This window comes from Somniosus microcephalus, chromosome 4 (assembly GCF_052327205.1).
Source record: "Somniosus microcephalus isolate GS21.2 chromosome 4, FLI_Smic_1.0, whole genome shotgun sequence".
In the NCBI taxonomy this organism is placed as follows: domain Eukaryota; kingdom Metazoa; phylum Chordata; class Chondrichthyes; order Squaliformes; family Somniosidae; genus Somniosus; species Somniosus microcephalus.
Window position 1 is genome coordinate 69,359,486 of NC_140990.1, and position 71,530 is coordinate 69,431,015.

At 50.4% G+C, this 71,530-nt stretch overlaps 1 protein-coding gene and 2 pseudogenes across 2 annotated transcripts; 2 read left to right on the forward strand and 1 right to left on the reverse strand.

The window, feature by feature from the left end:
* Positions 1 to 13,960: 13,960 nt before the first annotated feature.
* Positions 13,961 to 20,610, reverse strand: LOC147119153 (uncharacterized). Its single transcript, XM_085984864.1, has 2 exons — positions 18,352 to 20,610; positions 13,961 to 15,667 (listed from the first exon to the last, which is right to left on the reverse strand). The coding sequence occupies exon 2, from the start codon at positions 15,301 to 15,303 to the stop codon at positions 14,182 to 14,184; it is 1,122 nt and encodes a 373-aa protein (XP_085840990.1). The 5' UTR covers positions 15,304 to 15,667; positions 18,352 to 20,610; the 3' UTR covers positions 13,961 to 14,181.
* Positions 20,611 to 27,873: 7,263 nt separating this feature from the next.
* Positions 27,874 to 44,552, forward strand: LOC147119154 (uncharacterized; annotated as a pseudogene). Its single transcript, XR_015077996.1, has 2 exons — positions 27,874 to 30,216; positions 42,789 to 44,552. The product of XR_015077996.1 is annotated as an uncharacterized LOC147119154 (transcript).
* A 5,765-nt stretch (positions 44,553 to 50,317) lies between these two features.
* LOC147119155 (uncharacterized) lies at positions 50,318 to 54,338 on the forward strand (annotated as a pseudogene).
* The last annotated feature ends 17,192 nt before the right edge of the window (positions 54,339 to 71,530 follow it).

Sequence of the window (71,530 nt, forward strand, 5' to 3'; positions counted from 1 at the left end):
GTCTTCTTGCATTTTGTCTTCCTCAGTATTAACTCTACCTCCCAATTTGGTGTAATCGACAAACTTTGAAATTGTACTTCTGATTCCCGAGTCCAAATCGTTTCTGTAAATGTGAACAACAGTGGTCCTAGCACCGATCCCTGTGGAACACCACTTCCCACCTTTTGTCAGTCTGAGTAGCTACTCCCAACCCCTACTCTCTATTTCCTGTTTTGTAACCAGCTTGTTATCCATAAACAGTCTGTAAGATCGACAAGATGAACAAGGTCAGGCCGTGTGGAGTGAAGGGCCAGGCAGCAGAATGGATGGAAAGATGGCTACAAAACAGAAATCAAAGGGTTGGAGTTAAGGGAAGTTTTTTGAGATCTTTCCATCCATTCTGCTGCCTGGCCCTTGACTCCACATGGCCTGACCGTGGTCATCTTGTAGACCGTACATACTGCAGACACAGTGCACCAGTGGTGGAGGGGGTGGATATTGAGTCCTGTGGCAGGGGTGCCCCTGACAGGGTTACAGACCCTTCAGCCACTGGAGAGACATGGAGAGCTGAGCTCGGCAACATTAGTCCTGTTTTGTCTCCTTTGGAGACCAGGTGTACGAGCAGAGTGAGCGCAGCCTTCACAGCAACCGTAATAAAATTGTGAAAGAACTTTGTGTCAGTGCACTGGACCACAAACAAAGTAAGTGTGTCAATTATTGTCTGACTGCGCTACTGTGATATTTAAAAGGTTGTAGGAATGTTTAGTTCCTATCAAAAGACTGAGGTCCACTCAGGCGATCAAACAAACGAGGTTTAATGAAAAGTAACAGAGTTTAACGGATAATTACAGGAGAACATTGAATATAGGTCTAGTCAGTTCGGAGGCTCCACGAGGACTGCTTGGGCGGTCCCGTGGCTGACGTCATGATGTCATCACGTTTTTCCCGCCGGTGGGAGATCACGTGATGAACGGCGTGACGTCATCGCGTTTACACGCGCTATTAAATTGATCGCGCTCTGTACATGTAAACAGTAAAAACAAAGATACAGACTCAGGCTGTAGCTAACATATTGTTAAAGGGAATTATATACAATTGATCAGAGTCCCTTAGTGGCTCCGCCACATGCGCCCCCCCAGAATTGTCTTTAACAGCAAAAGTGAAACGGCGAGGAGGCCTGACAAGCCTGTCAGAGCGACTTCTGTAGCCTTGAAGTGGAAGCTGATGGACGGCGGGCGAGCTGGTGGGGGGGTTGCGTTTGATCTGGCACGGCGACTGTGGGTGGTCGGCCACGTTTCGGCGGCTGTGCAATCTTGACTGGGCGGTCAAGGTCCAAGTGTGCCGGCTTCAACCGGTCAACCGAAATGTGGTCCGGTTTACTTCCGATATCTACTGAGAAAGTTTTGTCTCCCGACTCTAGCACGCGGAAAGGACCAGTGTAAGGGGGCTTGAGCGGATCCCGATGAGCGTCGTGGCGGATAAACACATAGTCGGCATTCTTCAGCTCAGGTGGGACGTGGGAGCTGTGCAAGCCGTGATGCGACGTAGGCACTGGAGCAAAACATCTGGCTGCCTCCTGGTGGTTGAGGAGTTGCTGGGATGCGGACCATGGCTCTGTTGGAGTCGGGAGGAAATCCCCCGGTACGCGTAGCGGCTGGCCATATACGAGCTCCACCGATGACGATTGAAGATCTTCTTTAGGTGCCGTACGAAGACCCAAAAGGCCCCATGGAAGCCTGTCCACCCATCCCGCGCTTTGAAGGCTGGCCCGCAGTGTGGCTTTGAGCGGCCTGTGGAATCGTTCGCACAGGCCGTTCGCCTGTGGATGGTAGGCTGTGGTGCGATGTAGTTTGATGCCGAGCCCCTGCGTTCCAGCGCTCAGAAGAAAACTGCGGTCCACGATCGGAAGAGATGCCCGCCGGTACCCCGAAACGAGCAACCCAAGAGGAGATGAAAGCTCTGGCTACGTCTGCCGAAGTGGTGGCTGCCAAGGGAACTGCCTCTGGCCATCTAGTGGTGCGGTCTTCCATCGTAAGGATATGTGTAAATCCTTGAGAAGGTGGAAGTGGCTCCACCAGGTCCACATTCACGTGGCTGAACCGACGCTCCAGAACAGCGAAAGTGGCCAAAGGAGCTTTTATGTGACGCTGCACCTTGGCCTTTTGGCAGACCACGCAGGTGTTGGCCCAGTTGCGGACATCCATATGCATACCCCGCCAAACAAATTTGGAGGACATCAGCCTTTGCGAGGCCTTCATGCCAGGGTGCGACAACCCGTGTATGGCGAAGACTTTTCGGCGCCAGGCGACTGGCACGATAGGGCGGGGAGTTCCTACGGAGACGTCACAAATTAGCGTGGTGCCTGTGGCATGGAATTTGACGTCGGCCGCTTGGAGGCTAGAGGGGGTGGTTCTGTAAGATTGGACCTCCGGGTCCGAGGCTTGATCCGCAGCCATGAGGGCATAGTCGATGCCGAGCTGGACTGCATGAACGGTCGCGCGGGAGAGGCAATCCGCCACCAGGTTGCCTTTACCGGACACATGCTGAATGTCAGTGGTGAATTCTGAGATAAACGTCAACTGACGTTGTTGCCGAGCTGACCACGGTTCGGCGGTCTTGGCCATAGCGAACGTTAGTGGCTTATGGTCCACAAAAGCCGTGAACGGACGTCCCTCTAGCAAGAACCGGAAATAGCGGATGGCCAGAAAAAGGGCCAGCAACTCCCGGTCGAAAGTACTGTACTTCCGTTCATTTTGCCGTAGTTGACGGCTGAAAAACGCCAGCGGTTGCCATGTCCCATACACCCACTGTTCCTGCACTGCGCTGATGGCGTAGTCTGACGCGTCAGTGGTAAGGGCGATGATGGCACCTGGCAGCGGGTGCGCTAGCATGGTTGCGTTGGCTAAGGCGCCTTTTGTGTCGATGAACGCCCGGTCCATGTTGACCGTCCAACTAATCGGATCCTTGCCGGACTTGCCCTTGAGGGCCTCGTACAGGGGCTGCATGAGCAGAGCTGCCTTAGCGACGAACCAGTGATAAAAATTTACCATCCTGAGGAACTCCTGCAGGGCCTTGACGGTCTGCGGGCGTGGGAAAGATGTAACTGCCTCCACCTTCATTTGCAAGGGAATTGCGCCGTCCGATGTGATGCGATGGCCTAAAAAATCAATCTGCTGCAGGCCGAACTGGCACTTGGCCAGGTTGATGATCAAGCCGTGTTGACTGAGGCGTCTAAAGAGGGTGCGTAAATGGCAGATGTGCTCCTCTTTGTTAGGGCTGGCGATGCGGATGTCGTCGAGGTAGACGAATAGAAATTTGAGGTCCCGAAGCACGGAGTCCATCAAGCATTGGAAAGCCTGTGCAGCGTTCTTCAATCCAAACGGCATCCGCAGAAATTCAAACAGGCCGAGTGGGGTGATGACTGCAGTTTTCGGGACGTCTTGCGGGTGCACGGGGACCTGGTGGTAGGCACGGACAAGGTCGACTTTGGAAAAAATGGTATTTCCCGCCAAATGGGCAGAGAAATCCTGAATATGAGGGATCGGGTACCGATCAGGAGTAGTGGCGTCGTTCAGGCGACGGTATTCGCCGCAAGGCTGCCATCCGCCACCAGGTTTCAGAACAATGTGGAGAGGCAAAGACCAGGGGCTATTCGACCGGTGACTAATCCCTAGCCATTCCATCATGTCGATCTCCGCTTTCGCAGCCGCGAGCTTGCCAGGTTCGAGGCGCCGGGCCCGTGCGTAGACCGGGGAGCCAGTAGTGGTGATGTGATGTTCGACACCATGTTTCGTGGCCGTGGAGGAGAAAGTGGGTCTGGTCAGGTCTGGGAAATCTCCGAGGAAGCGAGTGAAGTCATCCGGAGGTGGGAACGCACAGCAGACAGTGCGCGACACGGCGTTACCGCGGTGGCACGGGATGGAGTGAAAAGTGGCCGCATTGATTAACCGGCGGAGCCTTACATCCACCAGGAGGCCATTGGCGCACAAAAAGTCCGCCCCGAGGATGGCTTGAGAGTTTGGCCATGATGAATTCCCAGTAAAACCGCTGGCCGCCGAAGCACACCTGGACCCGTCTTCTGAAGGTCCGAATGGCCCCGCCATTAGCCGCCTCGAGGGAGAGGCCATGCCCCCCAGCTTGTATATCAAGATTTGACGCGGGTAGGATACTACACTGCGCCCCGGTGTCGCAGAGAAAACGCCGACCAGATAGGGAGTCGGTGATGAAGAGGAGCTTTCCCAAATTTCCGATTGCCATCGCAGCTGCGGGGCGCTCATTATAGCCAGTTCTCTTTTCCAGGGTTGCTGTTGTTTTCTTTTTTTGAGCGAAAAGCTGCAGGGAGGGTGGCAGCATCTTACTTTCACGCCAAAACGGGCGTGGTAGAAGCACAACCCCGCAGGTTGAGGGGCTGGAGCAGCGTCTGTGGGGGATGGGCGCCTCATGGCAGCGCAGTACTGCTGCGTCACCGTGAAAATCTTGTCCGCTTTGGCAGCAAGCTCTGCACAGTCTGTGACTTCGGACCTGGCTAGGGCAGCCTGAACTTGCTCTGGTAGTTGGCTGAGGAATAGCTCCCTGAAGAGGAAGCATTCCGGTTCGGAGCCCAGGAGCGTGAGCATTTGGCTCATGAGCTCGAACGGCTTGGAGTCCCCGAGGCCGGGCATAGCGAGCAGCCGGCTGGCGCGCTCCGACTTCGTGAGCCCGAAGACCTGTAACAACCGCACCTTTATCGTTTCATATTTGCGATCTTCTGGTGGATTCCCAAGCAGGCTGACGATCCGCGAGGCTGTGGCGCTGTCGAGGGCGGAGACCACGTAATAGTAACGGGTCCGATCCGCAACGATGTTCCTTATTGCGAACTGGGCTTCAGCCTGGATGAACCACGCGGCTGGCTGTTGCTCCCAGAACTGCGGTAGCTTCAATGCAACAGCGTTCGTTTCCATGTTTCGTACCTTCTGCGAAATCCATTCACAAAAGTCGGGGTCACCAATGTAGGAATGTCTTGTTCTTATCAAAAGGCTGAGGTCCACTCAGGCAATCAAACAAATGAGGTAGAGTTTAATGGATAATTACAGGAGAACATCGAATATAGGTCTAGTCAGTTCGGAGGCTCCACAAGGACTGCTTGGGCGGTCCCGTGGCTGACGTCATGACATCACATTTTTCCCGCCGGTGGGGGATCACGTGATGAACGGCGTGACGTCATCGCGTTTACCCGCGCTATTAAATTGATCACGCTCTGTACATGTAAACAGTGAAAACAAAGATACAGACTCAGGCTGTAGCTAACATATTGTTAAAGGGAATTATATACAATTGATTGAACGGAGTCCCTTAGTGGCTCCGCCACAAGGTGCTATATAAAGGTAAGTTTGCGGTCTGAGTTTGCGGTGTGTAAATGCTGCCCTTCTCACAGTTTACAAAAGCCATCACTGTGAGTCCAGGATAGAAATTGACAAGATTCTCTCCTCCTGGTTCCTGGCCAAGGGGGCCGCGCATGTGCCCTGCTGCCCCCTGAGCCTCTCAAGATGGCAGCTGTTAACCTGGGCCTGTCACTGGGAGAAAGCCCCGCAGCTGCCGCCCCGCTCGGGGCAAACGCCTGGCCCGGAGGCTCTTGTTCGGTGCCTGAGGCCCACGCCGGGTGTGTGTGAAGCAGATAATGTTGAGTGTTTTAATAATGGGGCCTGGGGCCACACTTGAGGTGTGAGCAGCCCACGTCCCCCCGGGGTTTATTTTTTTTTGCAGTAATAAATTTTACAGACAAATCAACAATATTAACAGTACAGGTACCCATAGTGAAAAACAATGCCACACCAGTCCAACTGGCAATCTAGTAACTCTTCATTTTTGCTTGGTATAACCTGTTGTCCTTTTTTTCAAAATTTTAACATTCAAGTACAACAGTACTTACACAACTCAACAGTTACATAGTAAATCCATTACATTCATTGACCAATTATGTTCAACAATATAAATACAACAATAAATTTTACAGATAAATCAATAATGTTCACAGTACAAACTGTCACTATTTAATAAACCAAGAACCCGTACACGCCAGTCCTACTGGCATCGCTCAGTCATTCATTCCTCCGTTCGTTCGTTCGCTCAAGCGTAAATTCCATTGTGCATGACTGCGTACATGTGTGCCGTTTCTATCTGCGTGCATACGTGCGTTCGTTCATCCGTCCGGCAGGCCTCACGCTCACCAAGCAACCCTCATCCTGGAGAGCGAGGGCCCTTCATTCGGTCGAACGTAAGTTCCATTGTGTAAGCGTGCGTATCATTTGTCTACCTGTGTGCATGCGTGCGTTCGTTCATCCATCCAGCAGGCCTCACGCTCACCGAGTGACCACCATCCTGGAGAGCGGGCCCTTCATTCGGTCGAACGTAAGTTCCATTGTGTATGCGTGTGTGCGTGCATATATTTGTATCCGCATGCGTGCGTTCGTTCGTCTGATTAAGGAAGGCTTTAACACGAAATAACACCACAATATACAAAGTCCCATAACCATATCAGAAATCACTTAAAACTTCAAGTAAACTACTTTTAACCAGAACCCGAAAAATCTTCAACAAAACAAGTAATACCAGTTCAACGCCAGTCCTATTGGCACTCTAATAACTCCTCGTCTTCACTTGATGTTATCCAACCATATAATGTCATAATCCTTATCCACAGTCTTCAACCTTTCCACAGAAAAGAAGCCGACCACTTTCTCAAATCCTGTAAAAGAGGAAAACGACTACTCAAATTTCCTTCTTCTTGCTGTTATCACTCACAGGACCCAGCCATCAAGACATTCATTATTCCTTGCCGATATTACTTTGTTTTGCCTTTTATCTTCCTTTTATTTTCCTTTTTCACTTTTATTCCGTTCTCTTTTCCCATCTTATGGCTGTTCAAGCACCATACTATAGATAGGAACAGTCTGTCTTTCCTCCACCAAATGGTGGCGCACAATCCCGATCCCATCACCGAAACAAAGCCTCACAGCTGCCACCAGACGGCGCACATACGGGGCCGCTGGAACTCATCCGGGCCGGAGACCGTTCTTCAACTTTAGAAACCGTGCAGCATGCTCACCCACAGCATCTCCCGACTCCGCTTCTGTCGACCAGCCGCTCCGCCCTAGGCCCCCCGCCTGGGGTTCTCCGTGCTGGGCCTCCCGCCTAGGACACTCGCCTCTGGGTCTTCCACCCTGGGCCTTCTACACTGGGCCCTCCGCACTGGCATTCCCCGTGAGCAGCCGGGGTGTGGAGCAGCCCGTTCACACAGCACCGAGCAGAAATGAGCTGCTGAGAATCTCGCAGCCTCCCCCGGGGTTTGTGAACCCGCTCCGAGCTCGGGGTGTGAGCAGCCCGCGTCCCCCCGGGGTTCATGAACCCGCTCCCTGAGCTCGGGGTGTGAGCAGCCCGCATCCCCCCGGGGTTCATGAACCCGCTCCCTGAGCTCGGGGTGTGAGCGGCCCGCGTCCCCCCGGGGTTCATGTACCCGCTCCCTGAGCTCGGGGTGTGAGCGTCCCGCGTCCCCCCGGGGTTCATGAACCCGCTCCCTGAGCTCGGGGTGTGAGCGGCCCGCGTCCCCCCGGGGTTCATGAACCCGCTCCCTGAGCTCGGGGTGTGAGCGGCCCGCGTCCCCCCGGGGTTCATGAACCCACTCCCTGAGCTCGGGGTGTGAGCAGCCCGCGTCCCCCCGGGGTTCATGAACCCGCTCCCTGAGCTCGGGGTGTGAGCAGCCCGCGTCCCCCCGGGATTCATGTACCCGCTCGCTGAGCTCGGGGTGTGAGCGTCCCGCGTCCCCCCGGGGTTCATGAATCCGCTCCCTGAGCTCGGGGTGTGAGCGTCCCGCGTCCCCCCCGGGGTTCATGTACCCGCTCGCTGAGCTCGGGGTGTGAGCAGCCCGCGTCCCCCCGGGGTTCATGAACCCGCTCCCTGAGCTCGGGGTGTGAGCGGCCCGCGTCCCCCCGGGGTTCATGAACCCGCTCCCTGAGCTCGGGGTGTGAGCGGCCCGCGTCCCCCCGGGGTTCATGAACCCGCTCCCTGAGCTCGGGGTGTGAGCAGCCCGTGTCCCCCCGGGGTTCATGAATCCGCTCCCTGAGCTCGGGGTGTGAGCGGCCCGCGTCCCCCTGGGGTTCATGAACCCGCTCCCTGAGCTCGGGGTGTGAGCGGCCCGCGTCCCCCTGGGGTTCATGAACCCGCTCCCTGAGCTCGGGGTGTGAGCGGCCCGCGTCCCCCCGGGGTTCATGAATCCGCTCCCTGAGCTCGGGGTGTGAGCGGCCCGCGTCCCCCTGGGGTTCATGAACCCGCTCCCTGAGCTCGGGGTGTGAGCGGCCCGCGTCCCCCCGGGGTTCATGAACCCGCTCCCTGAGCTCGGGGTGTGAGCGGCCCGCGTCCCCCCCGGGGTTCATGAACCCGCTCCCTGAGCTCGGGGTGTGAGCGGCCCGCGTCCCCCCGGGGTTCATGAACCTGCTCCCTGAGCTCGGGGTGTGAGCGGCCCGCGTCCCCCCGGGGTTCATGAACCTGCTCCCTGAGCTCGGGGTGTGAGCGGCCCGCGTCCCCCCGGGGTTCATGTACCCGCTCCCTGAGCTCGGGGTGTGAGCAGCCCGCGTCCCCCCGGGGTTCATGAACCCGCTCCCTGAGCTCGGGGTGTGAGCAGCCCGCGTCCCCCCGGGGTTCATGAACCCGCTCCCTGAGCTCGGGGTGTGAGCAGCCCGCGTCCCCCCGGGGTTCATGAACCCGCTCCCTGAGCTCGGGGTGTGAGCAGCCCGCGTCCCCCCGGGGTTCATGAACCCGCTCCCTGAGCTCGGGGTGTGAGCAGCCCGCGTCCCCCCGGGGTTCATGAACCCGCTCCCTGAGCTCGGGGTGTGAGCGGCCCGCGTCCCCCCGGGGTTCGTGAACCCGCTCCCTGAGCTCGGGGTGTGAGCGGCCCGCGTCCCCCCGGGGTTCGTGAACCCGCTCCCTGAGCTCGGGGTGTGAGCAGCCCGCGTCCCCCCGGGTTCATTAACCTGCTCCCTGAGCTCGGGGTGTGAGCGTCCCGCGTCCCCCCCGGGGTTCATGTACGCGCTCGCTGAGCTCGGGGTGTGAGCAGCCCGCGTCCCCCCGGGGTTCATGAACCCGCTCCCTGAGCTCGGGGTGTGAGCAGCCCGCGTCCCCCCGGGGTTCGTGAACCCGCTCCCTGAGCTCGGGGTGTGAGCGGCCCGCGTCCCCCCCGGGGTTCATGAACCCGCTCCCTGAGCTCGGGGTGTGAGCGGCCCGCGTCCCCCCGGGGTTCATGAACCCGCTCCCTGAGCTCGGGGTGTGACCGGCCCGCGTCCCCCCCGGGGTTCATGAACCCGCTCCCTGAGCTCGGGGTGTGAGCGTCCCGCGTCCCCCCAGGGTTCATGAATCCACTCCCTGAGCTCGGGGTGTGACCGGCCCGCGTCCCCCCCGGGGTTCATGAATCCGCTCCCTGAGCTCGGGGGTGTGAGCAGCCCGCGTCCCCCCCGGGGTTCATGAACCCGCTCCCTGAGCCCTGGGTGTGAGCGGCCCGCGTCCCCCCGGGGTTCATGAACCCGCTCCCTGAGCTCGGGGTGTGAGCGGCCCGCGTCCCCCCGGGGTTCATGTACCCGCTCCCTGAGCTCGGGGTGTGAGCGGCCCGCGTCCCCCCGGGGTTCATGTACCCGCTCCCTGAGCTCGGGGTGTGAGCGGCCCGCGTCCCCCCCGGGGTTCATGAACCCGCTCCCTGAGCTCGGGGTGTGAGCGGCCCGCGTCCCCCCGGGGTTCATGAACCCGCTACCTGAGCTCGGGGTGTGAGCGGCCCGCGTCCCCCCGGGGTTCATGAACCCGCTCCCTGAGCTCGGGGTGTGAGCAGCCCACGTCCCCCCGGGGTTCATGAACCCGCTCCCTGAGCTCGGGGTGTGAGCAGCCCGCGTCCCCCCCGGGGTTCATGAACCCGCTCCCTGAGCCCTGGGTGTGAGCGGCCCGCGTCCCCCCGGGGTTCATGTACCCGCTCCCTGAGCTCGGGGTGTGAGCGGCCCGCGTCCCCCCCGGGGTTCATGAACCCGCTCCCTGAGCTCGGGGTGTGAGCGGCCCGCGTCCCCCCGGGGTTCATGAACCCGCTCCCTGAGCTCGGGGTGTGAGCAGCCCGCGTCCCCCCGGGGTTCATGAACCCGCTCCCTGAGCTCGGGGTGTGAGTGGCCCGCGTCCCCCCGGGGTTCATGAACCCGCTCCCTGAGCTCGGGGTGTGAGCGGCCCGCGTCCCCCCGGGGTTCATGAACCCGCTCCCTGAGCTCGGGGGGTGAGCGGCCCGCGTCCCCCCGGGTTTCATGAACCCGCTCCCTGAGCTCGGGGTGTGAGCAGCCCACGTCCCCCTGGGGTTGATGAACCCGCTCCCTGAGCTCGGGGTGTGAGCAGCCCACGTCCCCCTGGGGTTCATGAACCCGCTCCCTGAGCTCGGGGTGTGAGCGGCCCGCGTCCCCCCGGGGTTCATGAACCCGCTCCCTGAGCTCGGGGTGTGAGCGGCCCGCGTCCCCCCGGGGTTCATGAACCCGCTCCCTGAGCTCGGGGTGTGAGCGGCCCGCGTCCCCCCGGGGTTCATGAACCCGCTCCCTGAGCTCGGGGTGTGAGCGGCCCGTGTCCCCCCGGGGTTCATGAACCCACTCCCTGAGCTCGGGGTGTGAGCGGCCCGCGTCCCCCCGGGGTTCATGAACCCGCTCCCTGAGCTCGGGGTGTGAGCAGCCCGCGTCCCCCCGGGGTTCATGAACCCGCTCCCTGAGCTCGGGGTGTGAGCGGCCCGCGTCCCCCCGGGGTTCATGAACCCGCTCCCTGAGCTCTGGGTGTGAGCGGCCCGCGTCCCCCCGGGGTTCATGAACCCGCTCTTTGAGCTCGGGGTGTGAGCGGCCCGCGTCCCCCCGGGGTTCATGTACCCGCTCCCTGAGCTCGGGGTGTGAGCGGCCCGCGTCCCCCCGGGGTTCATGAATCCGCTCCCTGAGCTCGGGGTGTGAGCGGCCCGCGTCCCCCCGGGGTTCATGAACCCGCTCCCTGAGCTCGGGGTGTGAGCGGCCCGCGTCCCCCCGGGGTTCATGAACCCGCTCCCTGAGCTCGGGGTGTGAGCAGCCCGCGTCCCCCCGGGGTTCATGAACCCGCTCCCTGAGCTCGGGGTGTGAGCGGCCCGCGTCCCCCCGGGGTTCATGAACCTGCTCCCTGAGCTCGGGGTGTGAGCGGCCCGCGTCCCCCCGGGGTTCATGAACCCGCTCCCTGAGCTCGGGGTGTGAGCGGCCCGCGTCCCCCCGGGGTTCATGTACCCGCTCCCTGAGCTCGGGGTGTGAGCAGCCCGCGTCCCCCCGGGGTTCATGAACCCGCTCCCTGAGCTCGGGGTGTGAGCGGCCCGCGTCCCCCCGGGGTTCATGAACCCGCTCCCTGAGCTCGGGGTGTGAGCAGCCCGCGTCCCCCCGGGGTTCATGAACCCGCTCCCTGAGCTCGGGGTGTGAGCGGCCCGCGTCCCCCCGGGGTTCATGAACCCGCTCCCTGAGCTCGGGGTGTGAGCAGCCCGCGTCCCCCCGGGGTTCATGAACCCGCTCCCTGAGCTCGGGGTGTGAGCAGCCCGCGTCCCCCCGGGGTTCATGTACCCGCTCCCTGAGCTCGGGGTGTGAGCGGCCCGCGTCCCCCGGGGTTCATGAACCCGCTCCCTGAGCTCGGGGTGTGAGCGGCCCGCGTCCCCCCGGGGTTCATGAACCCGCTCCCTGAGCTCGGGGTGTGAGCGGCCCGCGTCCCCCCAGGGTTCATGAACCCGCTCCCTGAGCTCGGGGTGTGAGCGGCCCGCGTCCCCCGGGGTTCATGAACCTGCTCCCTGAGCTCGGGGTGTGAGCGGCCCGCGTCCCCCCGGGGTTCATGAACCCGCTCCCTGAGCTCGGGGTGTGAGCGGCCCGCGTCCCCCCGGGGTTCATGAACCCGCTCCCTGAGCTCGGGGTGTGAGCGGCCCGTGTCCCCCCGGGGTTCATGAACCTGCTCCCTGAGCTCGGGGTGTGAGCGGCCCGCGTCCCCCCGGGGTTCATGAACCTGCTCCCTGAGCTCGGGGTGTGAGCGGCCCGCGTCCCCCCGGGGTTCATGAACCCGCTCCCTGAGCTCGGGGTGTGAGCGTCCCGCGTCCCCCCGGGGTTCATGAACCCGCTCCCTGAGCTCGGGGTGTGAGCGGCCCACGTCCCCCCGGGGTTCATGAACCCGCTCCCTGAGCTCGGGGTGTGAGCGGCCCGCGTCCCCCTGGGGTTCATGAACCCGCTCCCTGAGCTCGGGGTGTGAGCGTCCCGCGTCCCCCCGGGGTTCATGAACCCGCTCCCTGAGCTCGGGGTGTGAGCGGCCCACGTCCCCCCGGGGTTCATGAACCCGCTCCCTGAGCTCGGGGTGTGAGCGGCCCGCGTCCCCCTGGGGTTCATGAACCCGCTCCCTGAGCTCGGGGTGTGAGCGGCCCGCGTCCCCCCGGGGTTCATGAATCCGCTCCCTGAGCTCGGGGTGTGAGCGGCCCGCGGCCCACGTCCCCCCGGGGTTCATGAACCCGCTCCCTGAGCTCGGGGTGTGAGCGGCCCGCGTCCCCCCGGGGTTCATTCACCCGCTCCCTGAGCTCGGGGTGTGAGCGGCCCGCGTCCCCCCGGGGTTCATGAACCCGCTCCCTGAGCTCGGGGTGTGAGCAGCCCGCGTCCCCCCGGGGTTCATTCACCCGCTCCCTGAGCTCGGGGTGTGAGCGGCCCGCGTCCCCCCGGGGTTCATTCACCCGCTCCCTGAGCTCTCTCACCTGATGTGTCAGCGGCTGTTGCCAAGGTCCGCACATGCTCAGCTCACACTGCCCGCTGATTGACGGGAGCTCCGGCCCAATAGGAAGAGTGGGGCGGGGCTGGAGGACCGAGCGGGCGGCGGGTCCTCCAACCAATCGGAGTGGGTGAGGGGCGGGGCTTGTGGCACTCAGTGGGCGGGGCTCATTGGCTGAAACTCTGCATCATTTTCAAACCTGATTTCTCTCAAACTCCAGGAGAAAACTGGACCTTTCTGTTGCGGCTTTAATGTAAAACAGTTCGTGGAGTCAGGCATCATTCACCCCGAGACCTACGCTGGCCGGTAAAACCCCAGACGGTTCCTTAGTAAGGATTCCTCTGCTTCCTCAGCATATATTTGTCAGGATACTGAAGCCCAGCTTCCTTACCGTCCACTCCTGGAGGCCCCACTCCCTGAGCCTACAACCTTCAGCAGGGTCAGTGGTGGAGTTCCACAGCGGGAGTGATCCCAGAGTAACTGTCGGGATCGTACCCCCGTGGATGTTCCGGGTCGTGTATTTTTATAGTTATCCTGGAATAAACCAGGGAATTCCTGGAAACACGCTGCAGGTCCTTCTTTATCTGGAGATCAAATGTCTGTTGTATAATTGTACCAGCAGTTAACAGGCTCCTGTGAACTCCTCCGTCTGCTATTTTAATGCAGACTTTAACCAATTTATTTTCAAAGGGTTTATTTTAAATGAGTTAATGCCTGCCTTAAAATGATAGACTCAGGACTGTCACACATGTTAAATCTTCATAGAATAATTACCACAGTCATTTTTTGACTGGAAACTTAAACCTGCTATGTCACTTTCAGTCAGGAACAGATCGCAGTTTGACACCAATCTCTGATTTGACAGCACGTTTCCAGCATTCACCGTTGTTCTTCCTGACTCTAAACACAGTTGTAAAGGAGCCTTCTGCTCCGTGCCTAGGAGCTCTGAACCATGGAAGGGAGCGGCTGGGACACATTTCTTACACGCCTCAAGATTAACCCGCACGGGGACTTTGCTGTCAGTGAAGAGAGACGAGAAAGACCAAAGTGCCGTTTGCCCGCTCAGTGTGGCCCTGAAGGACTGTGTCCAGGCTGAAGTTCTGTTCCCGCCGTACGATCCTCCCCCAGATTGTCCTTTCTGAGCTCCAGCCAGATGATGCTGAACACTCAGGTAGGAAAGACGAAAATCTACAGCAACGTGTTTAAAACAAAACTGATTTATTTGACATATATCCAGAATATTAAACTCCAGCCCAGTTACAGGAGTTATTATCAGCAGAAACAAACCCCAACTGTCAGAATGAACATGGTTCAGTCCTGGATGTGATTAACAGCAGCAATAACAGCAGAATCCAACCCCGGCAGTCACTTGTGAACTCGCTGGTGTCTCAGCAGGTTGGATGACCGAATGAATCCCTTCCCTCACTCAGAGCAGGTGAACAGCCTCTCCCCAGTGTGAACTCGCTGGTGTCTCAGCAGGTTGGATGACTGAGTGAATCCCTTCCCACACATGGAACAGGTGAATGGCCTCTCCCCAGTGTGAACTCGCTGGTGTCTCACCAAGTGGGATGACAGAGGGAATCCCTTCCCACACATGGAGCAGGTGAACAGCCAATCCCTAATGTGAGTGCGTTGATGTTGTATCAGTTTCCTTTTGCTTTTAAATCTTTTCTCACAGTCAGAACATTTAAAAGGTCTCTCATCAGTGTGAACAAGTTGATGATCAGTGAGGTGGGATGACTGAGTGAATCCCTTCCCACACATGAAGCAGGTGAACGGTCTCTCTCCAGTGTGAGTGCGCTGGTGTACAGTGAGGTTAAATGACTGCCTGAACCCAGAACCACAGTGAGAGCACCTGAACGGCCTCTCATCAGTGTGAACACGTTGATGACACGTCAGTTCCCCGGAACTTATAAAGCACTTCCCGCAGTCCGGGCATTGATAAGGTCTCTCGTCAGTGTGAACTCGCTGGTGTATCAGCAGGTGGGATGAATTAGTGAATCCCTTCCCACACTCTGAGCAGGTGAACGGCCTCTCCCCGGTGTGAGTCCATTGGTGACACAGCAGACCACTTGCGCTTTTAAAGCTCAGCTCACACTTAGTACATTTAAAAGGTCTCTTAGCAGAGTGAACAAGCTGGTGTTTCAGCAGGTGGGATGACTGAGTGAATCCCCTGCCACACACGGAGCAGGTGAACGGTCTCTCTCCAGTGTGAACTCGCTGGTGTCTCACCAGGAGGGATGAAAGAGGGAATCCCTTCCCACACATGGAGCAGGTGAACAGCCAATCCCTAGTGTGAGTGCGTTGATGTTGTATCAGTTTCCTTTTGCTTTTAAATCTTTTCTCACAGTCAGAACATTTAAAAGGTCTCTCATCAGTGTGAACAAGTTGATGATCAGTGAGGTGGGATGACTGAGTGAATCCCTTCTCACAGACGGAGCAGATGAACGGTCTCTCCCCAGTGTGAGTGCGCCGATGGGATTCCAGCTTGGACGGGGAACTGAATCCCTTCCCACAGTCACAACATTTCCATGGTTTCTCCATGGTGCAGGTGTCCTTGTGTCTCTCCAGGTTGAACGATCAGTTGAAGCCTCGTCCACACACAGAACACGTGTACGGTTTCTCCCCGCTGTGAACGGTGCGATGTTTTTTCAGGCTGTGTAACTGGTTAAAGCTCTTTCCACAGTCAGTGCACTGGAACACTCTCACTCGGGTGTGTGTGTCTCGGTGCTTTTCAAGTCACATTGATGTTTGAAATCTTTTCCCACAGACAGAACAGACAAACATTTCTCCTTCCACATTCAAACGCCAATGATATTCAGGTCCTGATGAATGGAGTGACTCTGTCAGATCTTGATGTGATGTATGGTTTGTGTTTCCTGTCTGCATATCCTCCCCTTCTAACACCCTGTAAAAGGAGTATACAAATGTCATCACTGTAGGTAGCAACATAGTAACAGGAGTCGGCCATTCAGCCCCTCAAGCCTGTTCTGCCATTCTATTAGATCACGGCTGGTCTGTATCGTAACTCCATTTACCCGCCGCGGTTCTGTAACCTTTAGTACCCTTGCCTAACAAAAATCTACTGCACTCAGTTTTGAAATATTCCATTGACCCTCAGCCTCAACAGTTTTTTGGGGAGAGAGTTCCAGATTTCCAATACCCTTTGTGTGAAGATGTGCTTCCTGAAAATCACCCCTGAATGGCCGAGCTCTAGTTGGAAGGTTGTGTCCCCTTGTTGTGGACTCTCCCATCAGAGGAAACCGTTTCTCTCTATTTAACCTGTCAACTCCTTTAATCATCTTAAACACCTCAATTAGATCACCCCATAATCTTCTATATTCAAGGGAATACAAGCCCAGTCTGTGCAACCTGTCCTCATAACTTTACATCGAGTTACGTACAGGGTAGAAATTCTGAACAGACAGTACTCGTTTCCCTGGAACATTCTTTCCTCTCTTGCCCCTCCTAAGCTATAAAACCCTCGACACACACCCTCTCTCATCGCCTCATCCTCGCTGTTTGAAATCCTGATTTATCGCAGGCTTGGATTTTTCTCCATTTAGGAACATAAGAAATAGGAGCAGGAGTTGGCCATTCAGCCCTTCGAGCCTGCTCCGCCATTCAATGAGATCATGGCTGATCTTCTGCCTCAATTCCATTCACCGGCCCTATCGCCATATCCCTTGATGCCCTTACTAGTCAGAAATCTATCCACTTCTGTTTTGAATATACCCAATGACTGAGCCTCCACAGCCCTCTGGGGTAGAGAATTCCAAAGATTCACCACCCTCTGTGTGAATAAATTTCTTCTCATCTCAGTCCTGAATGGCCGACCTTTTATCCTGAGGCTATGGCCCCTGGTTCTAGACTCCCCAGCAAAGGGAAACATTCTCCCAGCATCCACCCTATCAAGCCCTGTAATAATTTTGTATGCTTCAATGAGATCCCTTCTCATTCTTCTGAATTCAAGAGAATACAGGCCTCGTTTACTCAATCTCTTCTCATACGACAGTCCCGCCATCCCAGGAATCAATCTTGTGAACCTTCGTTGCACTCCCTCTATGGCAAGTATATCCTTCCTTAGGTAAGGAGACCAAAATTGTACACAGTACTCCAGGTGTGGTCTCACCAAGGCCCTATATAATTGGAGTAAGACTTCTTTACTCCTGTACACAAATCCTCTTGTAATGAAGGCCAGCATACCATTTGCCTTCCTAATGGCTTGCTGCACATGCACATTCACTTTCAGTGACTCATGTACAAGGACACCCAGGTCCCTTTGAGCATCTGCATTCCCCAATCTTTCACCATTTAGGAAATACTCTGCCTTTCTGTTTTTTCTACCAAAGTGGATAACTTCACATTTATCCACATTACAATCCATCTGCCATGTTCTCGCCCACTCACTGAGCCTGTCGAGATCCCCTTGAAACCTCTTCACATCCTCTTCGCAACTGACACTGCCACCTAGCTTTGTATCATCAGCAAATTTGGAAAGGTTACATTTAGTCCCCTCATCCGAATCATTGATATAGATTGTGAATAGCTGGGGCCCAAATACCGATCCTTGCGGTACCCCACTAGTTACAGCCTGCCATCCTGAAAAAGACCCGTTTATCCCTACTCTTTGTTATCTGTCTGTTAACCAATTCTCAATCCATGCTAGTATATTACCCCCAATTCCATGTGCCCTAAGTTTGTTCACCAACCTCTTGTGTGGGACCTTATCGAAGCCCTTCTGAAAATCCAAATACACCACATCTACCGGTTCCCCTTTGTCTACTCCACTAGTTACATCCTCAAAGAACTCCAATAGGTTTGTCAAACAGGACTTCCCTTTCATAAATCCATGTTGACTCTGCCCAATCTTATTAGTTTCTAAGTGCCCAGTTACTGCATCCTTTATAATAGATTCCAGCATTTTCCCAACTACTGATGTGAGGCTAACAGGTCTGTAGTTCACTCCTGAAGGTGCTGTGTGATGGTGGGGTTCGGCCCCAGTCACTGTCTGCCCTCCAGTACCTCACCGAGTGGTAATTCTGAGCTGTGAGCCTATACTGAAGGTGCTGTGTGATGGTGGCGTTTGGCCCCAGTCACTGTCTGCCCTCCAGTACCTCACCGAGTGGTAATTCTGAGCTGTGAGCCTATACTGAAGGTGCTGTGTGATGGTGGGGTTCAGCCCCAGTCACTGTCTGCCCTCCAGTACATTGCTAATTCTGAGCTTGTGGGCCGATACAGCGAGCTGCCAACATTTCGACCATGGGGAGCAGCACAGCCACTGGCCCTGGCTGATTCTGTCTGGCAAAGCTCAAGCCAATGGTAGCACATCAACAACAACTTTCATTTACATAGCGCCTACAACGAAATAAAACCTTCCAAGGAGCTTCACTCGAGCGGAATCAGTCAAAAACTGACACCGAGACAAAGGAGGAGGCTTTAGACAATGTGGAAAATTTCCCAGGTATGTCCTCTCCACAAAAAGCAGGACAAATCCAATCCGGCCAATTACCGCCCCATCAGTCTACTCTCAATCATCAGCAAAGCCATGGAAGGTGTCGTCGACAGTGCTATCAAGCGGCACTTACTCACCAATAACCTGCTCACCGATGTTCAGTTTGGGTTCCACCACGACCACTCGGCTCCAGACCTCATTACAGACTTGATCCAAACATGGACAGAAGAGCTGAATTCCAGAGGTGAGGTGAGAGTGATTGCTCTTGACACAAGGCAGCATTTGACAGAGTGCAGCATCAAGGAGCCCTAGTAAAATTGAAGTCAATGGGAATCAGGTGGAAAACTCTCCACTGGCTGGAGTCACACCGAGCACAAAGGAAGATAGTTGTGGTTGTTGAAGGTCAATCATCTCAGTCGCAGTACATCGCTGCAGGAGTTCCTCAGGGCAGTGTCCGAGGCTTAACCATCTTCAGCTGGTTCATCAATATCCTTCCCTTACCACAAGGTCAGAAGTGGGGATGTTCGCACAGTGATCAATTCCATTCACAACTCCTCAGGTAATGAAGTAGTCCGTGCCTGCATGCAGCAAGACTTGGAAGACATTCAGGCTTGAGCTGATAAGTGGCAAGTAACATTCGCACCACACAAGTGCCAGGCATTGACTATCTCTAACAAGATAGAGTCTAACCACTGACCCTTGACATTCAACAGCATTACCATCACCGAATCTCCCACCATCAACATATTGGGGGTTACCATTGACCAGAAACTTAACTGGACCAGCCACATAAATACTGTGGCTACAAGAGCACTTCAGAGACTGGGTATTCTGCAATGAGTGACTCATCTCCTGACTCCTCAAAGCCTTTCCACATCTACAAGGCACAAGTCAGGAGTCTGATGGAAATACTCTCCACTTGCCTGGATGAGTGCAGCTCCAACAACATTCAGGACAAAGCAGCCCGCTTGATCGGCTCCTCATCCACCACCTTAAACATTCACTCCCTCCACCACTGGCGTACCGTGGCTGCAGTGTGTACCATCTACAGGATGCACTGCACCAAAGCTTCTTTGATAGCACCTCCCAAACCCGCGACCTCTACCACCTAGGACAAGGACAGCAGGCACATGGGAACACCACCACCTGCAAGTTCCCCTCCAAGTTACACACACTATCCTGACTTGTAAATATATCGCCATTCCTTCATCGTCGCTGGTTCCAAATCCTGGAACTCCCTCTATAACAGCACTGTGGGAGAACCTTCACCACACGGACTGTAGCTATTCAAGAAGGCAGCTCAAGACCAGCTTCTCAATGGCAACTGGGGATGGGCAATAAATGCTGGCCTTGCCAGCGATGTCATCCCAATTCAATTAAAAAATCTAAATAGTAAAACTTTAAGAGGAGTAGAGGAGCAGAGAGAAGTGGGGTGTTAGATTCCAGCTAACGCCTTGCCTTATTATTTAATTAATAGGTCCAAGAGTTGAGTGTCAACAACTTTAAGATGAGCAGATTCTCTGTCCTCTACCGTATCTTATATTGATCCATCAAGCAGAGTAAACAGGCAAGTCCCACGTCCGACTAAGGCAAGTTTGTGGGATGCAACCACCTTTTCCAGAAGCTGTGTGAGTATTTCTAATGGATCCTTCCCTGCCCCAGTGACCATAAACAGCATCTCTCAGGATCCCATCAAGCATCTTCCCTTTGATTGAGATCACACTGATGGGCCTGTAGTTCCAGGCTCTGACTTCTCTGTTTTGAAAATGGGAATGACGTGAGCTAGCTTCCAATCTCAGGGAACAATCCCTGACTCTATGGAGCTGTTGATGATACAGGCAAGGGGCTCACAGAGCACCGTCCCATCTCTTTAAACACCCGTGAGTGGATATCATCAGGACCTGGAGCGCCATCTAATTTCAGATCTCCTATTTTATCCAAGATGACAAACCCTTTCTATTTTAATACTTAGGATGTCATTGCTCCCTGACCAGTTTCTCCTCCATTTACAGATGTTCCTTGACCAGTCACCATTTATCTTCCATTTACAGACACTCCCTGACCAGTCACCATTTCTCCTCCATTTACAGACGCTCCCTGACCAGTCTCCATTTCTCCTCCATTTACAGACGGTCCCTGACCAGTCACCATTTCTCCTCCATTTACAGACACTCCCTGGGGATTTCCCAGCACTTCCTCGTTGTCCCGGAGTTTGTGTCTTAAACTGGCGGGTAGTTGTGGGGAGGCGGATAATGTTGAGTGTTTTAATAATGGGGCCTGGGGCCTGGGGCCACACTCGGGGTGTGAGCAGCCCGCGTCCCCCCGGGGTTCATGAACCCGCTCCCTGAGCTCGGGGTGTGAGCGGCCCGCGTCCCCCCGGGGTTCATGAACCCGCTCCCTGAGCTCGGGGTGTGAGCGGCCCGCGTCCCCCCGGGGTTCATGAACCCGCTCCCTGAGCTCTCTCACCTGATGTGTCAGCGGCTGCTGCCAAGGTCCACGCATGCTCCGCTCTCCTTCTGTTGTTCAGGTTTAAGGTCAAGCCCCGCCCCTCACACACGCCGAATGGTTGGAGGAACCGCCGCCCGCTCGGTCCTCCAGTCACGCCCCGCTCTTCCTATTGGCCCGAAGCTCCCGTCAATCACGCGGGCAGTGTGAGCTGAGCATGCGCGGACCTTGGCAGCAGCCGCTGACACATCAGGTGAGAGAGCTCAGGGAGCGGGTTCATGAACCCCAGGGGGACGCGGACCGCGGGCCGCTCACACCCCGAGCTCAGGGAGCGGGTTCATGAACCCCGGGGGGACGCGGGCCGCTCACACCCCGAGTGCGGCCCCAAGCCCAATTGTTAAAACACTCAACATTATCCGCCCGCCGCTTCCTCCCGATTCGCTCAGCAAAGGGGCCCCCGCGGCAAACTCCGGGACAGGCAGGAAGTCAGGGAGCGTCTGTAAATGGAGGAAAAATGGAGACTGGTCAGGGAGCGTTTGTAAATGGAGGAGAAATGGAGACTGGTCAGGGAGCGTCTGTAAATGGAGGAGAAATGGAGACTGGTCAGGGAGCGACTGTAAATGGAGGAGAAATGGAGACCGGTCAGGGAGCGTCTGTAAATGGAGGAGAAATGGAGACTGGTCAGGGAGCGTCTGTAAATGGAGGAGAAATGGTGACTGGTCAGGGAGCGTCTGTAAATGGAGGAGAAATGGAGACTGGTCAGGGAGCATCTGTCAATGGAGGAGAAATGGTGATTGGTCAGGGAGCGTCTGTAAATGGAGGAGAAATGGAGACTGGTCAGGGAGTGTCTAAATGGAGGAGGAATGGAGACTTGTCAGGGAGCGTCTGTAAATGGAGGAGAAATGGAGACTGGTCAGGGAGCATCTGTAAATGGAGGAGAAATGGAGACAGGTCAGGGAGCGTCTGTAAATAGAGGGGAAATGGAGACTGGTCAGGGAGCGTCTGTAAATGGAGGAGAAATGGGAACTGGTCAGGGAGCATCTAAATGGAGGAGAAATGGAGACAGGTCAGGGAGTGTCTGTAAATGGAGGAGCAATGGTGACTGGTCAGGGAACGTCTGTAAATGGAGAAGTGTTGACTGGTCAGGGAGCGTCTGTAAATGGAGGAGGAATAGTGTATGGTCAGGGAGCGTCTGTAAATAGAGGAGGAATGGTGACTGGTCAGGAACGTCTGTAAATGGAGGAGAAATGGTGACTGGTCAGGGAATGTCTGAATGGAGGAGGAATGGTGACTGGTCAGGGAACGTCTGTAAATGGAGGAGAAGTGTTGACTGGTCAGGGAGCGTCTGTAAATGGAGGAGAAGTGTTGACTGGTCAGGGAGTGTCTGTAAATGGAGGAGAAATGGGGACTGGTCAGGGATTGTCTGTAAATGGAGGAGGAATGGTGACTGGTCAGGGAGCGTCTGTAAATGGAGGAGAAATGGAGACTGGTCAGGGAGCGTCTGTAAATGAAGGTAAAATAACTCAGTATTTTGGGGGTTGCTTTGTGTGAACAAATATATCACTGATTTTAATGAGACACTTTCTGTGTCCCAGCTGCTGTAAATACTGGCTGGAAAGGGGCCGGACTCTCAGGAGGCTCCACACCGCTGGTTGCTCGTGTGTCAGTGATCTCCCATCAGATGAATGTGCTTCTGCTGTGTGTGTGTTTAATAAAGTGCCCGAAGCCCTCACTGTAACACTCTCACATATCCCACCTGCAGTGTAATGTCCGTGCTGTGTGCTTCCTGTCCAATATCCCCCTGATCCCTGGCTCTCCTGTTGCACCAACTCGGTATAATGGGACAAGAAGTGCCAGCTCAAGAGATTCCCAAATCAGGGACGGAATGAAAGGTTCAGACATGTGGAATGTTAATCTTACACAATGTGTGAGATACTGAGCACCCGCCCAACATTTCACCACCACACCTTCTTTCAAGTAGTTTTATCAATCTCTCCTTCTCTGAAACCTTTGATTTGGGCCGGGGGTCCGGTCCCCAGAGGGACTGCACATTCGGTTTGACTCCCAGAGAGTTTATATGTAGATGGGGCACACAGGTCACACACTGGACAGCAACTGATGAGTGCAGAACTGAACCCAGCCAGAGTCAGCACCTTCCGGGGAGGAGAGAGAGTGGAACCAGTGAGTGTAGAACTGAACCCAGCCAGAGTCAGCACCTTCAGGGGAGGAGAGGGAGGGGATCCAGTGAGTGTAGAACTGAACCCAGCCAGAGTCAGCACCTTCAGGGGAGGAGAGTGAGGGGAACCAGTGATTGTAGAACTGAACCCAGCCAGAGTCAGCACCTTCAGGGGAGGGAGAGGGAGGGGAACCAGTGAGTGTAGAACTGAACCCAGCCAGAGTTAGCACTTTCAACGGAGGAGAGGGAGAGGAACCAGTGAGTGTAGAACAGAACCCAGCCAGAGTCAGCACCTTCAGGGGAGGAGAGGGAGGGGAACCAGTGAGTGTGGAGCTGAACCCAGCCAGAGTCAGCACCTTCAGGGGAGGGGAGGGAGGGGAACCAGTGAGTGTGGAGCTGAACCCAGCCAGAGTCAGCATCTTCAGGGGAGGAGAGGGAGGGAACCAGTGAGTGTGGAACTGAACCCAGCCAGAGTCAGCACCTTCAGGGGAGGAGAGGGAGGGGAACCAGTGAGTGTAGAACTGAACCCACACAATGTCTCTCCTCGCGGGGTGATTCGTCGCCCGCCATGGGTGCTGCGCCGCCCCGACCATTACCATCATCTGTATTCGGCAGGAGTTGCCTGTCCCTCGGGAGGGTACAACAGATGAGTCTGTCCCGCCTGCGCCTCCCGGGGACGGGGAAGAGACCCTGCGCGTGGGGGGGGGGGGGCGCTGCAGATCTACCCGCGGAGGAAATAACACAAGAACCGTTACATCTCGCCATGTCGGGCGCCCTGGAAACTGGGGTGGGCAAGGCCAGTGAGGCTGGGCTCCCCAGGACAGTCCGGACCATTCCCAGGCGCTGCTCGACGTGGCCGAGGAATGTATTCAAGCTCCCCGGTCCGCTGGGTCGGTGGCTGATGGCGGTGAGGCGGAAGACCCCCTGACTCCGTCTCTGACGCTGGCGCCGGGGGTGGTTGGGGGAACTGGGGATAGTGTACTCCCCGGTTTCCCCGTGCACCCCGGTGCCTGGGGTGGAGGGGGGCGCCAAATCGCCGCCGCCTCCTGACCCGGCACCTCCAGAGGAGCCCAGGGAGGAATCCTCTGCCGCCGATCCTGGGGGTGGGATCGGGACAGAGGTGGGGCTGGCTGATGACGACCTCCCGGAGGAGGACGGGGACCCGGCGGAGAGCACCAAGGACGAGTCAGACTCCGTCGCTAGTGAGGCGGCGGATACCCTCGTGCCCCCCTCCGAGTCCCCCCTCATCCCCGTTGTGGAACTCCGGGACTTTCTGGCTGCGTGCCGGGGTCGCCCTGGCAAAATCCGTCTGGCCCTAGACAGAGGGTCGGATCTGGCGCTGCTCGTAGGGTCCGTCCGTGCCGCTGTCAAATCCATGGGCGCGGACGAGAGCGCGGGGCCGTGTGAGCAGCGTCGGATCAACATGTTCCTCGCTGGGCTGCTGAGGGAGTGGCGGTCGACAAGCGGCCGCTCTCCCTCCTCCCATTAGGTTAAGTAGAGGTTGCACTATGCTCTTGTCATGAAGATAACCATAGCCAGCCTCAACATTAACGGCAGCAGAGATGCGCACCGTAGATTTAATAACTTCTCAGTCCTCTGGGACAGGAGGTATGCGGTGTGCTTCCTGCAAGAAACCCACACCATTCTGGAGGACGATGCCACGTGGCTCCTGGAGTGGCAAGGAGGGGTCAGCATGAGTCACCTCTCCAACTATTCCAGTGGGGTGGCTATCTTGCTGGCCCCGCATTTTCAGCCGGAGATCTTGGGGGTCAAGGAGCACGTGCCGGGCCGCTTGCTCCAGGTCACTGTTCACCTGGGGGGCGTGCCGCTCCATCTAGTGAACGTGTACGCCCCCGTGGCCGGTGGGCAGCAAGTGCACTTCTTTGAAGAAGTGTCCGCTCTTCTGGGTTCCTACGACGTCGGCGAGTGCGTCATTCTCGGGGGGGATTTTAATTGCACCCTCGAGGCGAGGGACCGTTCGGGTCCCCCGTACAGCCTGGTGGCGATGGAGAAGTTGAGGGACCTGGTCGGGTCCTTCGACTTGGTGGACGTCTGCCGAAATCTCCATCCCGACTCCAGCGCCTTCACTTATGTGAGGTCTGGAGGAGGAAGGTCCAGAATCGGCCGCCTTTACATTTCCTGGGCGTACGTCTCCTGCATTCTGGCGGCTTCCATGCGGCCGGTGCCGTGCACGGACCACCACCTGGTGTGGGCGGAGCTCGCTCCATTACGCGCGCCGGGGGGGTCCGCGTACTGGCATTTCAACAACCTGCTGCTGGAGGACGAGCGGTTCCGGGATTCGTTTCGTCAGTTCTGGGCCGACTGGAGAAGGAAGCAGGGGGGCTTCCCCTCCTTGAGGCTATGGTGGGACGTGGGCAAGGCTCACGTCTGTCTCTTCTGTCAGGAGTACGCGAGGGTGTCGACCAAGAGGCAGGAGGCTCGGGTCGGGCGGTTGGAGAGGGAAGTGCTCGACCTGGAGTCCTATCTCGGTCAAGTCGTTGATGACCCGGCCCTGGAGTACCACGCACCTCCTCTACGTGGAATCTACCTCAGCCCCGCCGAGGACGCCTGGCCGGCGAACTGGCAAGAGCTGGAGGCCAAAGTCACCACTCGCCTAGGACGCTGGACAGGACTGCTCCGAGTGTTGTCCTACAGGGGTCGAGCGCTGGTCATAAACCAGCTGGTGGCCACCATGTTGTGTTACCGGTTGGTCACTTTGATCCCGCCCCCTGTGTTTGTCACCAAGATGTAGAAGAAGCTCATCAACTTCTTCTGGGACAAAGGGAAGCACTGGGTCTCTGCCGTGGTTCTGAGTCTCCCACTTAGGGAGAGCGGTCAGGCGCTGGTGTGCCTTCGTACCCGGGTGGCGACTTTCTGTCTTCGGACCCTGCAGAGATACCTGTACGTCGAGAATCCTCCTCAATGGTATGGGCTGGCGACGTATTTCTTCCACCAGCTGCACGGCCTCAACTACGACACGCAGCTCCTGTTTGTGGAATTGGGCCGTACGCGTGCCTACCTGTGGGAGCTGCCTGTCTTCTACCAGGAACTGCTATGGGTCTGGAACAGCATCGCCTCCAGGCGGAGTTCTCCCCCGTCAGGAGTGGCGGCTCTCCTTCGGGAGCCGCTGCTCAGGAATCCGCACCTCCGGGACCACTGGATTGGGCGGCTGGCGGAGGGCAGGGCTGTGCCTGGTAAGGTGACCAGGGTCGGGGACCTGCTCGATGGCGGAGGAGCGGGCTGGATGGTGCTGGAGGAGCTGGCGCAGTGCCTGTCCTTGGCCAACGTCCGGCTCGCGGCCAAAGCCATCGAGACGCTGAAAGGGGCGCTGGGCCCCAACTCCACTAGGTGTATCAAGGAGGCTTAAGCACGAGGGGCGATCCCATCCGAACTGACCCCCATTCGGACAGAATTCCTCATCGGCGCGACGCCCCAAAACCCCTCTCGGGAACCGGTGCCTCACAACCTGAGCTGTCTCGGGGAAATGCCCTCCCTGCCTTTTAGTTCTGCGCGGAAGGGTTTCCTGTACGGGCTGCTCCTGCACACTCTCCACTTTGTCATCTTCGCCTGCCGTCCGGACACGCCTTGGCGTGCCATTTTGCCATCCGGCGGAGGTGGAGGTCCCCAATGGGGGGCTCTCTACGCGGGAGTCTTCCCTTTATCTATTGGGGACTTGGCCTGGAGGGTGTTGCATGGAGCAGTCCCGTGCAATAAGATTTTAGATAAGTTCACGGACTCCCTGGCCGCTTGCTATTTTTGCGGCCTAGAGGAGTCCGTGTTCCACGTTTATGTGGAATGTGAGAGGTTGCAGCCCCTGTTCCATTATTTGAAGGCTGCTCCTCGATTTTTGGCTGCACTTCAGTCCCACGCTCCTGATCTACGGCCACCCGGTGCGGAGGGGAGAGGGCAGGTCGGAGGACCTCCTTGTAGGACTGCTCCTGGGCCTGGCCAAAGTGGCCATAAACAGGTCCAGGCAGCGGGCGGTCGAGGGGGTCGTTCAGCCCGATTGCCTGCCTCTCTTCCGCGCCTATGTTCGAGCCCGAGTGGCCATGGAGATGGAGCACGCGGTGTCTGCCGGCACACTTGAGGCCTTCCGAGACCGGTGGTCGCCGCGGGGACTGGAGTGCATCATCACCCCGGCCAATGTGATTTTAATTTAAATTGATATGTCTTAAAATTAATTTCAGTATTTTAAGTTTCTTTACAGTCCATTTGTTCGGCTGGGAGAGCGGGAGTCTCCGCTCGGCGATGCAGAGAGCCCTGCAGATGGAGAAGAATGTCAACCAGTCTGCTGGATCTGCACAAACTCTCCACTGGGAGCGCCGACCCTCAACTGTGTGAATTCCTGGAGACCCGCTAACTGGCTGAACAAGTGAAGATGATCAAGAAGCTTGGAGATCACATCATTAACTTGAAGAGACTGGGACCCCTGCCTTGTAGGCAATGATGGCTTGTGGTTTTGTGCAAAGAACTGAGCCTGACCTCTGTAATGATATTAACTGTGAATAAAATGTTCAAATTTTAAAAAATTAAAAAAAAACCCCGGGGGGACGCGGGCTGCACACACCCCGAGCTCAGGGAGCGGGTTCATGAAACCCCGGGAGGACGCGGGCCACTCACACCCCGAGCTCAGGGAGCGGGTTACATAAGAACATAAGAAATAGGAGCAGGAGTAGGCCAATCGGCCCCTCGAACCTGCTCCGCCATTCAATAAGATCATGGCTGATCTGATCCTAACCGCCAATCCACTATCACAGAACCATCTCCTGAATCTAACAGAATTAGACACACGAAATAGGAGCAGGATCAGGCTACACAGCCCCTGGGCCCGCTCTGCTACCCACAGGGCCATGACCGATCCGAACCTAGACTCATGTCCAAATTCCTGCCCGCTCCCCGTAACCCTTAATTCCCTTTACTTCTAGGAAACTGTCTATTTCTGTTTTAAATTTATGTAATGATGTAGTTCTACAGCTTTTTGGGGCAGCATATTCCATGGACCTACCACCCTCTGAGTGAAGTAGTTCCTCCTCATCTCAGTTTTGAAAGAGCAGCCCCTTATTCTAAGACTATGCCCCCTAGTTCTAGTTTCACCCATCATCGGGAACATCTCCCCCGCACCCACCCGATCCAACCCCTTCACAATCTTACATGTTTCAATAAGATCGCCTCTCATTCTTCTGAACTCCAATGAGTAGAGTCCCAATCTACTCAACCCCGGGGGGACGCGGGCTACACACACCCCGAGTGCGGCCCCAGGCCCCATTATTAAAACACTCCACATTATCCGCTTCACAAACACTCCCATAGAAACATAGAAGATAGGAGTAGGCTATTCAGTCCTCGAGCCTGCTCCGCCATTTAATCAGATCATGGCTGATCATCCAAATTCAGTACCCTGTCCCTGCCTTCTCCCCATATCCCTTGATCCCTTTAGCGACTGAGTCACAGTAACAGGAGGGGCCCAGTTATAACCTGTCTGTGTATCCTCCCCATCTAATTCCCGGTAAAAGCTGTTTACAAAAGTCATCACAGTAAGTAGGAACATAGGAACAGGAGTCAGTCATTCAGCCCCTCGAGCCTTTTCCACCATTCAATGACAAGTCAAAGCTTAAATAGTAGCAAGTAAGACCTTGAAGAAGTATTCAGCCATTAGACGACTACAATCTTTCGATAAGATACCTGAAAGCCCGAGAAAGGCTTGTATCGGATGGCATGTGTGCCATGATATTGAGATACCGGTGTGAGTGTGCAAATGTGATTTGTTACGTATGAAGTAATTACCATCCAGGAATGTATGGTGAATTTACACTGAAGAACGGGTCTGAGACATGCTCAGTTACTTGTCAACAGCAAGACATGAAATGGTTAATGTGGCTCAGGAGAGCGAGACAACTTTTAAAGCATTGACACTCCATCGAGAAACTATCTAATTGATGAAACAATCAGAATAGAGTTAAACACACTGGTACCTGTTAGAAGGATTGAAATTGAAGTTGAAGTGGAGAGTTACATGGAATCTGGATTGGGACAATTGAGGGCCAAGGAAAAATCATGTTTAGTAAGAATTATCCACAAGATGGATACGAGTAAAAGAGATCTGGAGAATCTTTTAAATCCATGATATGTTGATTAGATGTTAAACTGTAATGTATTTGATATAATTGTAAGACTGAATTTAACTGTGACTGTAATAATTGTGTTTTGCAGGTAACAGAGCGTGGGAAAAACCAGTGCGAATCCAGTATGAGGTGATTTTAGTGGTGCCTCCTGTGTCACTACTACTGCAATTATCATGCTTTACGGGTCTAACAGGACCTGTCCCATCAACCAACACGTTTTCAAGTATGAGCTACACAATTATGTGGCACAATTCGGATACTCGAATACGACATTCCCCTGTTGTTTGTGGGTTTCAGTGAGCTCATGATGCGACTGAACTCCTCCCTAAAGCATTTTTATGTTTTGGAGCAAAACAACTCGAGAATAGATATTGAAATTGACAGCATTAGGGACAACTCACCTTGATGGGATATTGGACTTAATACATCAGCACACCCTTAGGTTTGTATTATTTCACATGCTCTGGTAGTTATCCAACTTGTAATGATAGTGTATTTGATATATGTAACGTGTGTAGTAAGACTTTGATACATAAGCCAATTGGGTACTCATGCCCATGACTGACAAGCACTAACAAATTAATTGAGCACACCAAAAGAGAAGATCCGAAGCGATGTAGAGGAGACCCCAGGCGGGGTAACATCAGGAAAGATAGAAGAAACAGAGGATGCCCCAGGCGGGGCAGAATTGGAACACCGGAACAGTGAATTGAATTTGAGTAAGGGGTCAGAGGTTGCTCCTTCTCCTCAAAGGGAGGGACTGTAAGGAAGGGAGAAATCTTCAGGACTCTCTACTAACTAACGCCCAAGTTGAGAGAGCAATAAGAGCAGGCTAGATTAGTCAAGAGCCGATTGTGAGAAGTCAATAAAGAAATAGCTATTAGATTCAAAGATGGGTTTTAATTCTTAGACCAGGGACCGACAACAGGCAAGCGGAAAAAGATAGCATAAATGCCAGCAAGGTCGAATATCAAGCATCAAAAGATAAATAGAAATGATAAGGACTTATAATTGTCATTATAGTCGTAGTATTATTTTGTGTTACAGTGACGGTTCTGAAAGCATGCTGTAGGGCAGCTGTGTCCCGACTAGTGCCGGTTGCTACAGTTGATATAATCAATATTGAGCCAGAAACCGAACAGCTAATGCTGGATAATGAACTGATAGCGATAGTAACATACATGTAATGTTCTTTGTTCATTTTCACAGACTACCACGCCTAGCACAACAAGATAGACAGAGGGGAAAGACGAACTTAGGTACTAAGTTTAAGCCATCAGTATAGGAGTAATCCCGGGGATGATAAAAGTGGAAGAGAAGTTGGTAGCCCTAGCCAAAGTTTAAATTTGGTGCAGGACCAACAGGAGGGATTGAAAGGGTTAAAAGCAAATCCTCTCAGTGTTTAAAATGCAGAGCAAACAAATTACTTTAGACAAAGGAAAGAGAAAGGGGTTATGTGCGAAATCACTAAGAGCTGAGGAGAAGCCAGGTGGCGATAAAATGTCTGCCCAGCTCAAGGACTTTATACAATGGAGCCTTACAAGAATAAGATAAGGCATAGCCACCAAGCTACACACAGCTAATGCTGAACTGTGAGAAAGATTTAATAAAATCAGCTAAACTTAAAGTAGTAACTTAAAGAAACAAAATGGCTTGTGTAGATTATTAAAGAAACCTCAGCCTAGCAACTGTAGAACCAGACGTCACAACACAGGTGGCAGAGATAAGGAACAGAACAGAAAGAATGGGCTCAGTTACAAACGAGTTGTTGATACTGTAACCTATGACCTGCAGCCCAGTATTGCAGACCAAGAAGGGTCACGAGGGCCTAACCGCCAGAATCATTGCAGGGGAGGATTAATTAGCTATTGTATTGAAGGGGTTAAATTGAACCTCTCAGAATTCGGACAGCCGAGGTGACCACTAATTAAGTGATGCCAGCAAAATTAAACTCAGAACAAAGGAGTGGGGTCATGTGAAAGTGAATAAGATAAGAAATATCACAATAAAAATTGACTTACGTAAAGAGGCGAAACTAAAACAAAGAACAATGTGAGAAGCTTCGAAAAACCAAGATAGGACGCAGTTGTGGGACCAGACAGAATATGTGCGTTTTGCGTAAGTGATAAGGAATATGCTGCTTTAGCTAAAAATTGTAGACACAGCAGAATATAGGGGTCATGGGAATTTGACCTGTAACCAAAGGCATAGTAAGATGTAACTAACCTTTACTAATACTGAACAGAATCCATATGTGATCAGGTGATTATTGTAATACAATGTGATCAGGTGATTATTGTAATACAATGTGATTGGATGAAAATAGAATAAAAAGCTGTACCAACCAAGAGAGAACGAGAAGGTGCTCGCACAGACCACGGGGTCTAAGACTCTTCTCCCAGAGCTCTGATAATAAACTGCATCTTTTTACTTTTACACGGTTTAGATGTGAATTTATTTTCACCCCAACAAATGTTGTGGTGAAAATAAATTCACGTTCTCTCTTGGTTGGTACAGCTTTTTATTCTATTTTCATCCAATCACATTGTATTACAATAATCACCTGATCACATTGTATTACAATAATCACCTGATCACATATGGATTCTGTTCAGTATTAGTAAAGGTTAGTTACATCTTACTATGCCTTTGGTCACAGGTCAAATTCCCATGACCCCTATATTCTGCTGTGTCTACAATTTTTAGCTAAAGCAGCATATTCCTTATCACTTACGCAAAACGCACATATTCTGTCTGGTCCCACAACTGCGTCCTATCTTGGTTTTTCGAAGCTTCTCACATTGTTCTTTGTTTAGTTTCGCCTCTTTACGTAAGTCAATTTTTATTGTGATATTTCTTATCTTATTCACTTTCACATGACCCCACTCTTTTGTTCTGAGTTTAATTTTGCTGGCATCACTTAATTAGCGGTCACCTCGGTTGTCCGAATTCTGAGAGGTTCAATTTAACCCCTTCAATACAATAGCTAATTAATCCTCCCCTGCAATGATTCTGGCGGTTAGGCCCTCGTGACCCTGTGATGAAACATTCCATTCATCACTGCCTGTGACTGTGGTTGGTTTCAGGTTCCCCTCTTACCATTGTATTGCCTGTGACTGTGGTTGGTTTCAGGTTTCCCCTCACCATTGTATTGTGTATTGGAATGTATGGAATGTGTTGAGTGTAGGGCTCCGCCCATACCTGGCCTCTATGTAAGCCAGCTCAGTCTGGCCTCACAGCCAGTACTGCAGACCTCCAGGGAAGATACCTCTCTCCACTGCGTGTTATCTTCTAAGTTCATAAAAGCCTTGTTTTGTTTCGCTAACATCGAGTCTCGGGATTATTGAGGCACATCAATTTTATTAACTTATTTTTCAACACAATGGATCAACTCCTGAAACCCGAACGTTTGTATTTGGATCAGCATGCTCCGGACGCATCAGCACACTTCGGACACTGGTTTATGTGTATGGAATTCTTCCTGGACAATTCCACAGCCGTCAAAGACGCTACGGATGCTGCAAGTATGAAACTCGGAATTCTGCGGAATTGAGTAAGCCACCGGGTTTACCCCCTCATCCAAGACGCCGACACGTACCTGGCCGCCTGCGACATCTTAAAGGCGCATTACCAGCAGCCTACGAATGAGGTGTATGCTAGGCATCTGCTCGCCACTCGCGCACAGCGACCTGGGGAATCGGTGGAGGAGTTCCTAGGCACCCTGAAAATGCTTGGCAAAGACTGCAAGTGCCGAGATGTAAAAGCCGCAGTGTACACCGACGAGCTTGTTCGCGATGCCTTTATCACAGGCCTCAGCTCCACTTACATCCGGCAAAGACTGCTGGAAAAAACGGGATTGGACCTGAAACAGGCTGCGGACACCGCGCGATCCCTGGATGTGGCCCAGAGAAACTCGGACGCCTACTCTTCAGCCCGCGCCATCCACGCCACCACCTGTGCACCAAGGGCGCCGCCATCTTGGAAGGCATCTTCCCCGCCCGGCAGCCCGACACCGTCGGGGCCCCGCTCTCCCCCCAGAAGCCCTACAACAGCCGCGACGCATCGGGGACCCAACTGCTACTTCTGCGGGCAGCCAAAGCACACCAGAAACCTGTGCCCGGTGAAAGGCACCACCCGCTTTAAGTGCGGTAAGAAGGGGCACTTTGGGAAGGTGTGCAGAGGGAACCCCGCTGGAAAACCAAAACCCGCCACCGCCGCGTGTGCGCCGTGGGAGCGGCCATCTTGGACGCCATCTTGCCCGACCTCGTGGGGTCCGCCATCTTGTGAGCAGACAGCGCGGACGCCATCTTGTCTCAATCAGGGCCCTACAGTGGCATCGGTCACAGTGGACCAGGCCAGGCCCCACCCGCTATCCAAATCAATGCTGGACATCGAGGTAAACGGGTGCAGGGTTAAATGTTTAATTGACAGTGGAAGCACGGAGAGTTTTATCCACCCGGAACTGGCACGACAACTCTCCCTAAAGGTGGTCCCTACTCGGGGTACCATCTCTATGGCTGATAAAACCCAGACATCGACCATTCTGGGTTACTGCACGGTACAATTGTCCGTTAACGGGACTGTATACGATAATTTTAAAGTGTTAATCATGAAGAATCTATGCGCGAGCGTGATCTTGGGCCTGGATTTCCAGTGCAACCACCAAAGCATCACGCTCAAGTACGGTGGGTCCCAGCCGCCCCTCACAGTGTGCGGCCTGGCTACCCTGAAGGTAAAGCCGCCTTCGCTATTCGCGAACCTTACCCCTAACTGCCGGCCAATAGCGACCAAAAGCAGGAGGTACAGCTGGGAGGACAGGCGGTTTATCGCAACCGAGGTAGACAGGCTCCTGAAAGAGCGCATTATTGAATGCAGCAATAGCCCGTGGCGCGCCCAAGTGGTGGTGGTAAGGGGTAGCGAGAAGAAACGGATGGTGATCGACTATAGCCAAACGATCAACAGGTACACCCAACTAGACGCCTACCCGCTACCCCGCATATCAGAAATGGTGAACCAAATCGCCCAATACCGGGTGTTCTCCACCATCGACCTCAAGTCAGCGTACCACCAGCTCCCTATCAGACCAGAGGACCGCCCGTACACCGCCTTCGAGGTGAACGGACGCCTCTACCAATTCCTCAGAGTCCCCTTTGGGGTGACGAATGGGGTCTCGGTCTTCCAGAGGGAGATGGATCGCATGGTCGATGACCACCACTTGCAGGCAACCTTCCCCTACCTCGACAACGTCACCATCTGCGGTCACAACCAGCAGGATCACGACTCGAACCTCGAGAGGTTCCTGAAAACCGCACAAAAACTCAACCTCACCTACAACGAGGACAAGTGCGTTTTCAACACCACGCGCCTCTGCATACTAGGCAGCGTGGTGGAGAATGGGGAAATCGGACCAGACCCCGACCGATTGCGCCCCCTACGGGAGCTGCCCCTGCCCAACACTCCCAAAGCCCTGAAAAGGTGCCTGGGGTTATTTTCTTATTATTCCCAATGGGTCCCCAACTACTCCGACAAAGCCCGCCCCCTCTTGAAAGCATCCTCTTTTCCGCTCTCTGCTGAGGCCCACGCCGCCTTCAAAAGCATTAAGCAGGATATTGAGCGGGCCACGCTACAGGCAGTGGACGAGAACACTCCATTTCAAGTGGAAAGTGATGCGTCTGACTTTGCCTTGGCGGCCACCCTCAACCAGGCAGGGCGGCCCGTAGCTTTCTTCTCGAGGACCCTCCAAGGGCCCGAGATCAGACACTCCTCCGTGGAAAAGGAGGCCCAAGCCATCGTGGAGGCAGTGCGCCACTGGCGCCACTACCTAGCCGGCAAACGCTTCACCCTACTTACCGACCAGCGGTCGGTAGCGTTTATGTTCAATAATAAACAGAGGGGGAAGATCAAAAATGATAAGATTCTTAGGTGGCGGATCGAGCTCTCCACCTTCGAGTATGACATCATTTACCGGCCAGGGGCCCTTAACGAATCCCCAGATGCCCTCTCACGAGGGATGTGTGCCAGCGCCACCGGGGATCGGCTACAGACCCTCCACAACGACCTCTGCCACCCAGGGGTCACGCGGCTGTTCCACTTCATAAAGTCCCGCAACTTACCCTACTCGATTGAGGAAGTTCGGTCTCTGACCAGGAACTGCCGCACTTGCGCTGAGTGCAAGCCTCGGTTCTACCACCCTGATAGAGCCCACTTAATCAAAGCTACACGGCCCTTTGAGTGGCTCAGCTTAGATTTCAAGGGCCCCCTCCCGTCCGTCGACCGCAATGTTTACTTCCTGAACATTGTGGACGAATACTCCCGGTTCCCATTCGCCTTCCCCTGCCCAGACATGACCAGCGCCACGGTCATTAAATGCCTCAACAGCCTGTTCTGCCTGTTCGGTATGCCGAGCTACATCCACACGGATAGGGGGGCGTCCTTCATGAGTGAAGAGCTACGCCAGTACATGCTGTCCAGGGGTATTGCCACGAGCCGTACCACCAGCTACAACCCCCGGGGTAACGGTCAAGTGGAGCGAGAGAACGGGACAGTATGGAAAGCAGTCACTCTAGCTCTAAGGACCAAGGGCCTCCCTATCTCCCGCTGGCAGGAAGTCCTCTCAGATGTGCTCCATTCGATACGGTCGCTATTGTGTACTGCCTCTAATGCCACACCTCATGAACAATGTTTAGCTTCCCCCAGAAATCCACCTCAGGCGTATCCATGCCGTCATGGCTCTCCACCCCGGGTCCGGTATTCGTGCGAAGGCATGTGAGGGGCCATAAGACGGACCCTCTCGTGGAGCCAGTGCACCTACTCCACGCCAACCCCCAATACGCGTATGTCCGGCACGCCGACGGAAGGGAGGACACCGTGTCAATAAAAGACGTCGCCCCAGCCGGTAACGACAACAGCCACGGCAATAGCAGCAACAACGACCACAGCAACTCTTACCCACCCACTACTCTTTCATCACCCCCGGAAGAACATCGACCAATGGCACCCCCACCAACTACCCCTTCAACAACCCTGGTGGCACCCCCGGCAGAGACCCAGGAGGCCACCGGGGACACCCAGCCGACACCCGCAACACCACAACAGCCACGTCGGTCGCAGAGGACTACCAAACCCCCGAACAGACTAAATCTATAGAAGGGGTGAATGTGAAGAAATATTCCATTCATCACTGCCTGTGACTGTGGTTGGTTTCAGGTTCCCCCCTTACCATTGTATTGCCTGTGACTGTGGTTGGTTTCAGGTTTCCCCTCACCATTGTATTGTGTATTGGAATGTATGGAATGTGTTGTGTGTAGGGCTCCGCCCATACCTGGCCTCTATGTAAGCCAGCTCAGTCTGGCCTCACAGCCAGTACTGCAGACCTCCAGGGAAGATACCTCTCTCCACTGCGTGTTATCTTCTAAGTTAATAAAAGCCTTGTTTTGTTTCGCTAACATCGAGTCTCGGGATTATTGAGGCACATCAGTCCCTTCTTGGTCTGCAATACTGGGCTGCAGGTCATAGGTTACAGTATCAACAACTCGTTTGTAACTGAGCCCATTCTTTCTGTTCTGTTCCTTATCTCTGCCACCTGTGTTGTGACGTCTGGTTCTACAGTTGCTAGGCTGAGGTTTCTTTAATAATCTACGCAAGCCATTTTGTTTCTTTATGTTACTACTTTAAGTTTAGCTGATTTTATTAAATCTTTCTCACAGTTCAGCATTAGCTGTGTGTAGCTTGGTGGCTATGCCTTATCTTATTCTTGTAAGGCTCCATTGTATAAAGTCCTTGAGCTGGGCAGACATTTTATCGCCACCTGGCTTCTCCTCAGCTCTTAGTGATTTCGCACATAACCCCTTTCTCTTTCCTTTGTAATTTGTTTGCTTTGCATTTTAAACACTGAGAGGATTTGCTTTTAACCCTTTCAATGGGTGATCTGTATCCAACTCCATCTTCCCATCTTCCACACATTCTGTAACCCTTATTATCCTCGCTTAACAAAAATCTCACACACACAGTTTTGAAATTTTCATTGGGTCCCAACCTCAACAGCTTTTGGGGGAGAGAATTCCAGATTTCCACTACCCTTTATGAATATAAGAAATAGGAGCAGGAGTCGGCTATAGGGCCCCTCGAGCCTGCTCTTTCCCGCCCTATCCCCATATCCCTCGATTCCTTCAGTGTCCAAAATTCGATCTGAGTCTTGAATATTCTCAATGACTGAGCACCCACAGCCCTCTGGGTAGAGAATTCCAAAGAGTCACATGCCTCATCTCAGTCCTAAATGGCCGACCCCTTATCCTGAGACTGTGACCCCTGGTTCTAGACTCTCCAGCCAGGGGACACAGCCTCTCAGCATTGGGGTGAAGTTGTGCTTCCTGACATCACTCCTGAATGGCCTGGGTCTAAATTCAAGGTTATGACCCCTTGTTGTGGACTCCCCCACCAGAGGAAATAGTTTCTCTCTATCTACCCTGTCACCTCCTTTAATCATCTTAAACACCTCAATCAGATCACCCCGTAATCTTCTATATTCAAGGGAATACAAGCCCAGTCTGTGCAGCCTGTCCTCATAATTTACAAATCTCAGCTCTGGCACTACAGGATAGAAATTCTCAACAGTTCTAGCCGCTCCTAAGCTGTAAATCCACCGTCCCCCACACTCTCCCCCGTCCCACACACTCTCCCCCGTCCCACACACTCTCCCCCGTCCCCCACACCCTCCCCCGTCCCACACACTCTCCCCCGTCCCACACACCCTCCCCCGTCCCACACACTCTCCCCCGTCCCACACACTCTCCCCCGTCCCCCACACCCTCCCCCGTCCCACACACTCTCCCCCGTCCCACACACCCTCCCCCGTCCCACACACTCTCCCCCGTCCCGCACACCCACCCCCGTCCCACACACTCTCCCCCGTCCCACACACTCTCCCCCGTCCCACACACTCTCCCCCGTCCCTCACACTCTCCCCCGTCCCACACACTCTCCCCCGTCCCACACACCCTCCCCCGTCCCACACACTCTCCCCCATCCCACACACTCTCACCCGTCCCACACACCCTCCCCCGTCCCACACACTCTCCCCCGTCCCACAGACTCTCCCCCGTCCCACAGACTCTCCCCCGTCCCACACACTCTCCCCCCGTCCCACACTCCCCCGTCCCACACACTCTCCCCCGTCCCCCACACCCTCCCCCGTCCCACACACTCTCCCCCGTCCCACACACTCTCCCCCGTCCCCCATCCCACACACTCTCACCCATCCCACACACTCTCCCCCGTCCCGCACACCCACCCCCGTCCCACACACTCTCCCCCGTCCCACACACTCTCCACCGTCCCACACACTCTCCCCGTCCCACACACTCTCACCCGTCCCACACACTCTCCCCCGTCCCCCACACTCTCCCCCGTCCCCCACACTCTCCCCCGTCCCACACACTCTCCCCCGTCCCACACACTCTCCCCCCGTCCCACACACTCTCCCCCCGTCCCACACACCCTCCCCCGTCCCGCACACCCTCCCCCGTCCCGCACACCCTCCCCCGTCCCGCACACCCTCCCCCGTCCCGCACACCCTCCCCCGTCCCGCACACCCTCCCCCGTCCCGCACACCCTCCCCCGTCCCCCGTCCCACACACTCTCCCCCGTCCCACACTCTCCCCCGTCCCACACCCTCTCATAGCCTCATCCTCGTTGTTTGAAATCCAGATTCATCGCAGGCTCTGAATTTTCTCCCTTTTTCTCCTGAAGGTGCTGCATGATGGTGCGGTTCAGCCCCAGTCACTGTTTGCCCTCCAGTATCTTGCCGAGTGGTAATTCTGAGCTGTGAACCTATACTGAAGGTGCTGTGTGATGGTGGGGTTCGGCCGCAGTCACTGTCTGCCCTCCAGTACCTCACCAAGTGGTAATTCTGAGCTGTGAGCCTATACTGAAGGTGCTGTGTGATGGTGGGGTTCGTCCCCAGTCACTGTCTGCCCTCCAGTACCTCACCAAGTGGTAATTTTGAGCTGTGAGCCGATACTGAAAGTGCTGTGTGATGGTGGGGTTCGGCCCCAGTCACTGTTTGCCCTCCAGTACTTTGCCAAGTGGTAATTCTGAGCTTGTTAGCCCATACAGTGAGCTGCCAGCATTTCGACCATGGGGAGCATCACAGCCACCATCCTTGGCTGATTCTGTCTGGCAAAGTTGAGACCTATAGTAACTGTTGGATTGCAAAAATAGGCCTGTGAACTGAAGCCTGAATCCTCCAGTCTCTAATACATTAACCATTAGGCTGTATTACTAGAAATCATATTTAAAGGATGATTAGCTTTATATTATTGAGATATATATGTATTAAAAGCATACATGTAGCATCTAGATAGCTGCAAAGCATGATGGGTTGCTTGACCATTATATTAACTATATTAACTGGTACTGTAGAATAGCTGACCAAAGAAGATTTGCCAGACTGCTGGTCGCCACCCCACGTATCTCCAAACATTTCGGAATGTTGTTATCAGCTTCACAGAAGCAGTGTTCAACATAGTTGTCCTTTTTAGAGATAAGGGCTAATAACCACAGAGTATGTGGCTTTGTGATTTGCTTGCTCGATAGTTAGGGGAGACACATGTCCTTTGAAGTTACAAACCTTCAGGCACTGGCTCCTACTGTAGAGTTGGGCTATTAAACATCTATAAGAGAAGTCTTTAAAATCCCACAACAAGTTGTGGCCACCAAGATGAACACTAAAAGGAATCGGCCATTTCCAAGACAATCCTTGCTTCAAACACCTTGGGCTAGATTTTCGTGGAGCCATCAGGCGAGGTTTCAGGCGTGTGGGGGGGGGGGAAATCCCGAATTTGGGGATCCCGACACCATCCCGCCCAAAACCCCGCCCCACGTAAGTTTCAGGGGCGGCGGGTACCCGCCCCGCACTGGGACTTCCGAAACCAGGCGGGAAGGGATTAGTGCCAATTAACTGCCTGTTAACAGGTAGTTAACAGGCAGTTTCTAGCCTAATCCCTATTTTGAGGGGTTTCGAGTGGGTTTCCCGACGACTCCAAACCACGCCAGGTTAGAGCAGGCGGGCCGTCGGGTTGAAGGAGTTGGAGGGGTCGCGATGTCGGTGCTCAGGTGAGTGATGGGTGCATGAGTGTAAAGGTAAGTGTGTTTGGTGTGTCTAAAGTGTGTAAAGAACTTTTACTTACCTGTACTTACCTTAACAGCCTTTCTTCCTGTAGCCATCGGGAGCGCATCACTCAGCCAGAACTGAAAGCTGAACGGCTGCAATCTGTGAAAAGTGACAGCCTTCAGCTTTGTGTGCTGGTGAGAGTTCTAATTGAGTCTGTGCAGAAGGACTCATGTCAGAACTCAGACTACCAGTGTTTCGCTGCTTCAAGCAAGAACTCTTGACAGATGAAATTGCAGTCTGTGACATCACCTGTTGCCGGGTGGTCCTTAATTGGCCTGCTGAGCCCGCTGGGCGGGCAATCAAGGGGAAATCGCATGGATTGGCCGGACGTCGAAGTAGGCGGGTCAAAAACCCAAAAGGGGAAGTCCCGCCTTCTTCCCGACAGGTTTGGGAAAATCTACCCCCTTATCTCCCTTTGGAATGTTTGCTCAAAGCCTGAGCTGACATTGTTTATCCCAACAAGCTTTTCTCAGGAGATTAATGAAGTAACCATGCATCTCCGGGGCTAGCACAGTAGCACCAGGGGGTGATAAGCCCGGTTGCGGCCTTGCTTGAAGCTACTTTGTGGAGTCTCAATGTCTGAAGACTATGCGCTTACTGATAAGGGTAACTACAACTAACGTGGGATGTTTAGTGTCACAGGACGCCTCAAGGTGGGCCCCGACAATTGAGTGACTAACCACGTCAACCAATAGAGAGTAACTGTAGTGACGCTGTTTGTACGTGTACGCCCACATTTCATAACTGGTGGGCATTGTCTATTGAAAGGTATAAACATGCTTGTATTGCTGCTTTTCCTTTGAGAGTTAGGTGCGAGCTTGAGGAAGCTCACTACTCTCCCTTTGTGCACAAGGCCTCCCGGCCATTTTCTAATAAACTTTAACTTTGTCAGCAGTGCCGTATCCATCTGGTTTTGCTCCAAAAATTCGAGTCTAACATAGCACAGCATCAACAACTTGCATTTACATAGCGCCTTTAACACAGTAAAATGTTCCAAGGTGCTTCACAAGAGCGGAGTCAGTCAAAAATTGACACCAAGCCAAAGAAGGAGACCTCAGAACTGGTGCCTAAAAGCTTGGTCAAAGATCTTACGGCCTCAGCAACTGTAGGAATGGCCGCCAATGGTGGAGCAAAGGAAGTGGGGGTTGCACAAGAGGCCAGAGTTGGAGGAGTGCAGGGGTCTCGGAGGGTTGTATGGCAGGAGGATGAGAATTTTAAAAGCTGAAGCCACCAAAATAGAAAGCAGTCCCCCCCAGTACAGAATGTGGCTCACTACTAACAGGAAGGATGTTACTTTAACTACGATAGGTGTAGAGAGGTCTTTGTGTCAGGCCGTGGGTTCAGTTGGTAGCACCCTCACCTTTGAGTCAGTAAGGGTTTGTAGGTTCAAGTCCCTGCTCCAGAGACTTGAGCTCAGAAATGTAGGCTGACACTTCAGTGCAGTACTGAGGGAGTGCTACACTGTCGGAGGTGCTGCCTTTCAGATGAGATGTTAAACCGAGGTCCCGTCTGCTCTTTCAGGTGGGCGTAAAAGATCCCAAGGCACTATTTTGAAGAAGAGCAGGAGAGTTATCCCCATTGTCCTGGCCAATATTTATCCCCCAATCAACATCACAGAAACAGATGATCTGGTCATTATCACATTGCTGTTTGTGGGAGCTTGCTGTGCATAAACTGGGTGCCGCGTTTCCTACATTACAAGAGTGGTGACACTTCAAAAAGTACTTCATTGGCTGTAAAGCGCTTTGGGAGGTCCGCTGGTCATGAAAGGCGCTATATGAATGCAAGTCTTTCTTTCTCTAAATATCACAAACAATGCACAACAAGGGAAATCAATCTCTGTACCTTTAAGTAACGGCGACATGGAGCGAGGGCAATGAATGAGCTTTAAACACCTGGTCCACTTGGCACTGAAGCATCCGAAACTCAGAACCGGAACTCCAGGGAAACACAATACTGAACATGGCAGATGCTCTTACCCAGAGTGCCTCACACGGGTGAATACGGCCTATCTCCATCAGTAGGGGTGCAGCGCGCAGGCGCGGGAAGGGCTGGTCCCCGGAGACCGCCTTCCTGCACGGAGCATGCGCGGTGCGGCTCCAGGACCCTGAGCGGGGGCGAGCGCGGCCTCAGCAACACCGAGTGCGCGTCTCAGGCCCCGAATCAGAGCGGCCGGGCCCAGCGGACGTGCGGCCAGGGCCCCGGCACCAGGAAACCCAGGGTGCAGCACCTCCTCCAGACAGGAGAAACCACAACTGGATCGACACAGCAGAGCCGCCAATCCAGAGCTGGCTTGTATCAGGGCGGGCGCTGGATGCGGAAGTCGCTCCCTGGCCACCTGTGTAGGTCTTTTTGTTGCTTCAGTTTGAGCTGGAGTGGAGATGGAGGAGAAGCCAATCCAGAGCCGGCTTGTATCTCTCTCCTCCCATAAAGGCCAGAGTCTTGTGTCGGCCCAGACCGGGTGGCGGGTTCCCGTCCCTGAAGGACATTAATGAACCAGGTCGGTTTTTACAACAATCTGACAGCTTTCATAGTCACTTTTTTTCTGGTGCCGGCCCCACAAATGACCAGAATCATTAAGCTCAATTTCACCATCTGTCCCTGTTTTTTTCTGGGTTCTCTCTCACGCTCCCTTTTTCTTGTTTTAAATTCATTTTACAGGGTACAGGGAAGGGGAGGATTTGCAGACAGGAAGCTCAAACCAAACAGCACATCAAGATCTGACCGAGTCACTCGATTTATCGGGACCTGAATATAATCGGACTTTGAACATAGAAGCAAGAAGCACTATTCAGTTACCTGTTTGAACTGGAAATTCATCAGTGAATTCACACCGGGGAGAGGTCGTTCACCTGGTCAGTGTGTGGGAAGGGATTCACTCAGTCATCTGCCCTGCTGAGACACCAGCGAGTTCACACTGACAAGAGCGAGTTTAAATGATCCGTTTGTGAGAAGATCTTTAAGCACCCTGAGGCACTGATGGAGCACCAGCACATTCACACCGGTTACAAACCGTTCAGCTGCTCTCACTGCAGGAAGAGGTTCAAGAGATCATCCCACCTGCTGACACACCAGCGAGTTCACACTGGGGAGGGTCCGTTCACCTGCTCTGTGTGTGGAAAAGGATTCACACAGTCATCCCACCTACTGACACACCAGCGAGTTCACACTGGGGAGAGACCGTTCACCTGCTCCGTGTGTGATAAGGGATTCACTCAGTCATCCCACCTGCTGACACAACAGCGAGTTCACACTGATATGAGACCTTTTGCATGTTCTGACTGTGGGAAGAGATTTAAAAGTAAAAAGGATCTGCTGACACACCAGCGCAGTCACTCTGGGGAGAGGCCGTTCACCTGCTCCGAGTGTGGGAAGGGATTCACTAATTCGTCCAATCTGCTGAAGCACGGTCGAGTTCACACTGACGAGAGACCTTTTAAATGCCCGGACTGTGGGAAGTGCTGTAAAAGTTCTGGGGAACTGACGAGCCATCAACGTGTTCACACCGGGGAGAGACCGTTCAGCTGCTCCGTATGTGGGAAGGGATTCACTCGTTCATCCCACCTCACTACGCATCAACTTGTTCACTCTGATAAGCGACCTTTTAAATGTTCTGACTGTGAGAAGAGCTTTAAAAGTAGAAATGATCTGTTGACACACCAGCATAATCACTCAGAAGAGAGGCCGTTCACCTGCTCTGAGTGTGGGAAGGGATTCTCCCGTTCATCCCACCTACTGACGCACCAGTGAGTTCACATTGGGGAGAGGCCGTTCACCTGCTCCGTCTGTGGGAAGGGATTCACTCAGTTATCCTACCTGCTGATACACCAATGAGTTCACACTGGGGAGAGGCCATTCACCTGCCCTGTGTGCAAGAAGGGATTCACTCAGTCATCCCACCTACTGAGACACCAGCGAGTTCACACTGATATGAGGCCTTTTACATGTTCTGACTGTGAGAAGAGATTTAAAAGCAAAAATGATCTGCTGAGACACCAGCGAGTTCACACTGGTGAGAGACCATTCACCTGCTCCATGTGTGGGAAGGGATTCACACAATCATCTGATCTTCTGAGACACCAGCGAGTTCACTCTGAACATTCACCTGCTACGTGTGTGGGAAAGGATTCACTGATTCATCCAACCTGCTGAAACACAAACATACTCACACTGTGGAGAGGCCGTTCACCTGCTCCGTGTGTGGGAAGGGATTCACTCGGTCATCCCACTCTCTGACACACCAGCGAGTTCTCAAGTGACTACAGAGGTTGGATTCTGCTGTTATTGCTGCTGTTAATCACATCCAGGACTGAACCATGCTCATTCTGACAGTTGGGATTTGTTTCTGCTGATGTTAATAACCCTATAACTGAGTTAGAGTTTAATATTCTGGATAGATGCCAAATAAATCAGCTTTGTTTTAAACACATTGTTGTAGATTTTTGTCTTTCCCATCTGGGTGTTTAGCATCACCTGGCTGGAGCTCAGAAAGGACAATCTGGGGGAGGATCGTACGGCGGGAATAGAAGTTCAGCCTGGACACAATCCTTCAGGGCCACACTGAGAGGGGCAAACGGCACTTTGGTCTTTCTCGTCTCTTCACTGACGGCAAAGTCGCCGTGTGGATTAATCTCGAGGCTTGAGAAACGTGTCGCAGCCGCTCTCTGCCATGGTTTAGAGCTCCTAGGCACAGAACAGAAGGCTCCTTTACAACTGTGTTTAGAGTCAGGAAGAACAACGGTGAATGCTGGAAACGTGCTGTCAAATCAGAGATTGGTGTCAAACTGAGATCTGTTCCTGACTGAAAGTCAAATGGCAGGTTTGAGATTATAGTAAAAAAATGACGGTGGTAATTATTCTGTGAAGATTTAACGTGTTTTTTCTGACTGTCCTGAGTCTATCATTTTAAGGCAGGCGTTAACCCATTTAAAATAAACCCGTTTAAAATAAATTGGTTAAAGTCTGCATTAAAATAGCAGACGGAGGAGTTCACAGGAGCCTGTTAACTGCTGGTACAATTATACAACAGACATTTGATCTCCAGATAAAGAAGGACCTGCAGCGTGTTTCCAGGAATTCCCTGTTTTATTGATGTGTGCATGTTAGATACCAGGATAACTAAAAATACACGACCTGGAACATCCACGGGGGTGCGATCCCGACAGTTACTCTGAGATCACTTCCACTGCAGAACACCACCACTGACCCTGCTGAAGGTTGTAGGCTCAGGGAGTGGGGTCTCCAGGAGTGGACGGTAAGAAAGCTGGGCTTCAGTATCCTGACAAATATATGCTGAGGAACCAGAGGAATCCTTACAGAGGAACCGTCTGGGGTTTTACCGGCCAGCGTAGGTCTAGGGGAGAATGATGTCTGACTCCCTGAACTGTCTTACATTTAACCCAGTTCAGATCAAGATTAAATCAGTTTACAGGAGAATAGAGACAAATATCAATTGAGGGAGGCAAAAGCAGCCTTTCGAGAAGCTAAGAAGTCTTTAGAAAAGAAGATGGCGCACAATTGCTGGTGGTCGGCCCTAACAGTTGAGTGTGATCTCCTCCTCAACCAAAGTGTGACGCTTCTGCGGTCAAATATCCTGCTAACACTCACTGTCCGGGCTCACTAGTGAAGAGTGGCTCCTTTACTGGTCCTTGAGATTGGGCGGAGACTGTGGAACTGTAACCCCAGGGCGAGTCGGCACCTTCAGGAGAGGAGGGGAGAAAATAGAGAGGAACCCTCTGTGTGCAGAGTGAGAATAAAATCAAGGAGTCAATGATTGTCTCTCCTGGTCACTGGGACCCTGAAGCCCCACCCACTCTCTGTTCCTGCACCAAGATGGCGGCAAATGTGCCCTACTGCTCGCTGAACTCTTCCCATCTTCCTCTACAAAGGTGGCGGTCAGTTCCCTCGGTAACCAGGGCTGCTCCCCGAGGAGAAGGCCCAGGATTAGCCACCCTAATGGAATCACACCGGCCTTGTGAGCTGTTATTCGGGCCTAAGGCCGCACCCCATGTTCATAAACCTGCCTTGGGTTTTATTGCCCCACTGTGCCCCGCCCTCTCCTACCGGTGCTTTTCATCATTTAGAAAGTACTCTGTTCTATCCTTTTTAGGTCCAAAGTGGATGACCTGCACTAATGGTTTGGGTTAGGGTGATATGGCTATGATGTTACAGTTTGGGGCTGGGGAAAGTGATTAACAGACTGGGCTTTGTGTTTAGTGATCCCAGGCATGTTACTGATGCCTTCCCTGGATACCAAGGCTAGGAGAGGCACTCCGGAAGGTATTGGGAGCTGGAACTGTAACTGAAGGTAATAACAACTGAAATAATCTAGAGTAAGACGGGAGAAAAGGCCCAAAATGGAACAGTTTGTAACAGGACATCAATTAGTCACCACTTATCTTGGGAAAATCAAGAACTTGACCCACCATGTGTTTCAAACATAGTTAATTTATTTGACATATATCCAGAATATTAACCTCCAGCCCAGTTATTAACATCAACAGAAACAAACCCCAACTGTCAGGATGAACACTGCAGTCTTCAATGTGATTAACAGCAGCAACAACAGCAGAATCCAACCTCTCTGACATTTACTTGTAAAACTGTTGGTGTCTCAGCAGGCTGGAGGACTCAGTGAATCCTGTCCCCCACATGGAGCAGGTGAACAGCCTCTCCCCAGTGTGAACTTGCTGGTGTTTCAGCACGCTGGAGGGCTCAGTGAATTCTGTCCCCCACATGGAGCAGGTGGACATCCTCTCCCCAGTGTGAACTTGCTGGTGTCTCAGCAGGCTGGCGCGCTCAGTGAATCCTTTCCCCCACACGGTGCTGGTGAACAGCCTCTCCCCAGTGTGAAATTGCTGGTGTCTCAGCAGGCTGGAGGGCTCAGTGAATCCTGTCCCCCACACGGAGCAGGTGAACAGCCTCTCCCCAGTGTGAACTTGCTGGTGTCTCAGCAGGCTGGAGCGTTCAGTGAATCCTGTCCCCCACACGGAGCAGGTGAACAGCCTCGCCCCAGTGTGAACTTGCTGGTGTCTCAGCAGGCTGCAGCACTCAGTGAATCCTTTCCCCCACACGGTGCAGGTGAACAGTCTCTCCCCAGTGTAAACTTGCTGGTGTCTCAGCAGGTTGGATCGCTCAGTGAATCCTGTCCCCCACACGGAGCAGGTGACCATCTTCGCCCCAGTGTGAACTTGCTGGTGTCTCAGCAGGCTGGAGGGCTCAGTGAATACTATCCCCCGCACAGAGCAGGTGAACAGCCTCTCCCCAGTGTGAACTTGCTGGTGTCTCAGCAGGCTGGAGGGCTCAGTGAATTCTGTCCCCCACACAGAGCAGGTGAACAGCCTCTCCCTAGTGTGAACTTGCTGGTGTCTCAGCAGGCTGCAGCGCTCAGTGAATCCTTTCCCCCACACGGTGCAGGTGAGCAGCCTCTCCCCAGTGTAAACTTGCTGGTGTCTCAGCAGGTTGGATCGCTCAGTGAATCCTGTCCCCCACACGGAGCAGGTGACCATCTTCTCCCCAGTGTGAACTTGCTGGTGCCTCACCAAGTTGGAGCGCTCAGTGAATCCTGTCCCCCACATGGAGCAGGTGAACCGTCTCTCGCTCCAGTGTGAACTTGCTGGTGTCTCAGCAGGCTGGAGGGCTCAGTGAATTCTGTCCCCCACACGGTGCAGGTGAACAGCCACTCCCCAGTGTGAACTTGCTGGTGTCTCAGCGGCTGGATGACTGAGTGAGTCTCTTTCCACATTGAGTGCAGGTGTGAGGATTCTCCTCATTGTGAAGTCACTGGTGTTTCAGCAGGGTGGATAAAGCAATGAATCTCCTTCCACACTGAGTGCGGGTGACCAGCCTCTAACCAGTGTGAGTGCGTTGGTGCTGCAGCAGACCATGAGTGCTTTTAAAGCTCTTCTCACAGTCAGAACCTGGACGATGTTCAGGCTTGGGCTGATAAATGGCAGGTAACATTCGCGCCACAGAAGTGCCAGGCAATGACTATCTCCAACAAGCGAGAGTCTAACCACCTCCCCATGACATTCAACGGCATTACCATCACCAAATCCCCCACCATCAACATCCTGGGGGTCACCAGAAACTTAACTGGACCAGCCACATAAATACTGTGGCAACAAGAGCATGTCAGAGGCTGGGTATTCTGCGGCGAGTGTCTCACCTCCTGACTCCCCAAAGCCTTTCCACCATCTACAAGGCACAAGTAAGGAGTGTGATGGAATACTGTCCACTTGCCTGGATGAGTGCAGCTCCAACAACACTCAAGAAGCTCGACATCATCCAGGATAAAGCAGCCCACTTGATTGGCACCCTATCCACCACCTTAAACATTCACTCCCTCCACCACCGGTGTACTGTGGCTGCAGTGTGTACCCTCTACAAGATGCACTGCAGCAACTTGCCAAGGCTTCTTCGGCAGCACCTCCCAAACCCGCGACCTCCTCCACCTAGAAGGACAAGGGCAGCAGGCGCAGGGGAACATCACCACCTACAAGTTCCCCTCCAAGTCACACACCATCCTGACTTAGAAGTATATCGCTGATCCTTCATCATCGCTGGGTCAAAATCCTGGAACTCCCTCCCTAAAAGCACTGTGGGAGAAACTTCACCACACGGACTGCAGCGGTTCAAGAAGGCGGCTCACCACCACCGTCTCAAGGGCAACTAGGGATGGGCAATAAATGCTGGCCTTGCCAGCGACGCCCAGACCCCATGAATGAATTAAAAAAAACATTTAAAATGTCTCTCATCAGTGTGAACAAGTTAGTGTTCAATGAGGTAGGGTGAACGAGTGAAGCCCTTCCCACACACGGCCTCGCCCTGGTGTGATTGCGCCTATGAATTTCCAGCTGTGATGGGTAATTGAATCCCTTCCACAGTCCCCACATTTCCACAGTTTCTCCATGGTGCAGGTGTCCTTGTGTCTCTCCAGGTTGGACGATTGGTTGAAGCCTCGTCCACACACAGAACACGTGTACGGTTTCTCCCCGCTGTGAATGGTGCGATGTTTTTTCAGGCTGTGTAACTGGTTAAAGCTCTTTCCACAGTCAGTGCACTGGAACACTCTCACTCGGGTGTGGGTGTCTCAGTGCTTTTCCAGTCACACTGATGTTTGAAATCTTTTCCCACAGACAGGACAGACAATCATTTCCCCTTCCACATTCAAAGGCCGATGCTACTCAGGTCCTGATGAATGGAGTGACTTTTTCAGATCTTGATGTGATGTTTGGTTTGAGTTTGCGGTGTGTAAATGCTGCCCTACTCACAGCCTGTAAAAGGAGTTTACAAAAGCCATCACTGAGAGTCCAGGATAGAAATTCAGAACAGACAATTCTAGTTTATTTTGTTCCCCCCAAGAGGATTCATCGTCTTGTTCTGGATTTCCCCACCAGAGGAAATAGTTTCTTTGTATCTACTCCATTGAAACCGTTTAATCATTTCAAACACCTCACTTCGATCACCCGTCATCCTGAACTCAAGGTAATGCAATCTAAGGCTCTGCAACCTGTCCTCATCATTTAACCCATTCAGCCCTGGTGAATCTGTGCTGGATCAGCTCCAAGGCCAATATGTCATCCTGAGGTGTGTTGTGTAAAACTGAACACAGCACCTGTTGGAAAATAAAAGCGCTTCGACATAGGTTGAGCATTAACAATGACTGAAGGGCTAACACAGGAACCAGGGGCACAACCAAGTTAGTCTGAGAGAATACATGCAGCTCGACACTGAGTAACTGAATTCTGACCACAGAAAGCACATTCTCCTCAAAATCAGACGGAACAGGAAGATAAGGCGGAAACAAAAGCAGATGTGACCGTCTATGATTGACCACAATGCAAACTGAATGAGAATAAACATTGGAGAAGCTGGATTCGATTCATAAAGCACAATTAATAATAAACTGATGCAATTAATTTCAGGGTAATGAAAATACTGGAGAAAGATGGGAATGAGTTGAGCCTGAGAGGATCAGGCCGACCTTGGGAGAGTGTCGAGAAGGATGTGGTTTCTGCAGCAGCTGCAGTTCCGCACTGTCAGGGAGAAGGAGGGCGTTAGATGACGTACGTGCCAACATTGAGCTGTGGAAGACAGAATCAAGAGCTTATGTGGAAAATGAGGTGGATATACAAAGGAAAAGAGTCAGTCAGTTAGGTGGCACTTGTAGGTTTTTGGGGTAATAAACAATGACTGTTCACATTCCCGCCTCTGAGTCAGAAGTGTGTAAAGTTCGAGCCCCGCTGCAGACTGTCCTGGCGAGTGGAGACGGATCTCCAGCTCACTCTCGGTTGGTATCGGGTCGGACAGGCGTGTCCGGTGGGTGTGGGTGCCCACCCCCATTGTATGAGTTGTGGGAGCTCATAAAACACTCCCGGTAAAGGACTAACCAGCCTATCAGCTGGTATCAGAATGGTAACAGCCATGGAAGGAGCGTTAAACAGCCGGAGAATCCTTCCACTATTTCACACTGTTCTCCACGGGAAGAGTTCAAAGAGAAACAACAACTGCAGAGTTATTTCCTGAAATAGTCCCTGCTGTCTGTCCTGAATGAATCCATTTCACTACCAAATGTTGCAATGTTTGCTCCACCCCACAGGGTACCATCTGTTTAAAGCCACAACAGAAAGCTCCAGTTTTCTCCTGGAGTTGGAGAGAAATCAGGTTTGAAAATGATGCAGAGTTTCAGCCAATGAGGGAGCTCTGGGCTGAGCCCCGCCCACTGGGTGTCGCAGGCCCCGCCCCTCACACACTCCGATTGCTTGGAGGACCCGCCGCCCGCTCAGTCCTCCAGTCCCGCCCCGCTCTTCCTATTGGTCCGGAGTTCCCGTCAATCACCCGGGCAGTGTGAGCTGAGCATGCGCGGACCTTGGCAGCAGCCGCTGACACATCAGGTGAGAGGTCAGGGAGCGGGTTCATGAACCCCGGGGGGACGCGGGCCGCTCACACCCCGAGCTCAGGGAGCGGGTTCATGAACCCCGGCGGGACGCGGGCCGCTCACACCCCGAGTGTGGCCCCAGGCCCCATTATTAAAACACTCAACATTATCCGCCCGCCGCTTCCCTGTTTCGCGCCGTCCGAAGAAGTGGCCACTGCGCATGCGCATCGTCAGCATCAGATTCTGTCAGGGAGCGTCTATAAATAAAAGGAATGGTGACTGAGCAGGGAGCGTCTGTAAATAAAAGGAATGGTGACTGAGCAGGGAGCGTCTGTAAATAAAAGAGGAAAAGTGACTGAGCAGGGAGCATCTGTAAATAAAAGGAATGGTGACTGAGCAGGGAGCGTCTGTAAATAGAAGAGGAAAAGTGACTGAGCAGGGAGCATCTGTAAATAAAAGGAATGGTGACTGAGCAGGGAGCGTCTGTAAATAAAAGAGGAATGGTGACTGAGCAGGGAGCGTCTGTAAATAAAAGAGGAATTGTGACTGAGCAGGGAGCGTCTGTAAATAAAAGGAATGGTGACTGAGCAGGGAGCGTCTAAATAAAAGAGCAATGGTGACTGAGCGGGGAGCGTCTGTAAAAAGTTACAGAGAATGGTACTGCACAGAAGGAGGCCATTCGGTCCATCGAGTCTGTGGCTATTTCAAAGAGCGATCCAGTCAGTCCCTCTCCCCGGCTCTTTCCCCATATCTCTGCAATTTTTTCTCCTTCCAGTATTTATCCAATTCCCTTTTGAGGCTACTATTGAATCTGTATCCACCCCCCGATCAGGCAGTGTATTCCAAGTCCTAACCACTCGTTGCGTGAATTCTTTTTTCCTCATGTCGCCTCTGGTTCTTTTGTCAATCACCTGAAATCTGTGCCCTCCAGTTATCGACCCTTCAGCCACTGGAAACAGTTTCTCTTTATTTACTCCATCTCAAGCCTTCATGATTTTAAACACCTCGATCAAATCTCCTCTTAGCCTTCTCTGCTCTAAGGAGAACAACCCCAACTTCTCCAGTCTCCCCACGTAACTGTAATCCCTCATCCCTGGAACCAGTTTAGTAAATCTCTTGTGTACTCGCTCCAAAGCCTTCACGTCCTTCCTAAAGTGTTGTGCCCAGAATTGGACACAATACTCCAGCTGGGGTCAAACTCGTGCTTTATATTGCTTTAGCATAAACCTCCTGGCTTTTGTATTTTATGCCTCTATTTATAAAGCCCAGGATCCTTTATGCTTTATTAACCTGTCCTGCCACCTTCAAATTTAATTTTTTTTTAAGTTTTCAAAAAAGGTAGGAGAAATGGTGACTGGTCCAGGAGCATCTGTAAAGGAAGGAGAAACAGTGACTGGGCACGGAGCCTCAATTTAAAATCCTCATCATTGTTTGCAAATCCCAACTTGGCCTCGCCGCTCGCTATCTCTGTACCTTCCTCCAGCCCTACAACCCTCCGAGATCTCTGCGCTCTCCCAGTTTTGGCCCCTTTTTAATCGTTCCACCATTGGCAGCCATGCTTTCAGCAGCCTAGGCCCTAAGCTCTGGAATTCCCTCCCTAAACCTCTACGCATTTCTTTCTCTCCTCCTTTAAGACACTCCTTAAAACCTGCCTCTTTGACCAAGTTTTTGGTCACTTGTCCTAGTATTTCCTTATATGGCTTGGTGTCAAATTTTATATGATAATGCTCCTGTGAAGCACCATGGGCCATTTTACAGTGTTAAAGGTGCTACATAAATGCAAGTTGTTGTTGTTGTCTGTAAAGGAAGGAGAAATGGTGACAGGTCAGGGAGAGCACTTCATCAGAACTGGGAGATATGACAGATGGACAGCTTATAGGGGGAGATAGAGTGAGGGAAAGAAGAGAGAGAGACCACGTACACAAGAAAACAACAATAATAAACTGTAAAGTTAGGTGCGGAACAGGAGGTGGGTGAAAGACAAAAGGAGGAATGATGGGAGAAAGTAGAGAAATAAAAGACATAGACTGGACGTAGTTAAAGCAGGTCAGCTACTGTGGAGATGTTGGAGGATGCATTTATTTATTTATGATTAGATGTCTTTCCTATTCCTCAAAATCAATAAGATTCTTGCAACGTTAAGTTCAAGGTTTACAGATTAAGTCTATATAATACTCAAAACCACACACTGGGAGCAAAGAATGCTCCATAGCAACTAGAATTGTCTGTTCTGAACTTCTATCCTGTACTTCCAGTGATGTCTTTTGTAAACTCCTTTACAAGCTGTTAGAAGGGGAGGACTTACAGACAGGAAATTCAAACGAAACATCATAACAAGATCTGACAGAGTCACTCGATTCATCAGGACCCGAATATCATCGGCCTTTGAATGTGGAAGGAGAAATGTTTGTCTGTGGGGAAAGATTTCAAACATCAGTGTGACTGGAAAAGCACCGAGACCCACACACCCGAGTGAGAGTGTTCCAGTGCACTGACTGTGGAAAGAGCTTTAACCAGTTACACAGCCTGAAAAAACACCGCAGCATTCACAGCGGGGAGAAACCGTACACGTGTTCTGTGTGTGGACGAGGCTTCAATTGATCGTCCAACCTGGAGAGACACAAGGACACCTGCACCATGGAGAAACCGTGGAAATGTGGGGACTGTGGGAAGGGATTCAGTTACCCGTCCCAGCTGGAAATTCATCAACGCAGTCACACCGGGGAGAGGCCGTTCACCTGCTCCATGTGTAGGAAGGGACTCACTCAGTTATCCAGCCTCCAGAAACACCAACTTGTTCACACTGATAAGAGACCTTTTAAATGTTCTGCCTGTGAGAAGAGTTTTAAAAGCACACATGAACTGCTGAAACACCAACATATTCACATGGAGAGAGGCTGTTCACCTGCTCCGTCTGTGGGCAGGGATTCATTCAGTCATCCCAGCTGCTGACACACCAGCAATTTCACACTGGGGACAAGCTGTTCACTTGTTCCCTGTGTGGGAAGGGATTCACTTGTTCATCCAGCCTCATTGAACACCAACTTTTCCACACTGATAAGAGAACTTTTAAATGTTCTGATTGTGAGAAGAGCTTTAAAAGCTCAAAGGATCTTCTGAGACACCAATGCACTCACACTGGGGAGAGGCCGTTCACCTGCTCTGTGTGTGGGAGGGGATTCACTCAGTCATCCAGCCTGCTGACACACCAGCGAGTTCACACTCTGGAGAGGCCATTCTCCTGCTCTGTGTGTGGGAAAGGATTCACTCAGTCGTCCCACCTTCTGAGTTTATCACATCCAGGACTGAACCATGTTCATTCTGACAGTTGAGATTTGATTCTGTTGCTGTTAAGCTCCAGCCCAGTTATAGGGTTATTAATATTATAAGATTCCAGAGGGACCCTGGGTAAGGGGTTCCTTGGAGCGCTGAGGTTTTTCTCTCTCCAGAGGCCTCTCTCTCTTGCACAGTAAACTTTTGAGTGGTTCGACCCACTCACCCCTTAGGTTCTATACACTGGACTTTGAGGCAGGAACTACAATGCAGAGAATATTCTATAGACCAGGTTTAATGAAAACGAAATGAAATTTTATTGCACAAAGGAAAAATTGAATGTAAGTCAAATAAAGGTACATGGGAGGGAAAAACACATATTACAATACAGTGCTAGTTAAGATGTATACAGGCATGTTATACTTTACAATGGTCATCACGAAATGGGGAAACACACGGAACATCGAGGGCCAACAACTCATGTTAATTATCCCCTAAAATGCCCACCCCCTTAAACCTATCTAGATCCAACTATGAAGGGCCAGAAACATGCTCACCAATCCAATTAGAAAGTACAAAGTTTTGAAGAATCTGCCTTTTGATCCTCTCAGGCGTCCTGTCTTCACGTGGTCAGCGAAAACGCAGCGGGCTGCGACACACTCCTTTTCCCCCTCGAGGTGAAGGTCACGGACAGGCTGGATGTTAGCAGGCCTGGACGTCGGTGTGGGGAGAGACCAACTGCTTGACCATTGTCATATGGGTTTCGTCGCAGAGCCCAGCTGTTTCACCATTTTTATATGGGCCTCTTATGGAGGGTCACTGCCCTTGGTCTCGTCAACGGCCCGGGGTTTGTCGATGATCTCCCGATGGTTACCCCGGGGCTGGACGCAGACTCGACTCGAACCACCTTCTTGATCCTCCCCGGATCAACGTCCCTCAATGGCCGGTCTACCGCTGCTTCTTCTTCCCGCTACCGAAAGGCTACCGATGATCTCCCAAGCCAAGCGAATCGATACTCCCTTGATGGCAATCCCGGGTCCCCAATTATACTTCTCAAAGAAGCCCTTATCCCCCGCCACATCACGGTGAGCCTTTGTTTAACTTTTGGCGGGCTTGTATCACAGCGAGGTAGTTACTATATTTAAAGTACTTTCGGGATGGCCGGTAATGGCCATCTCTGGTCTGGAATGGCCTGGTATTGTCTTTAATGTCCTTCTGATGTCTTTAATGGCTCTTGATGTTCCCCCTATGAATTTGAAACTGTTTCCCTTTGTCTGGGTAAACATTTAGATGGCCTTTATCTACAGGCCGATCTGATTGGATCTGCATCCAATTCATATGTATGGGGTTCTGTCTGGTTTCGTTTTCTCCGAAACGGCCTTCCAGAACTTACTGTGGGCTGAATCCACAAAGGCTGTCTGAGGACTGCAGGAACCATTTTAAAATGTCCAAAGAGCTGGTCACGGGGTCTTGTGGCCATTTTGTGTGCCCCTTTTCCTAGGCTTCTTTTAAAACAGTCTTTAATAGTTAAGGCCTTTTCTGCCAATAGACCCTCATAGGACAATGTTGAATTTTGCAAATTTTACACCTGGTTCCAAATGATTCGAGGTTGACCCATATTGGAGACAGTGATTTAACTTTATTCAGCACAAGCAAGACTTAATATATTACAGTATTCGAGCAGCAGTTTACAGAGAATAATTGAGACTTATATTACCACTTATACTCTGGGTAGAAGCGCAACTGTGAGTAAGCTGCACCCTGTCTCTCTCTCTCTCTCTCTCTCTCCGTGTCTCGGGTGTCTCCTTGATTCGCCCTGAAATCCTCTACTCCTGAAATCTTCCACTCTTGAAATCTTCTACTCCTGAAATCTTCTACTCTTGAAATCCTCTACTCCTGAAATCCCCTACTCCTGAAATCCCCTACACCTGAAATCCCCTACTCCTGAAATCCTCTACTCCTGAAATCCTCTACTCCTGAATTCTTCTACTCTTGAAATCTTCTACTCCTGAAATCTTCTACTCCTGAAATCTTCTACTCCTGAAATCTTCTACTCCTGAAATCCTTTACTCCTGAAATCCTTTACTCCTGAAATCCTCTACTCCTGAAATCTTCTACTCCTGAAATCCTCTACTCCTGAAATCCTCTACTCCTGAAATCCTCTACTCCTGAAATCTTCTACTCTTGAAATCTACTCCTGAAATCTTCTACTCCTGAAATCTTGAAATCTTCTACTTCTGAAATCTTCTACTCCTGAAATCCTCTACTCCTGAAATCCTCTGCTCCTGAAATCCTCTACTCCTGAAATCTTCTACTCCTGAAATCTTCTACTCCTGAAATCTTCTACTCCTGAAATCCTCTACTCCTGAAATCTTCTACTCCTGAAATCCTCTACTCCTGAAATCCTCTACTCCTGAAATCCTCTGCTCCTGAAATCCTCTACTCCTGAAATTTTCTACTCCTGAAATCCTCTGCTCCTGAAATCCTCTACTCCTGAAATCTTCTACTCCTGAAATCCTCTACTCCTGAAATCTTCTACTGAAATCCTCTGCTCCTGAAATCCTCTGCTCCTGAAATCCTCTACTCCTGAAATCTTCTACTCCTGAAATCTTCTGCTCCTGAAATCCTCTACTCCTGAAATCCTCTACTCCTGAAATCTTCTACTCCTGAAATCTTCTGCTCCTGAAATCCTCTGCTCCTGAAATCCTCTACTCCTGAAATCCTCTACTCCTGAAATCTTCTACTCCTGAAATCCTCTACTCCGGAAATCCTCTACTCCTGAAATCCTCTACTCCTGAAATCTTCTACTCCTGAAATCCTCTGCTCCTGAAATCCTCTACTCCTGAAATCCTCCACTCCTGAAATCTTCTACTCCTGAAATCTTCTACTCCTGAAATCCTCTACTCCTGAAATCTTCTACTCCTGAAATCTTCTACTCCTGAAATCCTCTACTCCTGAAATCTTCTACTCCTGAAATCCTCTGCTCCTGAAATCTTCTACTCCTGAAATCCTCTACTCCTCAAATCCTCTACTCCTGAAATCCTCTACTCCTGAAATCCTCTACTCCTGAAATCCTCTACTCCTGAAATCCTCTACTCCTGAAATCTTCTACTCCTGAAATCCTCTACTCCTGAAATCTTCTACTCCTGAAATCCTCTACTCCTGAAATCTTCTACTCCTGAAATCTTCTATTCCTGAAATCTTATACTCCTGAAATCCTCTACTCCTGAAATCCTCTACTCCTGAAATCCTCTACTCCTGAAATCATCTACTCCTGAAATTCTTTACTCCTGAAATCCTCTACTCCTGAAACCCTCTACTCCTGAAATCTTCTACTCCTGAAATCTTCTACTCCTGAAATCTTCTACTCCTGAAATCCTCTACTCCTGAAATCTTCTACTCCTGAAATCCTCTACTCCTGAAATCCTCTACTCCTGAAATCTTCTACTCCTGAAATCTTCTGCTCCTGAAATCTTCTACTCCTGAAATCCTCTACTCCTGAAATCCTCTACTCCTGAAATCCTCTACTCCTGAAATCTTCTACTCCTGAAATCTTCTACTCCTGAAATCCTCTACTCCTGAAATCCTCTACTCCTGAAATCCTCTACTCCTGAAATCCTCTACTCCTGAAATCTTCTACTCCTGAAATCTTCTACTCCTGAAATCCTCGGCTCCTGAAATCCTCTACTCCTGAAATCTTCTACTCCTGAAATCCTCTACTCCTGAAATCTTCTGCTCCTGAAATCCTCTACTCCTGAAATCTTCTACTCCTGAAATCTTTTACTCCTGAAATCCTCTACTCCTGAAATCCTCTACTCCTGAAATCCTCTACTTCTGAAATCCTCTGCTCCTGAAATCCTCTACTCCTGAAATCCTCTACTCCTGAAATCCTCTACTCCTGAAATCTTCTACTCCTGAAATCTTCTACTCCTGAAATCCTCTACTCCTGAAATCTTCTACTCCTGAAATTCTTTACTCCTGAAATCCTCTACTCCTGGAATCCTCTACTCCTGAAATCCTCTACTCCTGAAATCCTCTACTCCTGAAATCTTCTACTCCTGAAATCCTCTACCCCTGAAATCGTCTACTCCTGAAATCCTCTACTCCTGAAATCCTCTACTCCTGAAATCCTCTACTCCTGAAATCCTCTACTCCTGAAATCTTCTACTCCTGAAATCTTCTATTCCTGAAATCTTATACTCCTGAAATCCTCTACTCCTGAAATCCTCTACTCCTGAAATCCTCTACTCCTGAAATCTTCTACTCCTGAAATTCTTTACTCCTGAAATCCTCTACTCCTGAAACCCTCTACTCCTGAAATCTTCTACTCCTGAAATCTTCTACTCCTGAAATCTTCTACTCCTGAAATCCTCTACTCCTGAAATCCTCTACTCCTGAAATCCTCTACTCCTGAAATCCTCTACTCCTGAAATCTTCTACTCCTGAAATCCTCTACTCCTGAAATCTTCTACTCCTGAAATCTTCTACTCCCTGAAATCCTCTACTCCTGAAATCTTCTACTCCTGAAATCTTCTACTCCTGAAATCTTCTACTCCTGAAATCTTCTACTCCTGAAATCCTCTACTCCTGAAATTGTCTACTCCTGAAATCTTCTACTCCTGAAATCCTCTGCTCCTGAAATCTTCTACTCCTGAAATCCTCTACTCCTGAAATCTTCTGCTCCTGAAATCTTCTACTCCTGAAATCCTCTACTCCTGAAATCTTCTACTCCTGAAATCCTCTACTCCTGAAATCCTCTACTCCTGAAATCTTCTACTCCTGAAATCTTCTGCTCCTGAAATCTTCTACTCCTGAAATCCTCCACTCCTGAAATCCTCTACTCCTGAAATCCTCTGCTCCTGAAATCCTCTACTCCTGAAATCCTCTACTCCTGAAATCTTCTACTCCTGAAATCTTCTACTCCTGAAATCCTCTACTCCTGAAATCCTCTACTCCTGAAATCCTCTACTCCTGAAATCCTCTACTCCTGAAATCCTCTACTCCTGAAATCCTCTACTCCTGAAATCCTCTACTCCTGAAATCTTCTACTCCTGAAATCTTCTACTCCTGAAATCCTCTGCTCCTGAAATCCTCTACTCCTGAAATCTTCTACTCCTGAAATCCTCTACTCCTGAAATCTTCTGCTCCTGAAATCCTCTACTCCTGAAATCTTCTACTCCTGAAATCTTTTACTCCTGAAATCCTCTACTCCTGAAATCCTCTACTCCTGAAATCCTCTACTTCTGAAATCCTCTGCTCCTGAAATCCTCTACTCCTGAAATCTTCTACTCCTGAAATCTTTTACTCCTGAAATCCTCTACTCCTGAAATCCTCTGCTCCTGAAATCCTCTACTCCTGAAATCTTCTACTCCTGAAATCTTTTACTCCTGAAATCCTCTACTCCTGAAATCCTCTACTCCTGAAATCTTCTACTCCTGAAATCTTCTACTCCTGAAATCTTCTACTCCTGAAATCCTCTACTCCTGAAATCTTCTACTCCTGAAATCTTCTACTCCTGAAATCCTCTACTCCTGAAATCCTCTACTCCTGAAATCCTCTACTCCTGAAATCTTCTACTCCTGAAGTCCTCTACTCCTGAAATCCTCTACTCCTGAAATCTTCTACTCCTGAAATCTTCTACTCCTGAAATCTTCTACTCTTGAAATCTTCTACTCCTGAAATCCTCTACTCCTGAAATCCTCTACTCCAGAAATCCTCCACTCCTGAAATCTTCTGCTCCTGAAATCCTCTACTCCTGAAATCCTCTACTCTTGAAATCTTCTACTCCTGAAATCCTCTACTCCTGAAATCTTCTATTCCTGAAATCCTCTATTCCTGAAATCCTCTACTCCTGAAATCCTCTACTCCTGAAATCCTCTGCTCCTGAAATCCTCTACTCCTGAAATCCTCTACTCCTGAAATCTTCTGCTCCTGAAATCCTCTACACCTGAAATCCTCTACTCCTGAAATCCTCTACTCCTGAAATCTTCTGCTCCTGAAATCCTCTACTCCTGAAATCGTCTACTCCTGAAATCTTCTACTCCTGAAATCTTCTACTCCTGAAATCTTCTGCTCCTGAAATCCTCTACTCCTGAAATCTTCTACTCCTGAAATACTCTGCTCCTGAAATCTTCTACTCCTGAAATCTTCTACTCCTGAAATCTTCTACTCCTGAAATCCTCTACTCCTGAAATCCTCTACTCCTGAAATCTTCTACTCCTGAAATCCTCTACTCCTGAAATCTTCTGCTCCTGAAATCCTCTAGTCCTGAAATCTTCTACTCCTGAAATCCCCTACTCCTGAAATCCTCTACTCCTGAAATTCTCTACTCCTGAAATCTTCTACTCCTGAAATCCTCTACTCCTGAAATCTTCTACTCCTGAAATCTTCTACTCCTGAAATCCTCTACTCCTGAAATCTTCTACTCCTGAAATCCTCTACTCCTGAAATCGTCTACTCCTGAAATCTTCTACTCCTGAAATCTTCTACTCCTGAAATCGTCTACTCCTGAAATCGTCTACTCCTGAAATCTTCTACTCCTGAAATCTTCTACTCCTGAAATCCTCTGCTCCTGAAATCTTCTACTCCTGAAATCGTCTACTCCTGAAATCCTCTACTCCTGAAATCTTGTACTCCTGAAATCTTCTACTCCTGAAATCCTCTGCTCCTGAAATCTCCTACTCCTGAAATCCTCTGCTCCTGAAATCCTCTACTCCTGAAATCTTCTACTCCTGAAATCCTCTTCTCCTGAAATCTTCTACTCCTGAAATCCTCTACTCCTGAAATCCTCTACTCCTGAAATCCTCTACTCCTGAAATCTTCTACTCCTGAAATCCTCTACTCCTGAAATCTTCTACTCCTGAAATCTTCTACTCCTGAAATCCTCTACTCCTGAAATCTTCTACTCCTGAAATCTTTTACTCCTGAAATCTTCTACTCCTGAAATCGTCTACTCCTGAAATCCTCTACTCCTGAAATCTTCTACTCCTGAAATCTTCTACTCCTGAAATCCTCTGCTCCTGAAATCCTCTACTCCTGAAATCCTCTACTCCTGAAATCCTCTACTCCTGAAATCCTCTACTCCTGAAAGCTTCTACTCCTGAAATCTTCTACTCCTGAAATCCTCTACTCCTGAAATCCTCTACTCCTGAAATCCTCTACTCCTGAAATCTTCTACTCCTGAAATCCTCTACTCCTGAAATCTTCTACTCCTGAAATCTTCTACTCCTGAAATCCTCTACTCCTGAAATCTTCTACTCCTGAAATCTTCTACTCCTGAAATCCTCTACTCCTGAAATCCTCTACTCCTGAAATCTTCTTGAAATCTTCTACTCCTGAAATCTTTTACTCCTGAAATCCTCTACTCCTGAAATCCTCTACTCCTGAAATCCTCTACTTCTGAAATCCTCTGCTCCTGAAATCCTCTACTCCTGAAATCCTCTACTCCTGAAATCCTCTACTCCTGAAATCTTCTACTCCTGAAATCTTCTACTCCTGAAGTCCTCTACTCCTGAAATCTTCTGCTCCTGAAATCTTTTACTCCTGAAATCCTCTACTCCTGAAATCCTCTACTCCTGAAATCCTCTACTCCTGAAATCTTCTACTCCTGAAATCTTTTACTCCTGAAATCCTCTACTCCTGAAATCCTCTGCTCCTGAAATCCTCTACTCCTGAAATCTTCTACTCCTGAAATCATCTACTCCTGAAATCTCTTACTCCTGAAATCCTCTACTCCTGAAATCTTCTACTCCTGAAATCTTCTACTCCTGAAATCTTCTACTCCTGAAATCCTCTACTCCTGAAATCTTCTACTCCTGAAATCTTCTACTCCTGAAATCTTCTACTCCTGAAATCCTCTACTCCTGAAATCTTCTACTCCTGAAATCTTCTACTCCTGAAATCCTCTACTCCTGAAATCCTCTACTCCTGAAATCTTCTACTCCTGAAATCCTCTACTCCTGAAATCTTCCACTCCTGAAATCTTCTACTCCTGAAATCTTCTACTCCTGAAATCCTCTACTCCTGAAATCCTCTACTCCTGAAATCCTCCACTCCTGAAATCTTCTGCTCCTGAAATCCTCTACTCCTGAAATCCTCTACTCCTGAAATCTTCTACTCCTGAAATCCTCTACTCCTGATATCTTCTATTCCTGAAATCCTCTATTCCTGAAATCCTCTACTCCTGAAATCCTCTACTCCTGAAATCCTCTGCTCCTGAAATCCTCTACTCCTGAAATCCTCTACTCCTGAAATCTTCTGCTCCTGAAATCCTCTACTCCTGAAATCCTCTACTCCTGAAATCCTCTACTCCTGAAATCTTCTGCTCCTGAAATCCTCTACTCCTGAAATCCTCTACTCCTGAAATCTTCTATTCCTGAAATCTTCTACTCCTGAAATCTTCTACTCCTGAAATCTTCTGCTCCTGAAATCCTCTACTCCTGAAATCTTCTACTCCTGAAATACTCTGCTCCTGAAATCTTCTACTCCTGAAATCTTCTACTCCTGAAATCTTCTACTCCTGAAATCCTCTACTCCTGAAATCCTCTACTCCTGAAATCTTCTACTCCTGAAATCCTCTACTCCTGAAATCCTCTACTCCTGAAATCTTCTACTCCTGAAATCCTCTACTCCTGAAATCTTCTATTCCTGAAATCCTCTACTCCTGAAATCTTCTACTCCTGAAATCCTCTCCTCCTGAAATCCTCTACTCCTGAAATCCTCTACTCCTGAAATCTTCTACTCCTGAAATCCTCTACTCCTGAAATCTTCTACTCCTGAAATCTTCTACTCCTGAAATCCTCTACTCCTGAAATCTTCTACTCCTGAAATCTTCTACTCCTGAAATCCTCTACTCCTGAAATCTTCTACTCCTGAAATCTTCTACTCCTGAAATCCTCTGCTCCTGAAATCCTCTACTCCTGAAATCCTCTACTCCTGAAATCTTCTACTCCTGAAATCCTCTACTCCTGAAATCCTCTACTCCTGAAATCTTCTACTCCTGAAATCTTCTACTCCTGAAATCCTCTACTCCTGAAATCTTCTACTCCTGAAATCTTCTACTCCTGAAATCCTCTACTCCTGAAATCTTCTACTCCTGAAATCTTCTACTCCTGAAATCTTCTACTCCTGAAATCCTCTACTCCTGAAATCTTCTACTCCTGAAATCTTCTACTCCTGAAATCCTCTACTCCTGAAATCCTCTACTCCTGAAATCTTCTACTCCTGAAATCCTCTACTCCTGAAATCTCCTACTCCTGAAATCTTCTACTCCTGAAATCGTCTACTCCTGAAATCCTCTACTCCTGAAATCTTCTACTCCTGAAATCTTCTACTCCTGAAATCCTCTGCTCCTGAAATCCTCTACTCCTGAAATCCTCTACTCCTGAAATCCTCTACTCCTGAAATCTTCTACTCCTGAAATCTTCTACTCCTGAAATCCTCTACTCCTGAAATCCTCTACTCCTGAAATCCTCTACTCTTGAAATCTTCTAGTCCTGAAATCTTCTACTCCTGAAATCTTCTACTCCTGAAATCCTCTACTCCTGAAATCCTCTACTCCTGAAATCTTCTACTCCTGAAATCCTCTACTCCTGAAATCTTCTACTCCTGAAATCTTCTACTCCTGAAATCTTCTACTCCTGAAATCCTCTACTCCTGAAATCTTCTACTCCTGAAATCCTCTACTCCTGAAATCCTCTACTCCTGAAATCCTCTACTCCTGAAATCCTCTACTCCTGAAATCCTCTTCTCCTGAAATCCTCTACTCCTGAAATCCTCTACTCCTGAAATCCTCTACTCCTGAAATCTTCTACTCCTGAAATCTTTTACTCCTGAAATCCTCTACTCCTGAAATCCTCTACTCCTGAAATCCTCTACTTCTGAAATCCTCTGCTCCTGAAATCCTCTACTCCTGAAATCCTCTACTCCTGAAATCCTCTACACCTGAAATCTTCTACTCCTGAAATCTTCTACTCCTGAAATCCTCTACTCCTGAAATCTTCTACTCCTGAAATCTTTTACTCCTGAAATCCTCTACTCCTGAAATCCTCTACTCCTGAAATCCTCTACTCCTGAAATCTTCTACTACTGAAATCTTTTACTCCTGAAATCCTCTACTCCTGAAATCCTCTGCTCCTGAAATCCTCTACTCCTGAAATCTTCTACTCCTGAAATCTTCTACTCCTGAAATCTTTTACTCCTGAAATCCTCTACTCCTGAAATCCTCTACTCCTGAAATCTTCTACTCCTGAAATCTTCTACTCCTGAAATCTTCTACTCCTGAAATCCTCTACTCCTGAAATCTTCTACTCCTGAAATCTTCTACTCCTGAAATCTTCTACTCCTGAAATCCTCTACTCCTGAAATCTTCTACTCCTGAAATCCTCTACTCCTGAAATCCTCTACTCCTGAAATCCTCTACTCCTGAAATCCTCTACTCCTGAAATCTTCTACTCCTGAAATCTTCTACTCCTGAAATCCTCTGCTCCTGAAATCCTCTACTCCTGAAATCCTCTACTCCTGAAATCCTCTACTCCTGAAATCCTCTACTCCTGAAAGCTTCTACTCCTGAAATCTTCTACTCCTGAAATCCTCTACTCCTGAAATCCTCTACTCCTGAAATCCTCTACTCCTGAAATCTTCTACTCCTGAAATCCTCTACTCCTGAAATCTTCTACTCCTGAAATCTTCTACTCCTGAAATCCTCTACTCCTGAAATCTTCTACTCCTGAAATCTTCTACTCCTGAAATCCTCTACTCCTGAAATCCTCTACTCCTGAAATCTTCTTGAAATCTTCTACTCCTGAAATCTTTTACTCCTGAAATCCTCTACTCCTGAAATCCTCTACTCCTGAAATCCTCTACTTCTGAAATCCTCTGCTCCTGAAATCCTCTACTCCTGAAATCCTCTACTCCTGAAATCCTCTACTCCTGAAATCTTCTACTCCTGAAATCTTCTACTCCTGAAGTCCTCTACTCCTGAAATCTTCTGCTCCTGAAATCTTTTACTCCTGAAATCCTCTACTCCTGAAATCCTCTACTCCTGAAATCCTCTACTCCTGAAATCTTCTACTCCTGAAATCTTTTACTCCTGAAATCCTCTACTCCTGAAATCCTCTGCTCCTGAAATCCTCTACTCCTGAAATCTTCTACTCCTGAAATCATCTACTCCTGAAATCTCTTACTCCTGAAATCCTCTACTCCTGAAATCTTCTACTCCTGAAATCTTCTACTCCTGAAATCCTCTACTCCTGAAATCTTCTACTCCTGAAATCTTCTACTCCTGAAATCTTCTACTCCTGAAATCCTCTACTCCTGAAATCTTCTACTCCTGAAATCTTCTACTCCTGAAATCCTCTACTCCTGAAATCCTCTACTCCTGAAATCTTCTACTCCTGAAATCCTCTACTCCTGAAATCTTCCACTCCTGAAATCTTCTACTCCTGAAATCTTCTACTCCTGAAATCCTCTACTCCTGAAATCCTCTACTCCTGAAATCCTCCACTCCTGAAATCTTCTGCTCCTGAAATCCTCTACTCCTGAAATCCTCTACTCCTGAAATCTTCTACTCCTGAAATCCTCTACTCCTGATATCTTCTATTCCTGAAATCCTCTATTCCTGAAATCCTCTACTCCTGAAATCCTCTACTCCTGAAATCCTCTGCTCCTGAAATCCTCTACTCCTGAAATCCTCTACTCCTGAAATCTTCTGCTCCTGAAATCCTCTACTCCTGAAATCCTCTACTCCTGAAATCCTCTACTCCTGAAATCTTCTGCTCCTGAAATCCTCTACTCCTGAAATCCTCTACTCCTGAAATCTTCTATTCCTGAAATCTTCTACTCCTGAAATCTTCTACTCCTGAAATCTTCTGCTCCTGAAATCCTCTACTCCTGAAATCTTCTACTCCTGAAATACTCTGCTCCTGAAATCTTCTACTCCTGAAATCTTCTACTCCTGAAATCTTCTACTCCTGAAATCCTCTACTCCTGAAATCCTCTACTCCTGAAATCTTCTACTCCTGAAATCCTCTACTCCTGAAATCCTCTACTCCTGAAATCTTCTACTCCTGAAATCCTCTACTCCTGAAATCTTCTATTCCTGAAATCCTCTACTCCTGAAATCTTCTACTCCTGAAATCCTCTCCTCCTGAAATCCTCTACTCCTGAAATCCTCTACTCCTGAAATCTTCTACTCCTGAAATCCTCTACTCCTGAAATCTTCTACTCCTGAAATCTTCTACTCCTGAAATCCTCTACTCCTGAAATCTTCTACTCCTGAAATCTTCTACTCCTGAAATCCTCTACTCCTGAAATCTTCTACTCCTGAAATCTTCTACTCCTGAAATCCTCTGCTCCTGAAATCCTCTACTCCTGAAATCCTCTACTCCTGAAATCTTCTACTCCTGAAATCCTCTACTCCTGAAATCCTCTACTCCTGAAATCTTCTACTCCTGAAATCTTCTACTCCTGAAATCCTCTACTCCTGAAATCTTCTACTCCTGAAATCTTCTACTCCTGAAATCCTCTACTCCTGAAATCTTCTACTCCTGAAATCTTCTACTCCTGAAATCTTCTACTCCTGAAATCCTCTACTCCTGAAATCTTCTACTCCTGAAATCTTCTACTCCTGAAATCCTCTACTCCTGAAATCCTCTACTCCTGAAATCTTCTACTCCTGAAATCCTCTACTCCTGAAATCTCCTACTCCTGAAATCTTCTACTCCTGAAATCGTCTACTCCTGAAATCCTCTACTCCTGAAATCTTCTACTCCTGAAATCTTCTACTCCTGAAATCCTCTGCTCCTGAAATCCTCTACTCCTGAAATCCTCTACTCCTGAAATCCTCTACTCCTGAAATCTTCTACTCCTGAAATCTTCTACTCCTGAAATCCTCTACTCCTGAAATCCTCTACTCCTGAAATCCTCTACTCTTGAAATCTTCTAGTCCTGAAATCTTCTACTCCTGAAATCTTCTACTCCTGAAATCCTCTACTCCTGAAATCCTCTACTCCTGAAATCTTCTACTCCTGAAATCCTCTACTCCTGAAATCTTCTACTCCTGAAATCTTCTACTCCTGAAATCTTCTACTCCTGAAATCCTCTACTCCTGAAATCTTCTACTCCTGAAATCCTCTACTCCTGAAATCCTCTACTCCTGAAATCCTCTACTCCTGAAATCCTCTACTCCTGAAATCCTCTTCTCCTGAAATCCTCTACTCCTGAAATCCTCTACTCCTGAAATCCTCTACTCCTGAAATCTTCTACTCCTGAAATCTTTTACTCCTGAAATCCTCTACTCCTGAAATCCTCTACTCCTGAAATCCTCTACTTCTGAAATCCTCTGCTCCTGAAATCCTCTACTCCTGAAATCCTCTACTCCTGAAATCCTCTACACCTGAAATCTTCTACTCCTGAAATCTTCTACTCCTGAAATCCTCTACTCCTGAAATCTTCTACTCCTGAAATCTTTTACTCCTGAAATCCTCTACTCCTGAAATCCTCTACTCCTGAAATCCTCTACTCCTGAAATCTTCTACTACTGAAATCTTTTACTCCTGAAATCCTCTACTCCTGAAATCCTCTGCTCCTGAAATCCTCTACTCCTGAAATCTTCTACTCCTGAAATCTTCTACTCCTGAAATCTTTTACTCCTGAAATCCTCTACTCCTGAAATCCTCTACTCCTGAAATCTTCTACTCCTGAAATCTTCTACTCCTGAAATCTTCTACTCCTGAAATCCTCTACTCCTGAAATCTTCTACTCCTGAAATCTTCTACTCCTGAAATCTTCTACTCCTGAAATCCTCTACTCCTGAAATCTTCTACTCCTGAAATCCTCTACTCCTGAAATCCTCTACTCCTGAAATCCTCTACTCCTGAAATCCTCTACTCCTGAAATCCTCTACTCCTGAAATCCTCTACTCCTGAAATCTTCTACTCCTGAAATCCTCTACTCCTGAAATCCTCTACTCCTGAAATCCTCTGCTCCTGAAATCTTCTACTCCTGCAATCTTCTACTCCTGAAATCTTCTACTCCTGAAATCCTCTACTCCTGAAATCCTCTACTCCTGAAATCCTCCACTCCTGAAATCTTCTACTCCTGAAATCCTCTACTCCTGAAATCCTCTACTCCTGAAATCTTCTACTCCTGAAATCCTCTACTCCTGAAATCTTCTATTCCTGAAATCCTCTACTCCTGAAATCCTCTACTCCTGAAATCCTCTACTCCTGAAATCCTCTGCTCCTGAAATCCTCTACTCCTGAAATCCTCTACTCCTGAAATCTTCTGCTCCTGAAATCCTCTACTCCTGAAATCCTCTACTCCTGAAATCCTCTACTCCTGAAATCTTCTGCTCCTGAAATCCTCTACTCCTGAAATCCTCTACTCCTGAAATCTTCTACTCCTGAAATCTTCTACTCCTGAAATCTTCTACTCCTGAAATCTTCTGCTCCTGAAATCCTCTACTCCTGAAATCTTCTACTCCTGAAATCCTCTACTCCTGAAATCCTCTACTCCTGAAATCTTCTGCTCCTGAAATCCTCTACTCCTGAAATCCTCTACTCCTGAAATCTTCTACTCCTGAAATCTTCTACTCCTGAAATCTTCTACTCCTGAAATCTTCTGCTCCTGAAATCCTCTACTCCTGAAATCTTCTACTCCTGAAATACTCTGCTCCTGAAATCTTCTACTCCTGAAATCTTCTACTCCTGAAATCCTCTTCTCCTGAAATCTTCTACTCCTGAAATCCTCTACTCCTGAAATCTCCTACTCCTGAAATCTTCTACTCCTGAAATCATCTACTCCTGAAATCGTCTACTCCTGAAATCCTCTACTCCTGAAATCTTCTACTCCTGAAATCTTCTACTCCTGAAATCCTCTGCTGCTGAAATCCTCTACTCCTGAAATCATCTACTCCTGAAATCCTCTACTCCTGAAATCCTCTACTCCTGAAATCTTCTACTCCTGAAATCTTCTACTCCTGAAATCCTCTACTCCTGAAATCCTCTGCTCCTGAAATCCTCTACTCTTGAAATCTTCTACTCCTGAAATCTTCTACTCCTGAAATCCTCTACTCCTGAAATCTTCTACTCCTGAAATCTTCTACTCCTGAAATCTTCTACTCCTGAAATCTTCTACTCCTGAAATCCTCTACTCCTGAAATCTTCTACTCCTGAAATCTTCTACTCCTGAAATCCTCTGCTCCTGAAATCCTCTACTCCTGAAATCCTCTACTCCTGAAATCCTCTACTCCTGAAATCCTCTACTCCTGAAATCTTCTACTCCTGAAATCTTCTACTCCTGAAATCCTCTACTCCTGAAATCCTCTACTCCTGAAATCCTCTACTCTTGAAATCTTCTACTCCTGAAATCTTCTACTCCTGAAATCTTCTACTCCTGAAATCCTCTACTCCTGAAATCTTCTACTCCTGAAATCTTCTACTCCTGAAATCCTCTACTCCTGAAATCTTCTACTCCTGAAATCTTCTACTCCTGAAATCTTCTACTCCTGAAATCCTCTGCTCCTGAAATCTTCTACTCCTGAAATCTTCGACTCCTGAAATCCTCTACTCCTGAAATCCTCTACTCCTGAAATCCTCTACTCCTGAAATCCTCTTCTCCTGAAATCCTCTACTCCTGAAATCCTCTACTCCTGAAATCTTCTACTCCTGAAATCTTTTACTCCTGAAATCCTCTACTCCTGAAATCCTCTACTCCTGAAATCCTCTACTTCTGAAATCCTCTGCTCCTGAAATCCTCTACTCCTGAAATCCTCTACTCCTGAAATCCTCTACTCCTGAAATCTTCTACTCCTGAAATCTTCTACTCCTGAAATCCTCTACTCCTGAAATCTTCTACTCCTGAAATCTTTTACTCCTGAAATCCTCTACTCCTGAAATCCTCTACTCCTGAAATCCTCTACTCCTGAAATCTTCTACTACTGAAATCTTTTACTCCTGAAATCCTCTACTCCTGAAATCCTCTGCTCCTGAAATCCTCTACTCCTGAAATCTTCTACTCCTGAAATCTTCTACTCCTGAAATCTTTTACTCCTGAAATCCTCTACTCCTGAAATCCTCTACTCCTGAAATCTTCTACTCCTGAAATCTTCTACTCCTGAAATCTTCTTCTCCTGAAATCCTCTACTCCTGAAATCTTCTACTCCTGAAATCTTCTACTCCTGAAATCTTCTACTCCTGAAATCCTCTACTCCTGAAATCTTCTACTCCTGAAATCCTCTACTCCTGAAATCCTCTACTCCTGAAATCCTCTACTCCTGAAATCCTCTACTCCTGAAATCCTCTACTCCTGAAATCTTCTACTCCTGAAATCCTCTACTCCTGAAATCCTCTACTCCTGAAATCCTCTGCTCCTGAAATCTTCTACTCCTGAAATCTTCTACTCCTGAAATCTTCTACTCCTGAAATCCTCTACTCCTGAAATCCTCTACTCCTGAAATCCTCCACTCCTGAAATCTTCTACTCCTGAAATCCTCTACTCCTGAAATCCTCTACTCCTGAAATCTTCTACTCCTGAAATCCTCTACTCCTGAAATCTTCTATTCCTGAAATCCTCTATTCCTGAAATCCTCTACTCCTGAAATCCTCTACTCCTGAAATCCTCTACTCCTGAAATCCTCTGCTCCTGAAATCCTCTACTCCTGAAATCCTCTACTCCTGAAATCTTCTGCTCCTGAAATCCTCTACTCCTGAAATCCTCTACTCCTGAAATCCTCTACTCCTGAAATCCTCTACTCCTGAAATCCTCTTCTCCTGAAATCCTCTTCTCCTGAAATCCTCTACTCCTGAAATCCTCTACTCCTGAAATCCTCTACTCCTGAAATCTTCTGCTCCTGAAATCTTTTACTCCTGAAATCCTCTACTCCTGAAATCCTCTACTCCTGAAATCCTCTACTTCTGAAATCCTCTGCTCCTGAAATCCTCGACTCCTGAAATCCTCTACTCCTGAAATCTTCTACTCCTGAAATCTTCTACTCCTGAAATCCTCTACTCCTGAAATCTTCTACTCCTGAAATCTTTTACTCCTGAAATCCTCTACTCCTGAAATCCTCTACTCCTGAAATCCTCTACTCCTGAAATCTTCTACTACTGAAATCTTTTACTCCTGAAATCCTCTACTCCTGAAATCCTCTGCTCCTGAAATCCTCTACTCCTGAAATCTTCTACTCCTGAAATCTTCTACTCCTGAAATCTTTTACTCCTGAAATCCTCTACTCCTGAAATCCTCTACTCCT

What these genes read in the sequence shown, in the direction of transcription:
- LOC147119153 (XM_085984864.1), bottom strand. Translation starts at nt 15,303, where the DNA reads ATGGAGAAACCATGGAAATGTTGTGACTGTGGGAAGGGATTCAGTTCC.